The sequence below is a fragment of the Miscanthus floridulus genome, chromosome 17 (genome assembly GCF_019320115.1).
Source record: "Miscanthus floridulus cultivar M001 chromosome 17, ASM1932011v1, whole genome shotgun sequence".
Lineage (NCBI taxonomy): Eukaryota > Viridiplantae > Streptophyta > Magnoliopsida > Poales > Poaceae > Miscanthus > Miscanthus floridulus.
The window spans coordinates 68,713,940-68,786,028 of NC_089596.1; the positions used below are offsets into that span (position 1 = coordinate 68,713,940).

Sequence of the window (72,089 nt, forward strand, 5' to 3'; positions counted from 1 at the left end):
TTTTTATTTGTTTGATTTGATGCACGATACAAACGGATACCGGGAGAATAGATCGGAGCCTTCAGCGAGCTCCCGTTGAATCCAGAGGTCTGTTCGTTTGGCTGTGGCTTGTCGTAAATGATCGTAAATTTCTAGCCAGAACAGTATTTTTCTCTCACACAAACCAACCAGCAGTACTTCTTCACGAACCAGCAACGATACAGCCAACCGTAGCTGATTGCGCTCGCATCTAGTAACATGAGATGCCCAACCAAACAAAGAACACAATCGTTGATTCTCCTCCCGCTGTCTCTCAGTATATGTTCTATTTGTTTAACATTGTCGGAGGTGAACCAAAGATCACTTTAGTTGTTTTACATCAACTTTACTTTTAGTGTCATAGAGACAGCGCGGAAACTTTGTTAACCCATCAATTCACGAACCTTAAAAAGTATGAATCACGTCTATTGGTTATTTTATTCTTTTCCCAACTTGTTTTTTCTGAGACTCTCTAAACCTCAACTCAAACCCTCTTAACAAACTTATCTCAAGTTGCTTGATGACGCACGGGTCCTCCTTGCCGAAGAACTGTCTCATTACCTTCCTACCTTCCTGAAGGACCAATGTAGTTCTCTACTAGGGCAGAAACTCCAAATTCGCTATCCAATCGTATCGGCTCTCTAATTAACCCAAGTCAACTAGGGTCAACCCTAGTCAACTCCTTAATTGATCTGGCAAATATTCTAAGGTGTTCGTTAGTTCTTCAATGACTTAGGTCAACCCCTTGATTGAAGGTGAAGGCCACTAGGTCAAACCCCTCTCTCTAAATCAAAATTTCCAAAATCATTGACCCCTCAGACTGTCTGGTGACCCTACAGACCGTCTGCCCCATTACTTATTCAGCAGATTCAGATTGGATGAGCTGTCTTTCTCTCTCCCCTCTTTGGACCCACCTGTCAGCACAAACTGGAGAGCCGCCAACAAAAACCAGCTCACTCCCACCCACTCTCTCGATCACTCATTCATTCCCCCACTCTCCCTTTCTCTGCTCAAGTGAAGAACAAGATGAACTGGAGAGAGAAAGAAAGAAAGAAGGAAAAGAAAGAAAAAGAAGAAGATCAAGGAGTTCTCATGCATCACCATCTCAAGAAGAAGGTGGAGATCTTCATCTCCATCTCCATTCTTGGATGAGCTCAAGAAATTCCCTCTTCATTTTCTTGAAATCATCTCTTAAACCCTAACCCTTGATTTCTCCATGCATGTATGCAGGATGAAGATTTTTAGTTACTCCATCATCTCAAATGTAAGCTTAAGGGCTTTTTGGATCTGCGCCATTATAATTTTTGAAGTTTGGAGATATGCCATTACAATTCATCTATTTTGAGAACTACCATTGCAATTCCATCTCTCCATCGTCCATACCATTTTCTACGCCTTCAGTGTACATGGGCCCATTGGCAGACTAGTATATGTACAGAAACGTGTATGGACGTTAAGTCCCCGGCTTCTCCGTTAGAAGGAGCTATCGTCGCTCTGCGTCGTCGCCGTCGACGAGCTCCACTTCACGTGGTGCCCACCGCGGACGAGAGCCGCTCCGCTCGCGCGCAGGCTATCGTCGGCGAGCGCCGCTGTTCGGCCTCTGGCCCCCATGGGTAGCCACCAGCACGGGAGAGGAGTGTGTCATCTCCATAGATGGCAGCGCGTGCTGCCGACGGGCTCCTGGCTGGCATCGCGCTGGTGCGCATGGAGGCCACGCTGCAGCGGCACGCCGGCAGCCCCGCGGCGCGGCTCGCCGACTTCTTCGACGTGGCTGCGGGGTCCGGCACGGGGGGCGTTCTGGTCGCCCTGCTATTTCACGCGCGAGCCGCGCGGGCGGCGCATGTGCAGCGCTGACGGCGCTGGCGTTCCTCCTCCGCAACACGGCGCCCCGTGCTGGTCCCCTGCTACGACCTAGCGACGCGGGCACCCTTCTTCTTCTCGCGCATCCGCAGACGACTTCCGACATGTGTGCATCATGTCAGTCCGAGAAACAGAGCAAGACACTATCTTTCAAAAAAGGAAAAAACAGAGCAAGAAACAACTTCAGGTTCAGTTCAGTTCATCATGTTATCTGCAACATTGCGATATTCAGGCACACTTTTGTGTTGGATCAGAGCTTTTCTTTCAAGCAGGCCACTAAGCGCTAGCGTAGAACAAAATATAGGATCCGTGAAGAACAGCTAGCAGCAGAGTTCATGTCCCTACCTCTTTCTTCAGGGAGCTCTGTGTCTCGCTCCTGGGCTGATGAATTTCCTTCTTAGTTTCGCATTCTGCTGAAGGTTGGAGTTTCTTCCTCGCTGGAATGCTCGGACAAAACAAACATGGAAAAACCACAAAGAAATTCTTAGATTTTCAGAAGGCGATGACTACATGAAGAATTTCAAAATCATTGCCGCCACGCAACCAACAACAGAATAATTTCCCTGATCGTGATCATTGTGAAAAGGTAACAAGAACAAAGAAATGTGCAGAGGCGAACTCGTGTTCGTGCACCCAACCAACCTCTTGGAGCTCCTCTACCTCGCTAAAGGACTGGATGGCATTGATGCTCGGACTAAGGGCGTGTGGCCTCATCTCTTCTTCAGCGCCGGAGTGGAGGTGGCATCCGTGGTGGATCCATTGAGGTGGTGTCGGGCCGTCGTCGATGGCGTCGCGCTGGGCAAACCCACGGCGGCCGCCATCGCGCACTGCTCAACAACCGGCGCGAGTTCCCCACCGTGGCCACCATCGTCGACTTCCTCGTCATGTCCATCAGCACGAGGACGTCACCAGGGAGCTCCGCGTCCTCGACAGAGGAGACGGGGACGGGGACTCCGCGTCCACAGGCACGAACAGGGAGCTCCACAGGCCTGTACATGCCCTTCACGGACCACGGCAGCGGCGAACTTCTCCAGCGGCTCTTGGTGCGTTGGAGCAGGTGCCGCAGTCTGCTCTTTCATGCTCCTCGTCTCCTCCGTGGGCAGCACGGGACGGGGTTGGAGACCCACGAACATCTACGCCCTCTCCTTCATTCTCCGCATTAGTGTGCTGGGACTACAGGTGCTCGCGCGTGCCCGCGGTGGCGGCGGCGTTGGCTTCTCGCCCACGCGCCCGCGCGGCAGCTGTTCGCACACACACCCGGATCGCGCGCGGGCTATGCTACCTCCACCATGATTGCACGCCCGGCGACAACCTGTAGCCTGCAGGGCCAACGACCAAGAGCGCCCCGTCACTCTCGCGTGCAGGCCGTCGTGGGCGAGCATGGCTGTTCCCCCTTGCGCGTAGGCCACGCCGCCGCTCTGCTCACGCACAGGTCGCCGTGGGCGCGTACTCTCCCATCGTGGGCATGCTCAGTCTGACGGAGGAGATGGGGACTTGATGTCCGTATGCCTTCCTATAGGCATACGTGTCTGACAGTAGGCCTTGTACGCGGCAGCCGTATAAAATGGCATGGATGTGGGAGAGATGAAATTATAATGGCAGATCTCCGAATAGGTGAATTATAATGGCGTTTCTCAAAACTCAAAGAATTGTAATGGCATAGATCAAAATAACCCTAAGCTTAATGCCATCTCTTGCTTAATCCTCTCGTGCATCTCTCCAATTTCTCTCTAATGGAATTTTTATGATTTTTACAAGAAAATCATGATAAGGTCAAATACATCTCTTTCACTTGGAAGCTAGAAGAACAAGGCTCAAGCATGGCCTTGGTGGCCCAAGGGTAGAGATGAAAATGGATCGGATATATACAAACGGATATCACTGATATTACATTTGTTTTCATATTTCTATCCAAATTCGGATTCGAATACGGATAGTGTCAACCATGCCGGATAGGATACGATTGGATATCGACATTATAAATATGCGATTTGAGTATTCGGATATGGATACGGTGTCAGATGTTGAACACCCATGAAAGCATCTAGGCCCCTAGTTGGGTTTCGGTGATTAATGACAATACATGATTATTGTGACTAACATATGTTTTGCAGAGGCAATTCAGTTAGGTCATGGTAATAGAGATCGATTGGGCTATCATGGTGGTCATGCCCCTATGATGAAAACTGTTTCGGTTTTCAAAGGATGGACAACAAGGTTAAAGATGGACTAGTTCTAAGTATCGTTTGGTGTTGAGGAGACACTTAGAGTAGTTTAGGACTTTGTTTTTCCTTTGGCCGTACTATTAAGGGGGGTATGGATGGGTAGCTTGACCTAGGTGAGTCTAGTAAGTTAGGTGTGGTGCACACTTGCTAAATCTAGCACTAGGTAGCTTCTAAAAAGCTCTTAAATCCATTGGAGCAAACTTTATTCACGTATGATTGAGAGTTGGAAGTGAATGGAGGGTCAAATGCTGACCGGACGTTGGTTCCGGAGTGATCGGACGCTGGCGCAGAGTTCGGTCAGTTTATTTGATCAAGGTGAAATCATCTGGACATGACCGGACGCTGAAAGGTGAGGGACCGGACGCTAGGTGCCAGCGTTCGGTCGACTCCAGTAAGGTTCTAGAGAGCTAAAGTCATGACCAGACGCGTCAGTGCTGATTGGACGCTGTCCAACGTCCGGTCATATCTTAAACACTGGAGTTCAGGGAGAACTGACTGAAGCATCCGGTCAATATGACCGGAGCGTCCAGTCACCCTACAGAGGCACATAACAGTTCATTTTTCAACCAAGGTTACAAATACTTCCTCTATTCGTGAGAGGGGGTACCTTTGCTCATTTCAACAACTGAGAAATACCTTTGAGAGTGCCAAAAAGAGCAAGGTCCTAGTGAGGTGCTTGAGATTTGAGAATCTCAAAGAGAGCCCTCATTAGTGAAAGCAAGAGTAGCAAAGTGTGCATCTACCCTTCTCATTAGGCTTGTCGTGGTCAAGTGAGAGTTCATGCTTGTTACTCTTGGTGATCGCCATCACCTAGATGGCTTGGTGGTGATTGGGAGCTTGGTGATCATCCGACGGAGCTTGTGGATGACCCAACTCAAGTTGTGAGCTGTTGTAGGTGATTCACCATGATGGAGTGTCAAAGAATTAACCCGTAGAGAGCACTTGATCTTTGCGCGGATCAAGGGGGAGCTACATTCTTGCGCGGGTGCTCCAACGAGGACTAGTGGGGAGTGGCGACTCTCCGATACCTCGGCAAAACATCACCGCGTTTCTCTTTCTCTCTTTACTTTGAACAATTCAATTCTTGTTATTTACATTCATAGAATTGCCATGCTAGAGTAGGATTGGAATATAGGTTGCTAAACTTTTATGCGGTAGATCAATAGAAATACTTTCTAGGCATAAGGGGTTAATTGGGCTAACCGTAGGGCTTAATTATTGCAAAGAAATTTAGAATTAGCCCAATTCACCCCCCCTCTTTGGCATCTTGATCCTTTCAATTGGTATCGGGGTCTTGTGCTCACGTATTTAGGCTTAACCACCTAGTGAAAGATGTTTCACGGGGATGGACCTCCTCTTATCTTTGAGGGGGATGTTTTTCCTTATTAGAAAATCCGCATGGAGGCATATTTAGATGCTCTAGATGTTAGAATACTTAGAGCCACCTCACAAGGCTTCCTAAAACCTTGGGATGCTACACACCTACAAGGCGATGAGGTGAATTACGAGAAATGGAATGCAAAGACTCAAAACACCATCTTTAGAGGCCTTTGCAAAGATGTGTTTAACCAGGTGAGGAACCACAAGGACGCCCATGCACTATGGTCAGACGTTTGTGCACTCCATGAGGGAACAAAGAGTAAGCGTGAGGAACGTTATCATCTTGTCATGAAAAAGCTTAACTCTTTTGAGATGCTTCCTAAAAAATGTGCTAATGAGATGTACTCACATTTGAATGTTCTTGTAGAGGAAGTAAATGGGCTTGGACTCACTCAAATGCAACCATCTGATGTTGTAAGAAAAATCTTGAGTGTCCTCCTCATTGTTAAATATGGGCATATTGTGACCGTGCTTCATCAAGGTGATCTTTCCACCACTACACCAACACAAATCTTGGGAAAGATCAATGCTCATGAGATGTACATGCACATCACACCTCAAGATGGCTCATCCTCTACTAAAAAGAAAGAAAAAGACTTAGCATTCAAAGCTAGCCAAGAGAAGGGCAAAGTAAGGCTTGAGTATGAGAGCACAAGTGATGATGAAATTGATGATGCAAGTCTTGCTCTCATGGTGAGAAGAACCACCAAGATGCTAAAGAAGCTCAACAAGAGTGGCATCAAGTTTGATGGCAAGAAAAAGTTCTTCACTAGCTCTAGAAGAAAGCCAATCTCCGAGATGGATTGCTACAATTATAGAGAACTTGGTCATCTAGCACACCAATGCACCAAGCCCAAGAAAGACAAGTTCAAGAACAAGTACAAGGGCAAGAAAAATGACTCAAGCAATGAAGAAGAAGATGAAAAGAAGAAAAACAAGCCATACAAAAAGAAAGATGGCAAGAAGGACTTCCACAAGAAGAAGGAAAGTGGAAATGCATACATCATCGGTGATTGGCTTACGGACATTGATTCATCTAGTTGCTCATCCGATGATGATAGTGACAACGAGAAAGTGGTCATCATTGTTATTGACTCTTCATCATCTTCACCACCACCACCGCCATCATCCTCTACACACCTATACCTTATGGCCAAGGGTGATCACAAGGTATCAAATGATGATAGTAGTGGTGATGAACATGCTAGCAATGATGATAGCGATAGTGATGATGATGAATATGAATCACTTTCTTATGATGATCTTGTTAAATTGCTAAATCAATACACTAAGATCATTAGAAAGAGTAGAGCGAAGCATGAAAAACTAGAAGCTAAGAATGATTCTCTTTTAGTTAAATGTGATATAGCCGAAAAGACTAGTGTTGAGCTTAGAGAAGCAAATGATGCTATATCATCCAAACTCAAGGAGTTCAAAGCTTCTAAGAAAGAGCTTAAAGATAAACATGATAAACTTAAGAGGATACACAATGAGCTCGTCACTAGCCACAACATGGTAAAAGAAGAATATACTACTCTTAAGATTAATCATGATAATCTTGTCATTGCTCAAGAATATTTATCCAATGAGCCACATGATGCTACTAACAATGTTGTTAAGATTGATACAGCTACATCATGTGATGATTTGATCATTGAGAGCATTGAGCAAAGTTCTAGTAGCAAGGGTAAGAAAGTGGTTGAGATCGAAGATTATGATAAGTTTGTCAAGCTCAAGAATGACAATGAAAAGCTCAAGAAAGATCTTGAAGAGATCAAAAGCCCCAACACTATTGTGCTAGAAACTCTTGATCATGATAGTGATTTAATTCTTAAGAATGAGAAGCTCAAAGAAGAGAACAAGAAGCTCAAGGAAGAGAAAAATAATGATGCGCTCAAGGAAGAGAACAAGAGGCTCAAATTGGAGAAAGAGCATCTCAAGATTGGATTGAGCAAGTTCAGAAGAGGCAAGCATCTTCAAAGTGAGCTACTAATGAACATCGTCATGAAGATGGATAGAAGTGGCATTAGATATTTGGCAAACCAAGAGAAGAAGGCTCAAGCTCAACAACAATACAAGTCAAAGCCAAAGCCAAAGAGATGTTTTGAGTGTGGACAAGAAGGCCACTTTGTCCATGAGTGCCAAACTCCACCACCACAACCCTTGCCCAAGCATGCTAGACCTTTTGCCTTCAATGCTCATTACATGCTTAGAAAGGATTCTAGTGGAAAGATGAAAGTCATGTTCTTACGACCTCCAAACAAGAATAGGCCTAAGAAAATTTGGGTTGCAAAGTCACTTATTGAGAAGGTGAGAGAAGGTGAAGGGCCCTCAATAAGTTTGGGTTCCTAAAGCTTGATCTCTTGTGTGTAGGTGAACTATAAGACCGGTGGAAGTTATTGGGTTATTGATAATGGTTGCACACAACATATGATCGGTGATCCTCGTATGTTCACCTCACTAGATGAAGAAGTAGATGGACAAGAAAGAATCACTTTTGGAGATAATTCAAAGGGCAAGGTTAAAGGATTGGGCAAAGTGGCAATATCAAATGATCATTCTATCTCAAATGTGCTATATATTGCTTCATTGAGCTTCAACTTGCTATCCGTTGGACAATTATGTGATCTTGGGTTCCAATGCTTGTTTATCGAGAAGGAAGTTGTTGTATCTAAGAAGGATGATGATCAAGTGATATTCAAAGGATTTAGATACAACAACCTATATCTAGTGGACTTCACCTCCGAAGATGCTAACTTGAAGACATGCCTATTCACCAAAACAACACTTGGGTGGCTATGGCATAGAAGACTTGCTCATGTTGGGATAAGCTCACTCAAGAAGCTAATGAAGAATGATTTGGTGAGAGGGTTGAAGGATGTGAAGTTTGAGAATGACAAGCTTTGTAGTGAATGTCAAGGCGGTAAGCAAGTTACAAATACTTATCCAACCAAAGCTTTTATGTCAACCACAAGAGTGCTAGAACTCCTTCACATAGACTTATTTGGACCAATAACATACAAGAGTTTGGGAGAAAATCTTTATTGTCTTATGATTGTTGATGACTATTCAAGATACACATGGGTATTCTTCCTTCATGAAAAATCCGAAGTTGCATCTTGCTTCAGGAAGTTTGCCTAGAGAGCACAAAATGAATTTAAAGTGAAGCTCAAGAAGATTAGAAGTGACAATGGTAAAGAATTTGACAACACAAATATAGAAGCCTATTGTGATGAAGTTGGGATCAAGCATGAGATCTCCGCAACATATACTTCATAACAAAATGGTGTAGTTGAGAGAAAGAACCAGACATTGATCACTCTTGCAAGAACAATGCTTGATGAGTACAACACTCCCGAAGCTCTATGGGCGTAAGCTATCAACACCGCTTGCTATGCATCCAACCACCTATTCCTTCAAAAGTTTCTTGGCAAGACACCTTATGAGTTGCTCAATGGGAAGAAGTCGGACATCTCCTTTATAGTGTTTGGTTGCAAATGCTACATCTATAAGAAGTGACAACACCTAGGGAAGTTTCAAAGACGTTGTGATATTAGTTTTCTTGGTGGTTACTCATCAAAGTCCAAAGCATATAGAGTATTTAATCATGCCACCGACTTGGTTGAAGAAATGTATGATGTGGAATTTGATGAATCTAACGGCTCCCAAGGAGCACATGAGAATCTTAATAATGTAGGTGATGAACCATTGAGGGAGGCCATGAAGAATATTTCAGCTGAAGACATCAAGCCTAATGATGATAAAGATGATGTACAAGTGATCAATCCACCTTCTTCATCAAGTGTGCCACAGGATGGTGAAAAAGATGGGAGAGTAGAAAATGAAGACACTCATGTCTCCCATGAGCAAATGGTGGTACAAGCACAAGATGTTGATGCTCCACAACCTCCCCCTCAAGTGGCTGATAGAAGAAATTCACCTCTACTTCAAGCTCATCCACAAGATCTCATCATAGGGCGTCCATCAAAGGGAGTAATGACTCGTTCTCAAAAGCTTGCTTCATTTATTGAATATCACTCTTTTGTCTCTTGCTTTTAGCCTACTAAGGTAGAAGAAGCTCTTCAAGATCCGGATTGGATAAATGCCATGCATGAAAAGTTAAATAACTTCACCTGCAATGAAGTTTGGACTCTTGAAGAGCGACCAAAAGGTGCAAGAGTCATTGGAACAAAGTGGGTGTTCCACAACAAGCAAGATGATCAAGGCGTTGTTGTGAGGAATAAGGCAAAACTAATTGCCAAGGGGTTCTCTCAAGTTGAAGATTTGGATTTTAGAGAGACCTTTGCACTGGTTGCAAGACTAGAAGTTATTCGTATCCTCCTTGCATATGCATCATATCATGAAATGAAACTATATCAAATAGATGTGAAAAGTACATTTTTAAATGGCTTTATAAATGAACTAGTCTATGTTGATCAACCTCTCAAGTTTGAAGACCCTAGATATCCTAATCATGTTTATAGGTTGTCCAAGGCACTATATGGGCTTAAGAGCTTAGTATGAGCGCCTTTGGGACTTCCTCATTGAGAAGGGTTTCACCATTGGGAAGGTCGACACCACACTATTTACCAAGAAGCTTGATGGACATATCTTCATTTGTCAAGTGTATGTTGATGATATCATATTTAAATCATCAAATGAAGATTCTTGTAAAGAGTTTGGTGAATTGATGTCGAAGGAGTTTGAGATGTCAATGATTGGAGAGCTTAGATTCTTTCTTGGTTTTCAAGTCAAGCAAATAAGAGAAGGGATTTTCATCTCTCAAGAGAAATATACAAATGATCTTCTCAAGAGATTCAAGATGGATAAATGTAAGCCAATCAAGACACTAATGTCAACTAATAGACATCTTGACCTAGATGAGGAAGGTAACATGGTTGATTAAACTCTCTACCACTCTATGATTGGTAGCTTGTTATATTTAACCGCATCTAGGCCTGACATCATGTTTAGTGTGTGTATGTGTGCTAGATTTCAAGCTAATCCTAAGGAAACTCATTTAATTGTCGTTAAAAGAATCCTTATGTATCTTAAGCACACACCTAGCATTGGCCTTTGGTATCCTAAAGGAGCTATATTTGAATTAGTTGGCTATTCTGATTTGGACTATGTTGATTGCAAAGTTGATAGAAAAAGCACATTCGGAGGGTGCCATTTGCTTGGTAGATCACTTATGTCTTGGTCCTACAAGAAATAAAATAATGTGGCTTTGTCCACCGCCGAAGCGGAATACATTGCCGCAGGTGCTTGTTGTGCACAAATTCTTTATATGAAATAAACTTTGCTAGACTATGGTGTAGTTCAAGAAAAGTACCTCTTTTGTGCGACAATGAAAGTGTGGTAAAATTTACAAATAATCCGGTTCAACACTCTCGTACCAAGCACATAGATATCTACCATTATTTTCTTAGAGATCATGTTGCAAAGAATAATATATCATTAGAAGGTGTAAGGACCAAGGATCAATTGGCGGATATCTTCACTAAACCGCTAGATGAGGCGACTTTTTGTCGATTACGAAACGAGCTCAATATGCTTGATTTTAGTAACTTCACTAAAAAATGAGCTTGTGTTGTCCATTGCATTGCATTGCATTGTAATATACAACATGTTTACTTTATGGTAATGCACTTAGGGCTTGTCTAACATGGTTAAGATAACCGCTGTAAAACGTGTGAAGAAGCTTAACCTTGGATCAAACTTGACAAGCAACTAGATTTACTTTCAAGTATTGCAATGCATATGCATGAATGTTGCTTTATCGTTTATCTTCAATTGCCCTCTTATTGCCTATTTTCTTAAAAAGAATTATAGCCTAAGGCAAAATATTTTGAAAATTTTGAGGGTTTGAGAGATGTCATTCTCATCAGTCCCAATTGGTGTTTATTTGGATCTTATTAAAGTTGGGACTTGATTGAGAACAGGCAGCACAAAGGACTTTGAAGATTTGCTAGAAAAAGAGTGACCGGACACTGCACCGGACTCTGAAGTCTAGCGTATGGTCAGTTCATAGGAGGTGAACCTGCTGCGATAGAGTGACCAAACTTTGCTGTTCAGCTAGATGACGTTCCTACGTTCAGTCGAGTGAAGACGATGGAGACAGGATGGACCGGACTCTGGCTATGTCCGGTCAGTTGTGATTGGGCGCGTCCGGTCGTGATTCCAGGGGTTTTGGACCTCTCTGGAATTGACCGGACACTGGGTGGCAACGTCCGGTCGCTGCCACCGGATCATTCAGTCAATAGGAAACGTGCGGTTTCAGGACTTCTTCCCCATTTCCTTATCTATCACAGTGGGCCACCTCATATAATCGTAGCACCGCCTTGACCTAGCCCCGCATCGTGCCGACTTCGCCATCCCGACCCACCGCTTAAAGGTCCTAATGGCTAGAGGAGGGGGTAAATAGCCTTTTAAAAAATTCTACAACAACACTTAACAAACCGGTTAGACAATTATGAGGCGAAGCAAGTGTTGCGCTAGCCTACTAAAAATGCAAGCCACCTACCACAATTCTAGTTTATATAGTTTCTATCCACACAATAGCTATGACACTACACTAAGTTAGTGTGCTCTCAAAAGCTAACTAAAGAGCCACACTAACTAAACTAACAAGCTCTCACAACTAGCTACATTAAAGAGCTTAATAACTAGTTTGCGGTAATGTAACGAGAGTGAGCAATTTGTTTATACCGCCATGTCGAAGGAGCCAATCAATCACAAGAATGAATACCAATGAAGACCAATCACCTCGGAATCAAATGATGAACACAATGATTTTTACCGAAGTTCACTTGCTTACCGGCAAGCTACTCCTCGTTGTGGCAATTCACTCACTTGGAGGTTCACGCGCTAATTGGCATCACATGCCAAACCCTTAATAGGGTGCCGCACAACCAACACAAGATGAGAATCACACAAGCCAAGAGCAATCCACTAGAATACCTTTTGGCTCTCCACCAGGAAAAGGTCAAGAACCCCTCATAATCACCACGATTGGAGCCAGAGACTATGACCAACCTCCGCTCAACAATCCTCACTGCTCCAAGCGATCTAGGTGGCAGCAACCACCAAGAGTAACAAGTGAATCCCACAGTGAAACACAAACATCAAGTACCTCTAGATGCAAACACTCAAGCAATGCACTTGGATTTACTCCCAATCTCACAAAGATGATGAATCAATGATGGAGATGAATGGGAGGGTTTTAGCTAAGCTCACAAGGTTGCTATGTCAGTGCAAATGGCCAAGAGGGTGAGCTTGAGCCGACCATGGGGCTTAAATAGAGAGCCCCCATGAATAGAGCCATTGTACCCCTTCACTAGGCACAACATGGGGTGACCGGATGCTCCTGCCATATCGACCGGATGCTGGACCTCAGCGTCCGGTCACATGGTGCGTGCCATGTGTCCCCTCTCTTCAAATACTGAGCGCTCGATCTTAACAGTCAAGTGATGACCGGACGCGCTGCTGCGAAGTGACTGGACGCTGGACCTCAGCGTCTGGTCGTTTCTAGTAAGCATCTAGAAACATTTTTTCATAGCCGGACGCGTCTGGTCATGCTCGATCGGACTCACCCAGCGTCCGATCACTCGACGTCTCCTCTATGCACTGCCATGTCAGTAGGACCGGACGCAACCCTCTAGCGTCTGATCACTAAGTGACCTAGTGTCCGGTCAGAGACTGACGCTAGCGTCTTCACTGCTTCTTCTGACCGGACGCACCGGTCCTACCGAGACCAGCGTTCGGTCACTTATAGTGACCTCCATCTTTTCTGTCTAGGGCACCGGTGGCACCATCGGACTGTGCACACTCTATGGGCGGAACTCCACCGGTGAAGTTCCTAACCCTTGGTCAAATGTGCCAACCACCAAGTGTATCACCTTGTGCACATGTGTTAGCATATTTTCACAAACATTTTCAAGGGTGTTAGCACTCCACTAGATCCTAAATGCATATGCAATGAGTTAGAGCATCTAGTGGCACTATGATAACCGCATTCTGATACGAGTTTCACCCCTCTTAATAGTACGGCTATCGAACCTAAATATGATCACACTCTCTAGGTGTCTTGATCACCAAAACAAAATAGCTCCTACCATTTATACCTTTGCCTTGAGCCTTTTGTTTTTCTCTTTCTTCTTTTCAAGTCCAAACACTTGATCATCACCATGGCATCACCATCATCATGTCATGATCTTCATTTGTTTCACCACTTGGAATATGCTACCTATCTCATGATCACTTAATAAACTAGGTTACCACTTAGGGTTTTATCAATTCACCAAAACCAAACTAGAGCTTTTAGCCACGTCGTGCCCTGCACGCGCCGTGCCCATGCCACTCCCCACGCCGCCGTGCTGCACAGCCCCACGCCACCACCACGCCCCTCGCCCCTGTCCATGCCCGCGTCGTGCTCCAGCGCTGCCGCCCACGCCGTGCCCTAGCACTATCGTGCCCCTGCCCTACCTCAACGTCGCATCCAGAGCCCTGCCAGAACCCTAGTCGTTGATCCACGCCTGATCCAGCGCAACATTGTCTCACTAAACCCTAGCCTCGCATTGTCGATCCGATGGTTCCCCGATTCGTTCCTCTTCTCGTCGATTCGTCGATTCATAAGGTAGCAAGCCCTTGTTTCTGATTTCGTATCTATTGCTTGCTTCTTAGGGTATCGTATCTCTAAATATGTTGTAATTATTTATAAATCCGATCTATTCTAATGTGCAGCGAGTCAGTGTTTTTGAGGTCTCAGTGGTAGTTGTCAGTCAACTTGGGGCCAAGCTCACGAGTACAGATCAAGGCCAAGCCTCGGAAGTGATAGTTGGTAGTTGATTCTTGTTAGGGCAGTTGTTCTTTTTAGCTTCATCAGATGGCTCATGTCAAGAATGTTGGAGGAGGTCCCGGTGATGAGGATTCAAGGCCCCCGCCTCGCTAGCCTACAGATGCAAAAGGCAAGGCGACGAAGAAGCTAGCGATAAAGAAACGCAAGTACCCTGATGCAGATATAGCGAGAGCAGCCATAGTTGCAGAAGTCGTAGAGCGCGCAGAGAGAGAAGCTCCTCAGAGTGGTGTTGTTATTGCAGATTAGCTTTCTCCATCTACGAGAGCTGCACTTGAGCAGGTTGAGCACCGTCATGGTGGTCCAGCTAGGACTATCATGGTTGGAGAACGGCGTGTGGCTATTGATGAGAGTCAGCCTCAGGGGGTCACATGCAGCTGCCATATGCTCACTAGATTACATTCTTGATCCATAGGGCAGTTACAGTGAGGCCACCTGAGATGCTGGCAGAGTATAGTGGTGCTACTATAGAGTTCCCTACATACAACATGACTCTGATGATCCGCCATAGTGTAGTGAGGACACCCAGCTAGCCACGCCGTCGTTCTAGAGGTGCCAGAGACTACAACCTAGTAGGATGAGACCATCAGGGGCATAGCAGCTATAGAGGAGGAGCAGTTAGATGCTCAACAAGAGGGGATGGTCGATAGTGACCCTAGTGATAGCTCAGATGATGACTACCGTGATATCCCTCAGATGCCTCCATGACGACATGACCATGAGGCCGGTAGGTCCAGTTCAGCTCCACCTGCACCATAGACAGATCCTACTCTACTTGCTATACTTGAGCGGATGAGGCAGGATCAGGCTCGCCAGGCTTACGAGACCGCTGCTATATTTGCATAGTTTCAGACTCGACAGGATGAGTTCCAACGATAGTAGCAGGCGATCCAGCAGCAGCAGTAGGCTATACAACAGCAGCAGCAGACCATGCATCAGCAATAGCTTCTCATGTAGCAGTAGCTACTTGGGTTTATGCAGCATGTTGTGATAGCTATTGGGGCTCCACCGCCACAGCCTTTGCCCTAGTTTGGTCAGCCTGCCACCACTTCTATGACTCTAGTTGTACAACCTAGTGGGCTTCAGAGTCAGGGACAGCCAGCGCCATAGTTTCCTTCACCTACAGAGTAGGTGTCTAGTGGTTTGCTTCGCTAGTGCTAGCCTCACAGTTCACTCCTCTACATACGGGCTTTACCCCACCTCAGAGTTCATCAGTGCTCACCCTAGTTTCTAAGAGCCTTTGTGCTTCATTCAGTGAGTTGATAGGGCAGCCTATGCCGCTAGAGCTACATGTTCTAGGTCCTTCCATAGTTGCACCTATTGTCGAGACTACAGAGATGCTCCCTTCGTCAGTTGCATCATCAGAACAGGCAGCGCTAGTTATAGATCCAACCCAGACCGCTTCAGCTAAGCTTCCAGCTACAGAGGGTCAGACTGCTCAGAGCTCAGAATCAGATGATGATGGCACATAGTTCCAGCTCGCTCCTCGCACCTCAGCGCCCGACTCGTCCGCTACAGCCCTATCGACCGACCCTTAGGTTTTGGTGTTTAACGCCAAAGAGGAGAGGGATCGAGTATGTTAGACTTAGGGGGAGCTTAGTTTATCTATTATATTTGATTTTTATGTGTGATACACTATTATGCATTCATGTGTTTACTTTTATGCATCAAACTATATTTATGTGATAGTGATATCTACGTGATCGTGATATGTGACATGTGTGCTCTCTACTTTGAATTATTTATATGTCATATCACTTGTGTTATGCTCATTTGCTTTGCTTCTGTGTTTTACTCCGATGCAAATGAGCTTTATCACTTGTACTCTTGCTTATTTCATATCTTTTGAGTACATCATGTTGGCTTGGGTCATATAAGCTTGCCTAACACTTTTGTTCTTATTGTCAAAAGCTTATATGAACCAAGCATGTTAAAACCTCATCTCTTTCACATACTCGAAGTGGTATTGTCATCAATCACCAAAAAAGGGGGATATTAAAAGCATCTAGACCCCTAGCTAGGTTTCGGTGATTAATGACAATACATGAATACGGTGACTAACGTGTGTTTTGCAGAGGCAATTAAGTTAGGTCACGGTAATGGAGATCGATTGGACTATCATGGTGGTCATGCTCCTACGATGGAAATCATTTCGGTTTTCAAAGGATGGACGACAAGGTTAAGGATGTACTAGTTCTAAGTGTCGTTTGGTGTTGAGGAGACACTTAGAGTAGTTAGAACTTTGTTTTTCCTTTGGCCATACTATTAAGGAGGGTATGGACGGGTAGCTTGACCTAGGTGAGTCTAGTGAGTTAGGTGTTGTGCATACTTGCTAAATCTAGCACTAGGTAACTCCTAAAAAGCCCTTAGATCCATTGGAGCAAACTTCATTCACGTATGATTGAGAGTTGAAAGTGAATGGAGGGTCAAATGCTGACCGAACGCTGTTTCCAGAGTGACTGGACGCTGGCGCAGAGTCCGGTTAGTTCATTTGATCAAAGTGAAATCGTCTGGACACGACCGAACGCTGAAAGGTGAGTGATCGGACACTGGGTGCCAGCATCCGGTCGACTCCAGTAAGGTTCCAGAGAGGAAAAATCATGACTGGACGTGTCCGGTCACATCTTAAACATTGGAGTTTAGGGAGAACCGACCGGAGCATCCGGTCAACATGACCGGAGCGTCCGGTCACCCTGCAGAGGCACATAATGGTTTGTTTTTCAACCAAGGTTATAAATACTTCCTCCATTCATGTGAGGGGGGTACTTTTGCTCATTCCAACAGCTGAGAAACACCTTTGAGAGTGCTAAGAAGAGCAAGGTCCTAGTGAGGTGCTTGAGATTTGAGAATCGCAAAGAGAGCCCTCATTAGTGAAAGCAAGAGTAGCAAAGTGTGCATCTACCCTTCTCATTAGGCTTGTCGTGGTCAAGTGAGAGTTCATGCTTGTTACTCTTGGTGATTGCCATCACCTAGACGGCTTGGTGTTGATTGGGAGCTTGGTGATTATCCGGCGGAGCTTGTGGATGACCCAACTCAAGTTGTGAGCGGTTGTGGGTGATTCACCGCGACGGAGTGTCGAAGAATTAACCCATAGAGAGCATTTGATCCTTGCGTGGATCAAGGAGGAGCTACACCCATGCGCGGGTGCTCCAACGAGGACTAGTGGGGAGTGACGACTCTCCAATACCTTGGCAAAACATCGATGCGTTCCTCCTTCTCTCTTTACTTTGAGCATTTACTTTGAGCAATTCAATTCTTGTCATTTACATTCATAGAATTGCCATGCTAGAGTAGGATTGGAACATAGGTTGCTAAACTTTTATGCGGTAGATCAATAGAAATAGTTTCTAGGCACAAGGGGTTAATTGGGCTAACCGTAGGACTTAATTATTGCAAAGAAATTTAGAATTTGCCCAATTCACCCCACTCTTGGGCATTGAAGGGAATTGTGACGCCTAAGAGGGGGGGGGATGAATTAGGCAACTTAAAATTCTAACTCTAAACTATGGCCTCTTTTTCTAACCTTAGCAAAACCTATGCAAAAGACAAACTATCTAAATGTGCAACTACGGTTTTGCTAATGTATTGCTATCTCTACCGCAAAAGGAGTAATGCAATCAATGTAAATGCAGAAGATAAAGAGCAAGATAGAGATATGCAAACTCTCATCGATAACTCCGGTATTTTTACCGAGGTATCGAGAAGCGCGCAAGCTTCCCCCTAGTCCTCGTTGGAGCCCCTCGCAAGGAATCCCTCCAAGGGCCAAGCTCCCGGTCGGGTAACTCCGTGGATAGCCTCGGGCCTTCTCCACGTGCAAGTGGGTCTCCGACGTGCCTTCCGGCAAGCCTCTCTAGGATGCTCTCCGCCGTCTTCACTATGAAGATTCCGGCCGAAACGGCACAGGCCTTGTTCCCTCTAGTACATGGTGGCGGCCACACAACAAACGCGGTTGGTGTGATCTCGCAAAGACTACAAGCCCCTCCGATGTACAATAATGGTGCGCACAAGCACCGAGTGATAAGAGGTATGCAAACCTCACTAAACACTAGGCCTAAACCTAGAGCAAGCGCATAAGCGGTGGTCTAATTAACCTAAGCACTTCGCAAAGCACCTACGCTAATCACCTAATAAAACACTAAGCACTATGCATGCGGAGATCACTAAAATGGTGTATCAACACCCTTGGTATGTTTCCTTAGCTTCACACAACTCATTTGGGCGGTTGGGGGTTGTATTTATGAGCCCCATTGAGAAAGTAGCTGTTGGGGACGAAATCCCGCTTTTCTGCTACTGATCGGACGCTGATCATGTCCTGACCGGACGCGTCCGGTCGTCCCGACCATTGGAGCCACAAATAACTGATCGGACGCTGCCAGCGTCCGGTCACATGCCACCGGACGCGTCTGGTCGCATTTTCACCGCTCTGGAACCTCTCTATACTCGATCGGACTCTGCTGTCCTGCGTCCGGTCGATCTGCCGCTAGCGTCCGGTCCAGCGTTCGGTCACGCCTGTTGCCGAGCCTCTTGATTGGAGCGTCCGGTCACTTTCCTCCAGCATCCGATCACTTCTGTGAGCTCATTTCTTTGTGATCTTGCATATGGCTTGGTTCCTATCTTCATGCTTGGACTTTGCTTGATATCTTGGGTCTTCTCTTGTGCTTCTAAGGTCTTGCCTATGGTGTTGATTATCGGATCATCACGTTGCCTTTATCCAAGTCACGTCTTGTATCCTATTGAACTACAAAACAATCACTTGTAAATTTATTAGTCCAATTTGGTTGTGTTGGTCATCAAACACCAAAATCCAAAGTAAATGGGCCTAGGGTCCATTTTCCTTACAAACATCTTGATCCTTTCAACCCAGACTCAGATATGGATAGATCTGAACCTCTCTAAATGGATTCGGTCTCGAATACGATCGAAAAATATATGTACCATTTTCACCCATACCCAAGGGTCACCCAAATCTCAAAGATAAAGTGACATGTCCAAGTTCATGAATTTTCCCTCTTTTTCATGGATGGGCTAATCTCTAATCACTAGTTTCATTTTGCACTTAGGAGCCAAATTCTAGCTTTCACAAGCCCAACACATCACCTAAACATCTCTAGAGCCCCTCTGCACATGCATGGTAAGCATCACCCACTAGCTAGGTCACCTCAACCAAGAACACCAAGAATATGTGAAGAACATAGTTTCTGTCACCGTTCCCGCGGACCAACCGACAGAACACGGACCGTGCGCAAGAACGCCCACAGAGCACATCCAACATTAGCCACTCAGAGCTGGTCCATTGTAGGTTTCCTAAGACGAGACAAATACTAGTAATTTCTACGTACCAAAGCTATAAATTAAACTTTAAAAATTTGCTAACCAAACTCTACCTACTTGAACCGTTGTCTTGTTTCTAAGCTCCGAAGGGTATAGACAATTTGGTTCAAAAAGATCAGAAAACTAGAAAATATATAGGCATATGCCTCACAAAGTCAAGGCTGGTTGTAAAAGCACGAGTTTTTTTTGAGTTTTGGTTGGCTAGGCTCGTCAACATGGCGTGTTTTATGATTTATATAAGCTGATCTTGAAATTAGGTTAAAACGAACTACCAATCTATTACCACTTATAAAAAATCTCTACGGTTTCGTCCAACCGCCATTTTCATGTGCGCGCCTGCCAAAAAAAACCCGATGCTGCCTCAAACGAGATTTGGATATCTAATAACGAGAAATCAAGAGATCGGGCCATATACGTATGTATCCCTGATCTGTTTTCATCATCAAACTCCGAGTGGAGTCTCGACGACCTCCCACATCTACCGTCGTTCGTGGCGCTTCCCAAGTACATCTTTCTCACATCGTCGTCCTCCGACTCTGGTGCCATGACCGTCACCAGGAGCACGGCGACGATGTCTCGGCTAGCGCCCGTGGCGATCCCACACGTGGGCATGCCGCATGAGATACCCTACAAGGAGAGATCATCGCCATCACCAATGATTTCTCCAAGTCATAGGTGGTCGTGGAGTTGGACTTTAGGACAGGGTACGAGGGCTTCCAGGACACCGGCCACGGCCGCGTCCATGTCCTCGTCAAGCGCGTCAGCATGAAGACGTGCCCGGCGCTGCGCCTCCGCTTCACTAGGGAGCTCTACAACCTAGCAAAGCTCCGGCACAGGAACCTCATGCAGCTGCGCGGGCGGTGCACGGACTACGATGAGATGCTCGTTGTCTACGACTATGGCTCGAGGAGCCTCCTGAGCCACTACCTACTCTAGCACCGCCACGGCGGCGCGGTGCTCGCGTGGCGACAACGATATAACATTGTCAGGTCGCTCACGTCGACCAGCCTGTACCTCCATGAGGAGTGGGACAAGCACGTCATCCAACGCAACATCACCACGTCGGCGGTGTTCCTGCACCCCGACCTGAACCCGCGGCTCGGGAGTTTCGCGCTCGTCGAGTTCCTATCGAGGAACGAGCACCACGACGATGGGCACCATGCGGTGGTGACCGCTAGCTCGGCGCGTGACATCTTCGAACCCAGTCAGACCCATCGATGTGGCCGAGCATGAGGAAGATTGTTGGTGCAGAAAGTGACCAACTGGTAAATATTTGTAGTTTTGTAGTACGTTGTGATTGGAGGTGGCCTAGCGCTCAATGACACAGGATTTATACTGGTTCGGGTAACATGCCCTACGTCCAGTTGGGGTCAGTCGGTGACTTTATTCTTAAGCCTAGACGCTCGAAGTCTGTAGTGGGGGTACAAACAAGAAGGAGGGATACAAGAGGTTTGATTGGCTCCGACCGGAAGGGTCGCGGTTGAAACTGGGTGGTCCTGCGGTTGGAAGTGTTGATGTCGATCTAGTGAGTCTAAGCTTGAAGAAGTTGATCTCTCCTCATTAGAGGGAGCGCATCCCCTTTTATAGATGAAGGGGATGGCTTTTACAGGTGAGAGGGAGAGAGTACAGATATTTCTAAGCCTTGCTGCCTACGGTGATGAAAACTAGATAATGGTTGAAGCCCCCCAATACTGTCGATGTCGCTATAGGATGTCAGATGTGCACGGGAGGTCGAGCTATCTTCTTCAGGAAGGATGACGCCGGTACCTGCAAAATACTTCTGGATGCCTAGTGGCATGTGAGGAGCCGCGCTATGTTCACCCGGTATGGCAAATCCTAGAGCCCATACCGCGATCGATGTCCAGAGACACGCGGGGGGCTTACCATATGGGAGTTTCTAGTGGCCCCTACAATACTTTGTGTCAGGGTGGCTGTAGAGCACTTTTCGTGTAGGATATGGTCCCTGGTACAGTGGTTTTGACTTGTGAGCCATGCCTTGCCTTTCTCCGCACATCTTCTGGTTCCTTCCGAACGGGGTGTCCCCGGTTGGATGGCCCTAGTCGGCTCTTAGTGCGCCGGTCGGAGAAGAGCGATGAGCAGGGTTCCCACGAGCCCCGGTCGCAGGGTCAGAGTTAGAAGCAACGTTTTGAGCTAGGCCTTCTGATTGAAGAGACTGTTTGAGACGGCTGGTGCCTGAGGCAAGTGCTCCGGTAAGAGAGGTGGGTCGAAGAAGTTGACAAACGGACACTTGCTTCTTAAGGGTAGTCCCTCTGGTCGGGCAAAGGCCGCACGGTGCTCATCTACGGTTTTCTCCCCTGGCTCTATTCGGTTGCTCATATCGAATGAGGCAAGCCGCCGCTTTGTGGCGCAACACGGAGCGTTCTGATGCATTTCGCTGCATGTGTGATGCTTAGTTCCCGAGTCCCCGGGCGGTTCATGCCCTAACCGTCCGGAGGGGTTCAGGCATATGGTATGAAATGCGCGTATGGATGTATGAAATGATTATAAAGAAATAGAGGGTGTTTTTATAGTGTTTACCTTTGGTAGTTTTGAGTGATAGGGCTCAGAGAGCTTCAGTCGGAAATGTCCGACCGGGACCCGAGCTCGTCTTTCATGACAGAGTCGGCGTGGCCCACATGTGGCGTCCCTTCGCTTCCTACCTATGTCCCGGTGCTTATCCTGAGTGAATTGATCGACTCAGGAGGCCGGTTGATCTCTCTTGGTGGAGATCTTGCTGTTGGATCTCTCCAGGTCTGGCTTTGACGACTAGAGTGATGAGGTTCGGAGAGCTCCAGTCGGAGACGTCCGACAGGGACCAGTGCTTGTCAATCATGGGTTAGCCCTCATGTGAATAATTTTGTATTTAATGAACACATGCTTACCTTGATGACCTGAGAGATGGGGTTCGAAGAGCTTTAGTCGGAAATGTCCGACCAGGACCCGTGCTCGTCATTCGAGACGGAGTCAGCATGGCCCGCATGGGGCGCCCCTTCGCTTCCTATCTGTATCTTAGGTGCTTATCCTGAGTGAATCGATCGACTCAAGAGGCCGGTTGATTTCTCCCGGCAGAGATTTTGCTATTGGATTTCTCCAGATCTGGCCTGGGGAGACGGGGAGCCATCCACGTGTGGTGACGCTTTGGTTTTTGTGCCCGATGTGCGGTAGTGGCTGGTCGTGCGGCAGTGGTGGGCCATGTCCCGATCGTGTCCCATCTGATTAGGAGCCGTTTCATCGCGCTGGGCACGTCTCGTCGATCAGAGGGCGTCCCATCTGCATTAAATGGAAAAAGAGAGTTTCTCGCCCCGCCGCTTCGCCTTCCCGATTGGCATGTCCTTTTCCTAACCGCTGCTCCCCTTCCTTTAAGTAGGAGAAGAGAGAGGGTGTTCGCCTCGTTCTTTTGCCTGTTCGTCGTCTGCCACCGTCGCCTTTCTTTTTCCTCCTCGTTGAGAGTGTTCCTAAGAGCCGTGGAGGTTTCTAGGAAAGGAAGGGGGAGAAAGCGAGGGAGAAGAGGAGAACTCACTGATCCTTTTCGCAAGCCGGAGCAAGATGTTGGACTGAAGGTCGTCCACCATGAGGAAGTCGGTGCTGGAGGCCTTCGTCCAGAAGGGGTTTCTATCGTCGCAGGAGGTGGCGCACTGGAGGGTCCCCAGGAAGGAGGAGTTCCTGCAACCTCGTCTCGACGAGGTGGTTTCATTCCTTACCTTCCATGAGCATGGTTTGGGATACCCCGCGCACTGGTTCCTACGCAGGCTTCTCAATGAGTGGGGCTTGGAGCTGCAACACTTCAATCCAACGGGGGTGCTGCACCTCACTGGTTACGTTACTGTCTGCGAGGCTTTTCTTGGGATGGAGCCGCACATAGATTTCTTCTAGCGGCTCTTCTCCCTGAGAGCCTTGACGGTGGGGGACTCAGCTGAGATCGCGCCGGTGGGAGGATTCGCCCTCAAGAGGAAGCTGGGCGTGGGAGACTCATATCCCGGGTACCTCCCCTACGACTCCAATCGGGGGTGGCATGGGGAGTGGTTCTACCTCAGGAATCCGGCGGCGGCGCCATTCCCGGTGTTCACCGGCATGAGGCCGGAGAAAAAAGAAAGTTGGTCGTGGGGCTGCGCCAAAAAGGAGAAGCACAAGGTGGGAGTCATTGAGGCAGAGCTCCGAAAGCTTGTGAAGAGTGGTCTCAATGGGGTGCGGGTGTTTCACACCCTGTACCACCGCCAGGTCATGCCGTTGGCGGAGAGGGCGCGGCCGATGTGGATGTACGACGGCCTTTCGGACCCAGACCATATGTCATCGGAGGATCTACCGGATGACGAGGTCTGGAGTCGCATTGGCCAGGTGTTGTAGTTGAGGCCCAAGGAGAGGGTCGAAGGGAGGCCCATACCTTTTAACTCTTCGATCGTGTCCCGCCTGGTTTGTTCCCTTCTCTAATCTGCGCATTTTTCTCTACTTTTCCTATTTCTTGATTGGGGGTCGTATGTTCCGTAGGGGCTCGGGAAAGTACAAGTCCCGACCGCACCTTCCCAAGGGGCCAGAGGGCCAGGCCTAGCAAGCCGCTCAAAAGGAGGCGGCAGACGCCCGTAAGAAGAAAAGGACTGAGGAGGTTCGATGAAAGGAAGAGAAGAAGAAGGAGGTCACCCGGCGTATAAGGGCTGAGGAACGTAGGAGCGATGTCGAGTCGGAACTCGCGTCAAAGGATCCTCCTACAGATTTGGATGACATGGTCTTCTTAGACGAGGAGGAGAGTCGGGAGGTCGTCGTGACCTCAGTGGATCATTGCGGCCCTACGGCGATGTCCGCAGGTGGTGAGTAGGAGGCCGCGCGGTGTGCGGCGGTTCCTGCATCTAGGAAGCGCGCAGCGAGTGCGGACGTCGTTGGTGAGCGAGCGGTGAAGCGGCCGTGGTCACCGCGCCCCTTGGCAGCGTCGCCGGTCCCATCGTTGTTTGTGGTGGGCGTGGCTGAGCGAGCCAGGCGGTCCAAGGAGCGGACGAGCACTCATGCAGCGACGGAACCGATGCCAACGACGGACTTGCAGCCGAAGGAGGCCTTGCCTGGCGCGGCTGCAGTCGTCTGGGTAGTCTAAGGGGCAGACTAGTGCCTGGTCGATACGCGACTTGCAGTCAGAGGATGCCCCTTCCGCTGCTCCGGTCGGGGAGTCCCGGGTCGGAGGTCATAGCGATCCGTAAGCCAGGCAGGAGCCGGTCGGGATGGCTCCGACCCCGTTCGATGTGAGGGGGCGCGGGTCGCAGCCTAGGAGCGGTCCTCAGCCCGTAGGCCCGTGGTCATCGGAGTCTGCCTTCCGGGTCGTGTCGCTTGCCACCCGGTATGTTTCCTTTAGTTGCTTCTTTGATTCTTGCTGGTCGAGTCTTTTTGGAGTGTGGCTTACCCATGATTTTTGTTAGCGGCCGGAGGATGCTGGGGTTGAGCATCGCCCTGATCCCCGTGCAGGAGGTTTGGAGGCCCACACTGCAGTGTGTGGTGACGAGCGAAGGTGGTAGCGGGGTGGCGGCAGCAAGGCCTTCCCTCCTAGGGGTGTTGCCCCCTAGGGGGCTGCTGATAAGGCGGCAGCGGCAGTTTCAGTGTTGGCGGCGATCCCGGTGTCGACGGCAAAGGTGACGCTCGTGGCCCCTTCTTCGGCGGTCGCGATGGAGGAGACGAGGGAGAGAGAATTCCCTATCTCGCCGGGTGGAGGGCTACACAACCTATCCTTGCCGTCGAAGCCGAAGGCGCCGGAGGGAAGCATGACCGGGATGGAGTTGGGACGCCCGGCGACGCCCCATGCGAACGTGGTGGTGGAAATCCCGTATGACGATGAGGCAGATACTGTGGTAGAACCGGTGGTGTCACCGTAGGAGCTGGTGGTGGCCCGGTCGGAGGCTAGGCCCTCCAGCGGTTTATCGGAGGGTGACCTGGAGTGGCCCTTCTCCGAGGACCCGTCGAAGGCGAGGTTCGTCCTCTGGGATTCCCGGAAGCGCCAGCTTTAGGACATTGTCGGGGGGCAAGGGCATGCCGTGGTGTCCAAACTCACCAAGCTATCCGCGAAGCTTGATAGTGCCCGGAAGCAGGCTCAGTTTGCCCGGCAGCTGGTTGAGGTCGACCTACAGCTCGCTGCGGAGGTGAGTTTCTAGTACTTATCCTTGCCCTTTGAATCTTTTCGTCAGTTGTTTTTAGCATGCTTGTTCTTCACAGGAAATAAGGAAGGTGTCGTCCCGCAAGTCATACTTCCTCCAGACGGAACACGACTGGACGCCCGAGCTAGAGCACCGGGCGGAGTTCGCTTGCCGTGAGTCCTAAGTCCGAACGGCCGAGGCAGCCGCGGCGCGGGCGAAGGGGCAGCATGCGACGAAGCGGGCGACTGCTGCCAAGCAAGGGCTTGAGGCGGCGAAGGCCCGCCATGAAGAGATCAAGGTGGGGCTGCGGACGTCCCTGGCCACCGCCCTGGAGAGGGCACAGAAGGCCTTGGAGGTGGAGCAGAGGGCCCAGTCGGAGGCAGGTCAGGAAGTGCTCGTGCTCCGGAGCCAGGTGATGGGGATGGAAGACGCGAGTGCCCAGCTGTGCGAGCAGGTGGCCCGACAGGCAAAGGATTTCTCCACCCTTGAGGCCTCTCGCGTCGGTGTGTACCCTTTTGTTTTCTCGTGGTGTTGATTTTTCCCTCAGCCTGTTTTTGAGTTTGTCGCCCTTCCCCCAGAGCTGGGCGAAAAGGTAAAGGCGCTAGAGCGAGACCTGGAGATGTCCAAGGCAAGCTTCAGCCAGAACGCCGAGGAGCTGGCCAAGTCCCGCAAAGAGCGACGTGCTCTCGAAGGGGATCTCGACCAGATCCACAACGTTGCCCGGCTCGTTGTCTCAGAAATCTTTGGGTCGGCGCCAAGTACCAGCGCGCCCGCGGAGGACCCGGACGTGGTCAAGGACCTCGTCAGGAGCGGGCTGTTTTATAGAGCGTCGGGGGTGTTGACCTCGGTGGCGACGCACCACCTGAACCTAGACTTTGATGCTATCTGCGGTGGGTATGCTGAAGGTCTGAGCATGGAGGACATCTAATCCATCGGGGTGAGCTTGCTGCCGCACGCGTGGTCGGTGTCGGAGCAATTCTCCGCCGAGTGGGTGATGGACGTTCGCCATCAAGACATGGCCCGAAGCATGCATGGAGAGAATGCTTCCGAGCCTACGGATAGCCCAGAGCCTGGATCGGGGGGAAATGTCGCCTCGGCCTCGGTCGAGCCCAACGTCGTGCCGCTAGGGGGTGAGCAGCCTACGCCTTCGTCGGTCACGCCGCCAGCAGATGCCACCGGGTCGGTTTAATACCTTTTTAAATATAAGTAGTTAGTAAATGTAAGAAGTTTAAGTTCGTGCGGGGGGAACCCCTGTGTAAGACATTCATGTGTGTTTTAATGATTGCAATCGGTTTTTGTTTTTGTGATGGAGTTGCTCCGTTCGGGGAAGCTTGTTCCCTTTCGTTCCTTAGTTTTCCCTTAGCATAATTTTGTTTTAAATTTCTTTCTTTCTCGTACCTGCTCGTTTGTTCCGTAGGCTGCAACTTTGCGAGCCCAGGGCGTGGCCAGCGAGGCTCGGCCAGTCGTAACCATAGGAGAAGGTGGGGTGCAATCAGTCGGAATGTTTCAAAGCAAAGCTACGTAAGGTAAAACAAAGGAATGAACTACCCTTTCGTTTGGGTAGGAAGGAGTTTCTCCATACGAAAGTAAAAGAGTACTTAAGGTAAAAACAAAAATAGAGGGGTAGTAGAGCCCCCGAGCGCCTCGAGCCGAAAAGTGTTCGGGTCGGGGTGCTCTTATAGGAGCGTTTGCTAAGTAAAGGTGAGACTGAAACTTAGAAAAAGAGGAAGAAACATAGCTGTTCCAAGGTCGTCGGAGAGAGCGTCGTCGTTGTTGTCCTTCAGTCGGTAGGCTTCCGGTCGGATCACTTCAGTCGTCTGGATCCTTGCCCGTTTCGCCCCCTTCTTCGGTTGCTGCTTCCCCGTCTTCTTCCTCCTTTGGCTTGCCAGCCTACCTCTGTAGGCGCTTGAGGAGCTGGCAGTCCTTGTAGAGATGGTTGACGGGATAGTTGTGGTTGGTGCACGGGCTCTCCATGATCTTGTGAAAGTGGTCTGGAGGGTCTTGCTGAGGCGGAGTGTCCGCATAATCTGCCGTGGCGGCCAACGCGGAGTTGGTCGGTCGGCGGCGATCATTTCTGTTCTTCTTTCCCCTCTGCGTGGAGGGGCTCTCGTCTTGATCCTAGCGCTTAGCCTTACCTTTATCGCGGCCCCCATTGAAGCGCGGCAGAAAAGGCGCTTGCTGGAGGTGTTGGACAAAGGTCCGTGGTTCCAGGCTGTCAGGGCTGGGACTCCGGCCAACACTGCGCGCGTCTTGGTTCGGCCCGAGCCATGCGTAGATAGGCAATCGACACGGGGTGGTCGTCAAGTCAAGACGAGGTGCAGTTGCGGCTTCTTGTGCCGCAATCGGTGGTTGTGGCGATGATAGGGTGTAGTGCCCCATCTGCTGTGTCCCTGTTCCCTGGACGGGGAGCGAGGTCGTAAGTTGGCGTCATGATACGGAGCACTCCGCTTGTTGAGCAGCGGCGGTCTCCAACAGTGCCCAAAGGTTCTAGTGGATTGCTCGTCCACGAGGGTCGTTCGGCTCGGGCAGGTCACGCAGGAGCATTGCCGCGGCGGCAACATTCTAACTGGCCTGAGCGAACTATGGGGGGTTGGTCCCCCGAACCGAAGCGTTGCACTGGGGCTGACGGGCGTGACCCTGATCGCCGCTCGCCGGTCTATGCGCATGGGGCGCAGTGTGGTGCGCCGAGCGCATTGGTGCAGTTGGTGGCTGATGCGGCCACTATCGTCGTAGATCCTCCCCATGCTCACGTGTGAGCTCGGGGGTCCCCGTGTGGGGGCCCGGCGGGGCGTGGGTCCGAAAGGACTCCGTTACCCCTAGCGGCTGTTTCGGGGCATCCGCCGTAGCGTACTCCTAGGACCGACGGTGACTAGGCGCCACGTTGCCGATGCTGGAGCCATCACTCCCGATGTCGTCATCCATGATGTCGAGAAAACAGGTGGGAGCATAGCTCGCCATCCCCATGAACTCAGACGTGAGTGGATGCGGTGCCAGCACCTTTTGGAGTCCCCGGGCGTATGCGTCCGCGGAAGACGCGAGGCCATAGAGGAACCGGCCGTATGGCGGCTGCGACGGGGGCAACGGTAGCCCACCGAGTATTTGGCAAAAAATAGAGCACAGTAAGTAAATAACAGCATGTATATTACTCACAATGGGGTTTGGGCAGAGAGTTTGCTCGGAATGAAGTGCAGATGCCGCGCCGTCGAAGTCGCGCGTCCCGGAGTCGATGGAGGACGTCCCTCCGATGGGTGCCGGGTCACGAGTCTCCTCACGGAGGTGGAGTACGCCGAGCCGGTCGGCGGTGAAGTCTAGGCTTCCGAAGCGAAAGGCCTGCAAAAGCTCGAAGACGTGTGGAACCCGCATCCCGGTGGGCGGGAGTGCGGGGAACTCCAGCGAGCCAAAACAAATCGTATCGCTCGAGCCCGCCACGGCAGGGGTGGCGGAAAAATGGGTCATCCAATGACCAAAAAGTGTTGAACGTACAGCGTCCTCCTCACGGACGACGCCAACTATCGATGTAGAAAGTGACCAACTAGTAAATATTTGTAGTTTGCTGTACGTTGTGATCAGAGGTGGCCTAGCGCTCAATGACACATGATTTATACTGGTTCAGGCAACGTGCCCTACGTCCAGTTGGGGTCGGTCGGTGACTTTATTCCTGAGCCTAGACGCTTGAAGTCTGTAGTGAGGGTACAAACGAGAAGAAGGAAGGAGGGATACAAGAGGTTCGGTTGGCTCCGACCGAAAGGGTCACGGTCGGAACTAGGTGGTCCTGCGGTTGGAATTGTTGATGTCGATCTAGTGAGTCTGAGCTTGAAGAAGTTGATCTCTCCTCGTTGGAGGGAGCGCATCCCCTTTTATAGATGAAGGGGATGGCTTTTACGGGTGAGAGGGAGAGAGTACAGATATTTCTAAGCCTTGCTACCTACGGTGATGAAAACTGAATAATGGTTGAAGCCCCACAATACTGTCGATGTCGCTGTAGGATGTCAGATGTGCATGGGAGATCGAGCTATCTTCTTCAGGAAGGATGACACCGGTACCTGCAAAATACTTCTGGATGCCTAGTGGCATATGAGGAGCCGCGCTATGTTCACCTGGTATGGCAAATCCTGGAGCCCATACCTCGATCGATGTCTAGAGACACGCGGGGGGCTTACCATATAGGAGTTTCTAGCGGCCCCTACAATACTTTGTGTCAGGGAGGCTGCAGAGCACTATTTCGTGCAGGGTATAGTCCTTAGTACCGTGGTTTTGACTTGTGAGCCATGCCTTGCCTTTCTCCGCATGTCTTCTGATTCCTTCCGAGCGGGGTGTCCCCGGTCGGATGGCCCTAGTCGGCTCTCAGTGCGCCGGTCGGAGAAGAGCGGTGAGCAGGTTCCCACGAGCCCCGGTCGCGGGGTCGGAGTCGGAAGCAGCGTTTTGGGCCAAGCCTTCCGATTGGAGAGACTGTTTGAGACGGCTAGTGCCTAAAGCGAGTGCTCCGGTCGAAGAGGTGGGTCGAAGAAGTTGACGAACGGACACTTGCTTCTTAAGGGTAGTCCCTCCGGTCGGCGACCAGACTACCCTTACAGCCCGCTGTGTTTTAGATTTTTGGGCCGGCCCATGAATTATATGTTGCTCTCCTAGGCCGAGCCCGGGCGTAGAAGCCGGTCCTCGAGGGATCCCGAATTTATGAACCCGACAAAGATAGTGAGCATTCTGGATGGCAACGACGAAGTGCTGGACAAGTTCGAGCAGAGGAAGGAGAGCACGAAGGACTAGCAGATGAGGAACTCGCGTGCCTCGTCAAAAAATCCGAGTCGACTCTAATACAATACGAGTACCGATTTCCAGGCTCCCTATCTATGGGCCTGTTTGGTTCCTCCCTCTCCTTCTAAAATTCATGTCACATGGAATGTTTGAACACATGCATGGAGTATTAAATATAGACTAATTATGAAACTAATTGCATAACTTGCGACTAATTTGCGAGACGAATCTTTTAAGCCTAATTAGTCCATGATTTGACAATACGGTGCTACAGTAAACATGTGCTAATGATAGATTAATTAGGCTTAAAAAATTCGTCTCAAAATTAGCCTCCATCTATGTAATTGGTTTTGTAATTAATTTATATTTAATGCTCCTTATTAGCCTCTAAACATTTGATGTGACATAAATTTTAGAAGCGACTAAAGAACCAAACACCCCCTATATCTGTTACTAGTTGGCCCCCGCGCTTCGCTGCGGTGCATGGATATACATGGACGGAAAAAATGTATTCAAAAGTTATAGTATATTAGGAAGTGGAAATTTGTAGTGAGCAATAGGTACATGCAAGTAATTTAAGAGAGGAAGATGTCAGAGGTCAAATAAAATTAAGAGAAAACATGACTTATTTTTCGACTCGGAGACTATTGCATGATATCCTTTCCCTATTGGAATTATCATATGCATTGATGAGTTTATCGGAATAACATATTATGTCAATACAATTTGCTGCAGTAAAATAAACCATCAATAGAATGTGAAACAAAAATGTAAGAACGGACCTATACACACTGAGAACCTGAGGTGACCATATGGAATGGAAGTACGAACATGATAGTTTGTAGAGGCCAAAACAATCAGGTCTATAGCAATAGCAGAGGTCAGAAGCACACTGTTCATTGTAGAAGGCAAATACAAAATACACACTGCAACAACTGCAACTAATTGGATATAGCTTTACTACATAGATACATCTGGCCTATTCTGGACCATATTTTCTTGTAGGAAGCAAAGGCATGGAGCTAACTGGAGCAGGTTTTCGCGAAGGGCCATCAATAAAAGAACCATGGTTTCGTATCTACAAACATATAGGAAAAGGAATGTAAGAAAAGGACACAGTTCGGCTCTTTGATTTGAGGCACATAGTAAAAGCCCGTTACCATAGTTTCATGAACAGAGTGTTCAGTTAATGCTACCATGCACTTTTTGATGCAATCCTACTTCTGACTAAGTGAGCGGAGTGAAAACTGAAAAAAAAAGACTTTTGAATGACATTGGCTTTAGAATTCTTGACCTTTGTTGCGCATGCAAGTGGTGATAGCTAGATTTGTTAAATATCTATGCAAGTGGCGATAGCTAGATGTGTTTGACTGGTTGTACACTGAAAAGGGGAATGCCAAAGTTGCCACTGATTTCTCTATTTATAGTGTGGAGATGCTATTTTGCCACATATATGTCTAAATTTCAGAGGATGCCAATGCATTTACAGAAATATATGTCCAAAAATGGTACGCACATCATCATACCTGCTTGCTACCAATGGATGTCATGGAACATTGAGAAGGGTTATGAACACTCCATAGTGACCTTTGCAAATAGCCGATGGAACTTAATAGGTCATTTGTTCGGTGGCGCAATGCAGTTAACCTGCAAGAACATTGTTATCTGAATGTAGCAATAGAATCGGGATGTAGCCATAGAGTTATCTGAAGGTATATGGAGGGCATAACTAAACTCATGGAATTATTCTAGGAAGTACATATCCCCTACGTCAGAATTAAACTGGGTACTTTTGGAGGGTAACAACTGAGTTTAGGTATCTGAACAAAAAATCCAGAACACATATAATATTGTAAATACCTTAACTGATATTAGCAGAATGGGAAAATCCATGTACCTCTAGCTTATTTGGCAAATGAGGCAAACCTACAAAATAGAAGACAAATGTAAAATTTGAAGACAATCGAAAAAAATTAACTGAACTGGAACTTACCAAAATGTGTTGCTCTATATATTTTAATAGAACTGAAGGGCTAAGCTAATTGCTATTATTGAGCAATCAAAGAAACTGTGTGATCCCTAGTTACTTGTTTCAACGTGGCAATCTTCATGATGCACGGATCTTGTTATTGAACAGTAAGAATAACATTTCAGAACTGCAGAAACATATATTATTTTACATCCTAAATTCAAACTTTGTTGTTGAAGAAGGGCTATGTCAAGCTCAGTATGTCAAAGCCCATAGTAATGACTCAGGCAACCAAGATGGTCTGTTTTGTATGTACAGAATTGAGCTCAGTTTGAAGATAATAAACGTGTATATAAAATAGAGCTCGTAATAAGGTTGATTTTACTTTTAAAAAGTAATATACGATAGCCTTAAGATAGAAGAGCATATCTATCATATTAGCTTTTGTAATAGAACTACGGATGTAGCACTGAAGCACTGACAAAATGAGCAGTTTTGAATCATAGGAAAGCCTTGTTAGAACAGCTAGAGCGCAGCTCCATTTGGACACTGTAAATTACCTTTACTTTTAGGTAACCAAAAATTATGTGTTTGAGAACTATGACGACGTGGTTTCAGGTTTTATAACATTTCCATATTTGACAACCGAGAAGAAGTGATTTGAACATACGCAAGGCATGCCAAAAAAAATAGTTACCTGTGATCGTCTTGGATGAGGTGGTCCTGGTAATCTTGTAGAACTAAATAAATTATGAGGCCCTACTGAAAATATCATAGAAACAGGTACCCCTACTGAAAATATCATAGAAACAGGTAAGGTCTTTCATCTGTAGTGATACTATATTATGTGACAATAACAACCATCGAAATTAGAACATGTAAATCAATGAAATTAATAAGCATATAAATATAAAGTGTAAGGAACAAATTTTAATGGTAACTATGGTAATAGCTGAGCAAAATTTTTGGGCTGAAATCCGATGGCTCCATAAATAAGGACATGCATATAGTATAGGCAAGCTGAAATTGAACATAAGCATAACCCAATGGAGGCTGAAAATGTTGGGAACAACAGCATATATTTATCATGAGTGTATCTTTCAAGGGACCAAACCTTGGAGGGGTTGATCTGCATCTAGTTGTGTCAGCTGTAGAACAACTGGACCTAACAACTGGAACTGATAACCGATATATTTTAGTCATTGCTCTTTTCATCCCAACCTGCAAAAGTTTATCAAGAAATTTGGGTGCTGCTACGTAGCTGGGCGTCCGTACATCTACGTGTGTATAGATTTTGATTCTGATGCTTATAGATTATTATTATTACTATTACTTAAAACTATATTTAAAACAAACCTCGGCAAAAAAGCAACAAAGTAGAAAACGTGAAAACACAATAAAAATACAAGATGTGCTGATTGTGAACGTCTGGCGGTGCAGCCGAGTTCAAGCCAGCACCAGGCTAGGCTCGTCCATGCCAGCTCCACCGTGGCTCATTGCTAGAACTTGGCCTGTTCGCTTGAACTTATCAGCTAGAATCTACAATATTTTTTTCTCACAACAAAACAGCTTCAGCCGGCTTTAATACCAGTCGAATAGGCGGGGGTAGTTTCATTGCTGCGAACACCACCACACAAGGCCCCTCATCCATCGGTGCTCCAGTCCGTTGACAAGTGCGTTTACGTGTAGTACATATATTCAGTGTACAATATTCCTCTAATTTGTTTGCAACACTTCAATTAAAGTAGGGCTTCAGCATTATGCACTTTTGATGCTAATTTGATCAATTTCGTCCAATTGGCTCAGGAGTCGTGTTCTTCCTTTTACTTAAATTCTAATGACTATTTTCATGCATTTTTAGATATTCTCTCCTACATGGAACCTATTGAAAATAAAGACAGGGTTGTTCAACACCATTCAGAGACTTAACAAACCCAATCAATGGAGGTAAATAATAATGATCTTATGTATATGAATGTTTTGGAATATAATGGAAATGGTGCTAATTAGGTATCTTCCTGTCCATTTACAAATTAGGTGGCCAAAGTGAATCTATTTTACTTACACAAGTCACTGATCCTAAGGAACGCAACAGGCAAAGAGAGAGCACGACGTTCAGCTATGACTAAGAGCAACGGAACGAAATTAATATAAATAGAAGGAAGCGACGTGCAACAATGACCGAAGACCAACGAAATGAAGTTAATATAGGAAGCGCCGTGAAGCGTATCATCGAACAAAGATTGAATCTATGCTCCCTGAAGTATCCAAAGGTAACATTACGTAGACTACTAAATTGTGATATCAGCAATGCCCTTCCTTATAATAATATTCAATAATTTGTCTATACAACTACATATTTTAATAATTAGATGATATTATTTTTTCCGTACAACTCAAGAGCATTTATCTAGTTGTATTAAAAAAAAAAGAGAAGTCTATTGGCTAGTGATAAACTCGAGGGCTCATAAAAAAGGAGAAAACAATTTTAAGGGCATATTTGGACCCCCACATCTAAAGTTTAGAGCTCTAAAAACTTTAGAGCACTTTAGCTCATTTTTGAGATCTAAAGCTCTAATATGAGATGGATTAAAGTTTAGAGCTAACTTAGACAGTATGTTTGGAGCTTTAGCTCTAAAATTTAGAGCTCGTTTAGAGGGGAGGACCAAACATGCCCTAGATCTGGCCGGTGGGCACTCAGCCACTCACCAACATGGCAGCCGCAAGAACAACGCCATCTGGTAGCTCAACACCGAATTGGATGCTTCTTGCGCCTGCCACCGCTGCCGTAATCGCCACCCTCGCGGCGACCGCCATGGCCGCCCTCGGGGCGCCAGCCGCCACGTACAGCGCTCCCGTCCGTCGCCCGTCGGCTGGCCCTCCGCCGGGAAGGCCCTTCCCCCCTCCCCATCCCCTCCGCTGTGAAATTTCTCCGCGCTCCTCGGGAAGCCGGGAACGACCGAACGGGGGAGTTGCCCCGGGCTGCGGTCGCAGTTTTTTCTTTTTTTTCCAGGTTTGGTGTGAGGCCCTGTTTTTTTCCCCAGCACACACGTGACAACTGACACGTTTGGGTTTGGCACGTCAGATGAGTCTCGGTCCGACTCCAGCTTACTTGGCCGGCTGCACTGCTCACCCTGCTCCTGCTCGCGTGTCGCGTGTCGCGTGTCGCGTCTCGCTCTCGCTCTCGCTCTCGCGTTCTCTTCCATTCCATGCCTTTCCGGCGAGCTAGTCTGGTACCCACCGGCGAGCAAGCGGCTGTAACCTCCCCCACCCCCATCAAACTCCACCTGCTCCCCGATCCGCTAGATCTCGGCTCCGCGCAGGTACCCAACCCCCCTCGTCTTCTAGCCTCTCCATTCAGATCTCATTTGGAGGCGCGCTGGCCGCTGGCGCTGCCCCGTAGTGGTGGGCGCGTCCTGGGGAAGCGGACGGGTAGAGCTGCTGCGGTTTGGACCACCGGTAGGAGTGGGCTCGTTGCTTCGGCGTCCGTCGCTTAATCTCGGGCGCGCGCGGGTCTGGCAGGAATGGAGCGCTGGATGGTGTGTAAGTTGGCAATTTGGGGTTTAATTAGCGTGTGACAGTCAAATAAGGGGCGGGATTTGTTTGGCATTGTGTTTTTCCTCTCATTTTGGCACGAGTTGCGTGGTTGGCTGTGGTGTTGCTTTGCTCCCTAATTTGGCTGGATCAGGCGTGTCCTGGGAGCTATGGTTAGTTCATCGTCTGTTGCCAAGTCGTAAATGTTGAGTCTCTGACTGTTTAGTGAGGATTCTTATTTGCTAATCATGAATTTGTCTGCGTGAAATTCCATATGGATTACCTCAATTTTTTTCACACACGAACATCTACCACTAGATGAGAATAGCAGTTCACTGACAAGCATACTTCATCAAGAGTGCAAGTTACTTTTCCAACTGCTTATCGAACATCTCCTATTACCATGCTGCATGTGATTTTTTGTTAGATGTAATAGTATATAATTTTTTTTTCTATTCCAGCTATGCTGATTGTGAGGAATTTGGTAGCACCTCTATCACGGTTTTAAAACTAGAGTGCTGCCGCCCCAGCATATATAATATGGATGAGTAAGAATTGCTGCAGAATAAACCTTCTTTCCTAAAGATGTTACATTTACTTGCATAGTGTCTGTTTCATGTTTCCAATTAACCAGAGAAAATGTTGTTGAGCTGCTGCAACGTTATCGCCGTGACCGTCAAGTATTACTCAACTACATTCTTTCTGGCAACTTGATCAAGAAAGTTGTAATGCCACCTGGTGCAATCTCTTTGGATGATGTAGATATAGATCAAGTCAGTGTTGATTATGTCCTCAACTGTGCTAAGAAAGGTGAAGTATAGCTTTATCGGAGTTCCTTTTTTTGTTTGTTCTTGCATCGATTCTGAAACGCTTAGAAAATGTAGGTGAACCTCTTGACCTTGGAGATGCCATCCGCCTTTTTCATGATAGCCTTGACTATCCATATTTGGTGAGTTGGTTTTTATTTTGTTTTCTTACAAATCTTTTTGTCTTGCTGAAAAGTTCTTTTGTTGGTTTTCGTTTGAGTTAGTTCTTTTGTACCACATCTCATCTGAACATCTAGATACTTTTGTCTCCCCTATTTTGATGAAAAAAATTCTCACAGCATACATTTTATCCATTATCATATCCACGTACCTAAATACTATTATTTCTTTGGCCAGAATAACACTGGAGCTGTAGAGGAGTTCTATTTACTTACAAAACCAGAATATTCAGGATCTGCTCCAACAAGAGAACCACCCCCTATCCCAGCCACTGCACCATCACCAGTTGTGATACCACCACCGGATGTGGAACCAGCACCAGTTATTGTGTCATCATCAGTCGCAGCTACCAACTTGACAAAATCACAATCATTTGATTCTCCGACTGAGAAGGAATTAACTGTAGATGACATTGAAGACTTTGAGAATGATGAAGATGAATTTGATGGTCGAAGGGCTTCTAGAAGACATCAAACTGATGCCAGTGATCTATTGTTGCGGTTACCACTATTTGAAACAGGTACGAGTTATGAATTGATGAACAACTATCCTGAAATTACACATGCAATAACAGATACAGATAAAATGCTATGCCTTTTGATGATCATCCATCTTCTCTGTTTCCGTTTGGGTATTTTTTTGGTGTTTCGTCGTATCAGACTAGTCTGTGCTATTTTTTTCTCTCGAATTGTGCAGTGCAGGAGAGCTGCATATCATTTCAATCAATAATAAAAAGATGAAGAAAAATTAGTAACGAGAGGGCTATAGCACCCTCCACAATGATTAACAGTACAACTAACGCACCATGGGAAAATATAAAATTATCCGACAAACAAAACCTGGCCTAAACTAAGCCACTGACAGGGAGCTGAGCTCCCTGGCTCCAGCTGCACACTAGACCTCCCTCCTCTTTAGTTTTGTTTTTTTAATTGCCTGAAAGATTTCACTCTAATGAAGTAATGATTGGGATAACTAGGCCATTAGTCATCAGTTACTTCTTGAATCTTGTCCAACTTTGAGCTTGAAAGTTATTGGCAGCTACGCTACTTTTTCAGGTATCACAGATGATGATCTTCGTGAGACAGCATATGAGATCCTTGTTGCTGCTGCTGGTGCTTCAGGGTAGGCCTGTGCATCTCTTTACATCCACACAGTTTTTTCATTAAAAGATAACAAGTCTTCCTAGGGCACAATATAACCTAGCCTATTTTGGTACATTTAGGGGTCTTATAGTTCCTCAGAAGGAAAAGAAAAAAGAGAAGAGGCACAGATTAATGAGGAAACTCGGTCGTAGTAAGAGTGAAAGTGTGGATACCAACACTCAACGACAACCTGGTTTAGTTGGTTTGCTTGAAACCTTGCGAGCTCAACTTGAGGTTTGATGTCCTAACTTTTTTGTCCTGATGACTAGATTAGCATGCCACTTTTCTTAACTTATTAATCCACTCAATTTTAATTATATTTCTACATTTGTATGCTTCTACCTTCTAAATTTCTTTTGAGTATTACACAAGACTTCATGAAGAACTTTGTAGTCTGAAATGCCATTATTGCCATTAGTGTTTTAAATGCAAACTTTTATGTGATTAGGTGGCATTTCTGTGATACTAACTCATTTTGATGAAGAAAATTTCTTAAGGGATTTTTGTACCTTAAATCAAATGAATATAAGCACCTGTTTCCTGTGTAGATTACCAGAATTTTTTAGGAAAATTGCTGAATATAATGGAACTGCTATTTGTCTAATCGAATCTAGTGACTGACTTGCTATTCAAAATTATTAAGTGAATAGCTAATTTTTGGTAGTTGGCAACTTGGCACCTGCCACTTGGAAGTCTACAGTTCCCTAGGTTGTATCTTGGTGATTCCAGGTCTCATAAAGCATTTAAATATGCTCATTTTACATTTGCTGACTGCATCCCCCTTTTTTTTGGATAGATAACAGAGTCCATGGATATTCGAACTAGGCAAGGATTACTCAATGCTATGGTTGGCAAAGTTGGAAAACGGATGGACAATCTTTTGATTCCATTGGAACTATTATGCTGCATATCCAGAGCTGAATTTTCTGACATGAAAGCATACCTTCGTTGGCAGAAGAGACAGGTTAGCATTGCTTTGGTTAGTTATTTTCTAAATGACCTTGAACCATATCCTCATTTCATAACATTATATCCTTCATCTGTGTTTTTGGGGTTCAGTTAAACATGCTGGAGGAAGGCCTCATAAACCATCCAGTTGTTGGATTTGGGGAGTTAGGTCGAAAAGTCAATGAGCTAAGGAGCCTTTTTAGAAAGATTGAAGAATCCGAGGTTTTATTCATACACAACAAAAGTATTATGCTTGACCTCTTATAACCCTTGCTCGAAATCTCCACTAATTGAGGATTATCCTTGTGTATTTTTCGCTAGTCCTTACCACCATCTGCTGTGGAGGTTCAACGTACAGAATGCTTAAGATCACTGAGAGAAGTTGCCACTTCTCTATCTGAAAGGCCTGCCCGGGGTGATCTTACTGGTGAGGTTTGTCACTGGGCTGATGGATACCATCTGAATGTAGCATTGTATGAGAAGATGCTTGGCAGTGTTTTTGACATCTTGGATGAGGGAAAACTTACAGAGGTCACTATCTCAAATTCATGATTGCATTTTTCCACTGACTAATTTCACCATTAGCCATGATGTTTCTCTCACGTTTTTTCTTTAATCCACCAGGAGGCGGAGGAAATCCTTGAACTATTGAAGTCAACTTGGCGGATACTAGGAATCACAGAGACTGTTCATGATACATGCTATGCATGGGTATTATTTCGGCAGGTGAATCCATGGTGAAGTAAAATTAAGGCTAAATTTGTGGAAATTCTGTTTTTTTTCCTGTGTTGCCCCCAGATATCTTTACAACAGCAACCAGTGTGTTTCTTCACTGCTGATTATTGTCCGTGAACTGCTTACTGAATTGAGCCTATTTTAGCATCTTGGGCTTTTGCTTAAAAGTTCCGCATCTGTCAAAAGCAGGGAGGAGGTTGGTCAGGATAGGGGTTCAAGTTTTGTGTTTATATATATATGTTCATTAAATCTGATAACTATCCCTTTGCACAAAATCCCAATGGCCTTGGCCAGTTAAACCTATCATGAAGTAGGAAATCTACGAGTGTAGAATCAAATCTAAAACTCTTAACCACACTTATTTTTGTCTCTTGAGGCAAATAGAGTCTCTTTTATATGCTGGTATGCAATAGTTCACTGGAGGCGATGTTCTACAAAGTCCTATTCTGCACGGTGCTACTGGTTTAGCTCAAATAAGTTGCCACCATAAGAGTGATAATCTCCTGCATGTTCAAGAAAAAAAAGAGTATGGTAATTGACGTAGGTTCTGCAACTCAGTTTGTTCTTACCGGCGAGCAAGGACTTCTGAAAGTTGTGATTGACCATTTGAGGAAGATACCTTTGAAAGAACAGCGTGGTCCACAGGAAAGATTACACTTGAAAAGCCTGCGTAGTTCTGTTGATGCTGAGGGTAGCTATCAAGACTTCACATTTTTCCAGTCTTTCCTGTCTCCAATTCAGAAATGGGTGGACAAGAAACTAAACGACTATCACCCACATTTCTCCGAGGTTTGTTTTCCAACCTCCTGGTTTGGTCTTGTGCTACACTGTATGCATGGGCAGTTATTCTATGGAAAATATACCCTTTGCTATTTGGAAGCTAATCCCTTTGTTTCGACAAATGTTTGTTTTTGTTAATTTGTTTACTTTATGTAGCAATATTTACAATACCCTTTTCACTGAAGATTATTTTTTTAACGTGTCCCACTCATGTAATCTTTTGTTCACTTGTTATTTGGGAAATGTGCATAAGGTTGGCACCATCGTTATTTAGCTAAGTTAAATGTAATTGCATTACCTTTATAGTCCGATCAATAAATTTAGTTCTGAAATCTCTTATGAACATTGTCATCTTCATCTCTATCTCATTTTGGCCTCTTATATGTTTCATTTTCACTTCCTATGCATAAGATTTACCACATGTTTTTCTCTTGATCCACCACTTTATTCATGGGTGCATGTTGCTATTATTCAGATTTCAGTACCTGGCATATGCTACTCTACGCATTTCATACATTATATTATATATGCCACACTGAACCTTTTTACTCTCATTTGCTTGCAACAAGAGATCATTATTTTCTGCACATTCAGACTTTCTTTATATTTACAGGGCCCCAGCTTGATGGCTGATGTTGTGACAGTGGCAATGCTTACAAGGCGGATCCTTTGTGAAGAAAATGACAAGGTGCTTTTACTTTACTTTTGTTTCTGACCACTGTTGTTGCCATCTCACTTTAACGGTAGCGATTTCTTGTTCTATTTGAATACAATCACTGCAGAGAATAAAGAGCAGAACTTTTCACTGTTTGCACATTTCGAAAATTCTGATTTTGGGCACCCATTTGCTTTTGTGCATCAGGCACTGGAGTCTCCTGACAGAGATCAGATTGACCGTTACATCACTTCTTCAGTCAAAAGTGCTTTCTTGAAGGTGACATTTGTGCAGCAGCCATTATTCCATTGGTAGTGTAGTTCTAGTTTATGTATGGACTAAATTTCCCATCTTTGGTTTACCGCCATTTTACCATGAGATGGTTATCGATGACACATTTATGTTCTCATATGTGAAACCTTGAATCTTTATCAGTTGTCACTGGTCATTGCACCTGTACATTGCTTTTTCATATTTCATTTCTATCTGTTTGACAACCTTGACTCTTAGGGAAACATCATATATTGCATTCTTCCCAGTGTGGACAAGATTCTTCTCAGCTGGATGTTTTAGATGGTTGTTCTTTTTTTTGTATGGTAGAGGACATCCAAGCCTGATATGAGATGTATGGTCTGGATGGTTGTTTTTGTACCTTTGCCTAAACATTCCTGTGGATACTTCTGGCCATGTGGTTATAATTTATAAAGGATTTGTAGCGGAGATTCAATGTTTTTAAGGCGGTAAGGCGAGGCGTGGCGAGTGACTACCGCCTTACACTTAAGCGACTAAATCGTGAGGCGAGGCGACGCCTTATGAATTTAAGAAAAAACTTAAAACAGCAACTTAGAGCAGTAGATGATGAAGAAAAAAGAAAAGGAAAAAAGGAAAAAGAAAAGAGGAGTAAGAAGTGGGCTGGCCCAGCCCACCAGGCGGCCCATGTGCCCGTCCCCCTCCTGGCGTGGCTTATCCTAATCCCCTCCAGGGCTCTCTCTCGTTCTCCACCACTCATTCCGCCTCCATTCATCCCTCCGCGGCGCCGCTTCCCTCTGCTGCTCTGCCATCTCCGTTCGTCTCTCCGCTGCTTTGCTCCCCTCCCTCGCTGCTCCCCTTCTAGATCTACAGCTGCCACCGTCCCCTTCCAGATCGAGCAGACGGCGGCGAGGAGATGGCGGAATCGAGCGGACGGCGGCGAGGAGACGGCGGAATCGAGCAGACAGCGGCGAGGAGAAGGCAGAATCAAGCGGAATCGACGCGGAGACGGCGGAATCGAGGGGAGTACTTATGTAATTGACAGATTACTTACTGACTCAAATGTGCCCCAACATTGGTTAACACAAGTTCCTTCTGAGGCGAGTCGTCCGCCAAGTCGTCCCGCCTGTAGCGCCTTGCCGATTAGGCGACGCCAAAGCGACGCCTTAAAAACAGGGGTGGAGAAGAAGCATATTGGTACCAATCTACAAGAACAAGGGAGATATCCAAAGTTGTACTAATTATCGGGGAATTAAGTTGATGAGCCACACTATGAAGTTATGAGAGAGAGTTATCGAGCAGCGCCTGCGAGGAACGATGCAGATATCAACAAACCAATTTGGTTTCATGCCTGGAAGGTCAACTACAGAAGCAATCTTCTTAATAAGACAGGTTATGGAGCGGTTTAGAGAGCAGAAGAAGGACCTCCACTTGGTTTTCATTTACTTGGAGAAGGCTTATGACAAGATACCAAGAAATGTTATGTGGTGGTCTTTGGACAAATATAAAGTCCCATCAAAGTACGTGACCCTCATCAAGGACATATACAACAATGTTGTGACTAGTGTTCGAACAAACGATGGTAACACAGATTACTTCCCGATTAAAATTGGACTTCATCAAGGGTCAGCCTTAAGCCCGTATCTCTTTGCTTTGGTAATGGATGAGGTTACTAGGAACATACAAGGGAATATCCCTTGGTGTATGTTGTTCGTTGATGATGTAGTTTTATTGGACGAAAGCCAGGCAGGAGTAAATAGGAAACTAGAGTTATGACGGCAGACCCTTGAGTCTAAAGGTTTTAGATTGAGCAGAACTAAAATCGAATACATGAGATGTGACTTTGGCGGAGTTGTACAGGAGGAGGGAGATGTGAGTTTGGAAGGTCAAGTAGTGCCTAAGAAGGATACCTTTTGGTCGGAGGACTGACCTGGGTTTTCACGAGGCGTAGGCGGGTCCGTATCTGGGATCGATGCTACAGAGGGATGGAGATATTGATGCGAACATTAGCCATAGAATCAAAGCAGGGTGGATCAAGTGGCGACAAGCTTCTGGCATTCTTTGTGACAAGAGGGTACCACAAAAGCTAAAAGGCAAGTTCTATAGACCGGCGATTAGACCGGCTATGTTGTATGGAGCAGAATGTTGGCCTACAAAGATTCGACATGTTCAACAACTGAGTGTTGTAGAAATGCGTATGTTGCGATGGATTTGCGGTCACACAAGAATGGACCGAGTTCGGAACGATAATATACGTGATCGCCTAGAGGTAGCACCAATTGAAGAAAAGCTTGTCCAACATCGGTTGAGGTGGTTTGACCATGTCCAAAGGAGACCTCCAGAGGCACTAGTGCATTGTGGAGTCCTAAGCCAAGCTAATAATATGAGGAGAGGTAGAGGAAGACCGAAATTGACATGGGGGGAGGCAATAAAAAGAGATTTGAAAGCTTGGGATATACCTAGAGATCTATGTTTCAATAGGAGTACTTGGAAAGCAGCTATTGAAGTGCCTGAACCATGACTTGGGGCTCTTGGTGGGTTTCAACTCTAGCCTATCCTAACTTGCTTGGGACTGAAATGCTATGTTGTTGTTGTTGTTGTTGTTGTTGTACTCCCTTGTGTCTAAACCAGAATTGGACATCATCGTTAAAATTCAGATATCACAATAAAGAATTGGCACATACTTGTGTTCCTTTTGATGACACGTTACCATCATATCATTTCTTGTAAGAAAAATATGCTACCATTTCATTGGCTGATGACTTTTCCTTTCAGATGGCACATTCTGTAGAGTTCGAAGCGGATGCTACACATGAACATGTTTTAGCGTCTCTAGCTGAGGAGACAAAGAAACTTCTGAAGAAAGATACAACCATTTTTACACCTGTTTTGACAAAATGGCATCCACAGGCAGCAGTTGTTTCTGCTTCTCTCATCCATAAACTTTATGGAAATAAATTGGTAGGTCATATCCAGCATATCTTTTAAATGAATTTGACTTTGTAACTTCGTGATTCTGCATGCTTACATAGAATCGTTTTGCCAGAGACCATTCCTTGAGCATGCTGAGCATCTTACGGAGGACGTGGTTTCTGTATTTCCGGCAGCTGATGCTTTGGAGCAATACATAATGTCTGTGATTGCCTCCGTTACTGGAGATGATGGTTTGGATAGCATATGCAGAAATAAGCTAGCTCCATATCAGGTCAGCTTAACATTCATGAAGTAGTATTAAAACTTAGATAAGTGCAAAGCAATCCATGTGTTTACCTTACATTTTTTGCATTTTATCAACCAATGTGTGCTGCACAGTGAAAGATAGATAATGTATTATGTATTTAAGTGCATTGTTGGTGTAGTGTTGTTTATCTTAATTCTCTGCTTTCCTTTTCTTAGATTGAAAGTAAATCTGGTACATTAGTTTTACGCTGGGTGAATGGGCAACTTGAGAGAATTGAAACTTGGGTTAAAAGGGCTGCTGACCAAGAGGTACACACATTTGTGACTTTTTTGTTTATATATTAATTTCTTTGTCCTAATTGTTATTACTAGTATGACCATCCACCATGGGATTTGAAATGAAATATCCAAGTTCTTTATATCCTTAGAAGTATCTTTCAGCGTATTTGTTAGTTTGATGGTTCGACCTTTAGTTCAAGAAAATAAAAACATATGTTCTTAGTGACAAATTTTATATAATGTTTACTTGAGCTTTATGTTTTTAAATAGTGAGTATATATTTGTGATATCTGAAGCTGCTATGATTTATGGAATTTTCCAGAATTGACGGATGGGTTTCTGGAATCTTTTGAAACCGTTACTTGGTCTAGTTCTATTTTCGAATATATATAATTGCAGTTTTCTACCTGTGAGTTTGTGTAAGGATCTAATAACAATTTTGACCACTGCTTGCATTTCCTTCTCAGTTCTTTGCTGGCTTATTTTTGCTTTGTAACATCTAACATTAGTTAATACTTGTAAACTACAATTATCGTTTTCTCCAATCTTCTCTATTCTAATTTTTATGCTCCACAGGTTTGGGACCCTATATCCCCTCAACAACGCCATGGGAATTCTATTGTAGAAGTCTATAGAATCATAGAAGAGGTGCTTCTTTTGTTCCTCATTATTTTGAAATTTCATTCATGCTAAAAGTTGTTTGGATTAAAAATGAAGTTTTTCTTTCATGCTGTAATCTCATAATTATTTTATTTTCACTTTGTAATTTGTTTTGATGTTATGTTTGCAATGACGTGTTGTTAAAATGTTGATTTGGATGAAAGAATATAATTGCTTAATCAAAAGCAGAAATAGTGCCCAGGAGGACGCACATCCTTGAGATCATGACCGTCCTTGTGTAGCTCCTCACCAGAATGAAGTAACAGAGGATAACGGAGGCACTTCAGCCGTCTGTCTTCCTCACTCATATAGAACCAACTCCTCCATTGACCTCCACCCAGCACGCCATGGATCCCTGCTCCCCACCTCCTCCCCGCTCGTCCTGGAACTTCTGCCCTCCACCACAGCTGACACTAACTGCTCCGATCATGACGCCTCCACCTCTTTCCTTGCCCAAACACTGTCCACCTCCACTGTGGCTGGCGGCACCCTGCTGCCTCGCCATCCCGCCCACCAGCCACCAACACCGTAGGCCGGTAACCTCCCAGGACATCTGATGTAGACTAGGCCCGATCTTCCGAAAGGTATGATAGCATCGATTGGTGGAGACTCGACGTTCACGATCTAGGCTTCGAACCAAGATTGATTCGGACCCCCGCAACCGTTACACCACTGCTCCGTTGGTTATCAATCACGCGAACGTGATCGACCTCGCCGAGAAGGCTTTCCTGCAAGCGAATCGAGAACACAAGCAAGAACGGGATGAACGCAATCTGAAATTGCAAATAAATATGAGGCTTATGAAATCAAGAAGGAGTTCAAGTCTTTATTCGAAAGGACTAATCGCCACAGGCGAACAAGATCAAGAACTGGGGCCCTGGTTCATAGCAAGCGGCCTTGGCGGCGACAGTTGCAGCAAAACGATGTCTGTTTCACGAGGAAATCAAGAACTAAACAAAACCCAAACCCTAAGGAGAGCGAGGCTGCTATTTATAGAGTCTTGGGCGTCACCCCCCTGGACACGCCCCCTAATGGGCCCAAACACGATACACGGTCCAACGGACCAAAAGAGGGTGTCGTAGCACCCTGACAGATTCTGGACGCTGACTTGTTTCGACGATTCCCGTTTTCTGAAGGTCTTTTGATGTGAAACCACTTGGATTGGCTTCCTTATCAAATTAGCTTTCCAACTATATGTGGATCGTCGAAAACGGAGTCCGGATGCGTCCTGGGTGACCAGTTTAAGGCAGATTGGTTCTGGAGACCGAGCCAGACTCGAACTTGAGTTGCTTTGAGCCTCCACCTCGCGGACTCGAACCGAATTAGCCTCGGACCTCCTTCTTGACTTGGACACCCTTGCTGGCCTCTTACCCCTCCATACTATGTGCCAAAATGGTCATATGCATGGGTGTCATGTCCTCATCATCCTCCCCTTCTTGACGAAAAGCCGTCCTCGGCGTCGATTGTGTTTGAAACTGATCCTGCACAACATAAAGGAGAACAGGGTTGCGAAAACAAAGGGAACTGAAATAATTGTGAGAAGGAACGTGACCATGTTTCCAAGTTTGTAGCATGTCATCTCGCATAAAAATTTCAGCAAGCATGTAGACTCTATGATCCGAATGCACACAATGTATGTCAACACTATCCTGCAAAAAATTAGAACTATCCAAAGACATTGTAGGAATAGATGATCTAGCAGACATAGATAGCAACCAACAATGCTCCCCTTCTTGGAAGTGAACTTGTTTATTTGAGGAACATGAGAAAATGTTTGTATGATTATGGCTGACCTCTAAACGATCATAATTTTGTACAACAAAAAGAGAATTCATATTACTGCGAATGTATACTCGATGTATCATATATTGTCCCTTGTTATATTTGCCAATAACATGATATGTATGTTTAGAAAACCAAGGCAAATCAACATATTTAAATAGGCTCTTCTCCAAACAATCTAGGTTACACAAACATCAAATTCAATGTAACCCAAAGTATGTAAAGAAGATAACAGTTTGAACTCATCAGTTTTAGTAGCAATATGAATAACATGTTTATTTTCAGCGCAAGTGGTTGGTTCCAAAACATAAAAAACTGAAGCATCATCAACCAATTCATCTTTATCACAAGAAACATCAAGCAAATTATCATGGGACAAAGATAAATCAAGAGAGGGTTCCACTAACAATTGCTCTATGATAGCATGGTGTGTGGAAGAATTTAGTACATGAAAACAATCCTCACCTTCTGTGAGTGTAGCACCATGGGCATTACCTGTGTTTTCAGCAGGAGTAATAGGTGCATTGTGAAGTGATGGTTCTGAATTTGCATATGAGGTTGTGAGCTCCTCATTTTCTTCCATGTCATCCTCTCGCTTATGTACATTATCCTGCAGAAGGTTAGTCATAGCAAGAGGAATAACAACAGACTCTTCCTCTAAATGGTACACCTCATCATATGAAGTCAAAACAGGAGGTGGATTAACAAAGGTTTCTCGCATAAGAAGTTTCATATCATTCCAAGTTTGAGGTTTATCAGAAGGATCTAAAGACTCCCACCAAGATAAAGCAGAATGTCGTAAAACACTAGCTGCATTTTTTACTTTCCTCCTTGGACACATAAAGCGAGTAGCAAAAATGTTATCGATGGCAATTTCTCACTCCATGTACTCATCAGCACCTATACTACCACTTGATGTAGACTAGGTCCGATCTTCCGAAAGGTATGATAGCGTTGATTGGTGGAGACTCGACGTTCACGATCTAGGCTTCGAACCAAGATTGATTCAGACCCCCGCAACTGTTACACCACTGCTCCGTTGGTTATCAACCACGCGAACGCGATTGACCTCGCCGAGAAGGCTTTCCTGCAAGCGAATCGAGAACACAAGCAAGAACGGGATGAACGCAATCTGAAATTGCAAATAAATATGAGGCTTATGAATCAAGAAGGAGTTTAAGTCTTTATTCGAAAGGACTAATCGCCACAGGCGAACAAGATCAAGAACTGGGGCCCTGGTTCACAGCAAGCGGCCTTGGCGGCGACAATTGCAGCAAAACGATGTCTGTTTCACGAGAAAATCAAGAACTAAACAAAACCCAAACCCTAAGGAGAGCGACAGCTGCTATTTATAGAGTCTTGGGCGTCACCCCCTGGACGCGCCCCCTAATAGGCCCAAACACGATACACGGTCCAACGGACCAAAAGAGGGTGTCGCAGCACCCTGGCAGATTCTGGACGCTGACTTGTTTCGACAATTCCTGTTGATTCCGAAGGTCTTTTGATGTGAAACCACTTGGATTGGCTTCCTTATCAAATTAGCTTTCCAAGCATATGTCGATCGTCGAAAACAGAGTACGGATGCGTCCTGGGTGACCAGTTTAAGACAGATTGGTCCTGGAGGCCGAGCCAGACTCGAACTTGAGTTGCTTTGGGCCTCCACCTCGGGGACTCGAACCGAATTAGCCTCGGACCTCCTTCTTGACTTGGACACCCTTGCTGGCCTCCTACCCCTCCATACTATGTGCCAAACATGGTCATATGCATGTGTGTCATGTCCTCATCAACATCCCTCTACCGCCAGAGGTCCCAAAAATCCCCAACCCCGAACCCCAATCGTAACCTTGCAGGGGCCACAGACGTGGTCACAGCGGCATTGAGAGGGATGCGAAGCGGAGGGCCAAGGAAGAAGGTTAGGCAAGGAGGAAGGAGGAAGAACTGAAGAAGTCTGCCGTTAGAAGCCTGTCATTAGAACTAATCTTGATGATCCAATCTGATGGACTCGATGTCCAGGACGTGCGTCCTCCTGCACACCAAATAGTTTTTGTTTTTTAATTATAACTTAACTATGCAATCATTAATAATAAACTCTCTGTATGTATTCCCATGCATGACGTTAGTAGTGTAGGTGATGAGAGTTTTTGTGCTTTAACTCCTTGGAGCACCTACGTATAGTCTAGTAATTTGTTTTTTCCCTTTTTTTTTCTTTGAGGGCATGGTAAAGTTTTCTTGCATCCTTGCCTGCTGTTATATGTTTTCATTATTACCCAACAAAATAATACTCCATTCCAAACTGTAAGTTGTTTGGTATTTCTAGATACCTCTACATAGCTTTTTCTATGCACCTAGATATATGTTATGCTTAGATACATAGGAAAAGCTATGTATCTTGAAAACATAAAATGACTTACAATTTGGAATGGAGGGAGTAGTAATGTTGTCTTTCATGATTGGCTTTGTGCCAGTGTGGCTCTGTAGTTGGTCCATCAATGCAACCACAGTGTCTGGTCTCCTATTTATAGAGCCGGTTATTTGACAAGATCTAACAAATCTGATTTACATGTCCCTAGCAAATTATATACATTAAGGGTTAAGCAACTAAAAATTCTATGGAGGGCTGCTGCTGCTACCGTAGCCATGACTTTACTGTGCTATGGCAACCCAAAGCTCAGCTTGTCATCCTAAAAATAAAGAAATAAGTAAACAAATATTGAACTCAAATATGAGTGGTTAAAAATGTGACAAAAGTATCAAAAGTCATTTGTAAATTGTATCTCTAAAGGCGAGCCATAAAATTTGGGTTCTATGTAATGTACATGAAGATACATTTGTGTGTAAGAGATATATGAAATCATCTTTGATCACCATTCCATATGTTTCCTTATTTACTTCTTTTTACTACTTACTGTCTACTGATTTTCTGAGTGGTCCTTTCACACATGTGCAATGATGCAAATTTGTCATTTCATTAAGAAAGGGGAACACATGTCATGTAAATTAACATTTAAATTGTACTGAGGACGTCAAGATAGTGCCCCCAAGCGAATTGTTGCCGAGTGCTCCAACCAAATTTATAGGTGTTACTAGTGGCTTTACTGCATTTTTTAGGCACAATATGACTACCAGTAATTAGCATGGGAAAATGATGAGTTTGTTATAGTTGCTGTACCTACACTCCATGAATATTTCTCCATGCTCTTTCCTTCCTAGCTTTAATTCTTGTGATATACCATACTACATATAACTCAACTGCTGTATCAATTTTTTTGGTGATTTAACTGAGCTGTTTATAATCTGCTTCCTAAAGAGCAAAATGCTGATTCTTCACAAACTATTGCAGACTGCAGATCAATTTTTTGCATTTAAGGTTCCTATGCGAGATGGAGAATTAAATAGTCTATGCCGTGGTCTTGACAAGGCATTCCAAGTTTATACACAGCTTGTTACTGCACCCCTAGGTTTGCACGATCATGTTCTTTTCTTTACAACTTCTTGATATCTAAGGCAGATATTTTCTTGTGCATGCCTGCTCAATAATGTATACTATACAAGTATAGACACCTACTTTTCAGTATAAAAATAGAGAAATATCCATCTCATTTTGCTAACTCTTTTTCTAATTAAAATATCTTCATTTGTCTAGCTATCGTATCAAGTGACAATGGCTTTTGTCTGCTTGCAGTTGATAAAGAAGATTTAGCTCCGCCTGTTCCTGTTCTTACTCGATATAAAAAGGAGCTTGGAATCAAGGCTTTTGTAAAAAAGGAGGTCCAAGAAGTTAGAACAGTTGATGAGAGGAAAGCTAGTGAAATTACAAAGCTTACAATGCCAAAGCTGTGTGTACGACTCAACAGTCTATATGTGAGCCTCTTATTGCCATAGCTCATGATTATTTATAATTAGTTCCTGAGAATTTTTGAGTGGTCGGCACTGGGACTGCAGACACAGTCGTGTAAATTTCTGTTGCAGGCTTTAAAGATTTTTTTTCTGCGTATCTTTATATTAAACTATTAAAGAGAGAGAAAGGGGAAGAAACCTCGCACAGGGCAACCAAGTTACCACCTCTAGGAACTAAGAAGTGGTTGCAAGAGAAAATATATAAGTTAAACACCTGCACTAAAACAGTAGCATGACCCAACCAGAAAAAAAAAGCCCAACCAATACCCTCCCCAGACCAGGAAATAACATCTGGAGCTTTCGGGCACCAGCGAAACACCAATGTTGCAACTCTTCTTTAAAGAACAACTGGGCAGCTGGCAAAGGAGGAGCAACTCCTTCAAACACGTCTGTTCCTGAGATTCGAAAGGGTCCAAGAACCCAAGATCACAGCACTGTCGAACCCTTTTCTTTGAGCTTTATGAACCTTCACATTGGGTTTCCTCCAATCAGCAAAACAGTTATCACTGCGTCTAGGCACAGTGTGATCCAAACCAACAGGGGCCAGTAAGCTGTATCACAATTGCCGAGCAAAGACACAATTAGTGAGGATATGTTGCACCGTCTCCTCTTGATCACACAACACGCATTTCTCTGGATGAGGGAGACCCCTTTTAGCTAGTCTGTCAGCAGTCCAGTACTTGTTTCTAAGTGCAAGCCAAAGAATACCTTGCACTTGGATGGCAACCAAGATTTGCAGAGTCACTTCCAAGGTTCAAAGGTTATAGCACCAAAGAAGAATGCCTTGTAAGTGGATTTAGAAGAGAAAACACCACTTCCCTCATGCCGCCAAGAGAGTTGATCCTCATCTTCAGGGCCACCTCTTCTAAAGAGTGCAAAATTTGAACATACTGCATCAAGCCTTCCAAGGAGAGTCCACCTTGAATTTCCCTTACCCAGGTTCTGTTTACAAGAGTTTGAGCTACAATCCTACCGTTCATACATCTTCTCGGCACGCAAGTAACCAAATCGGGCCTAAGTCTGATAAAGAGCATCCATGTAGCCATTGATCAGACCAAAACAGGTTTCAATGATAGTACACGTTCTTATATTAGTCTGTAATATCCTAGTTTAATGTCAGTAATTTAGATTATACTGTCTACAGTTCAGTGTTCTGAAACCTTATATTCCATCATGGTGTTATGCTTTTGCCAGGATTTACATCAATGAATCACACAGCATCCTTTTGTCTTTCAAATGCTTTCCCTGTTTATTATTGTATGAAGGCCCTGTTTCGAGGGGCTCCTCCCAGCTCTGGTTCCTTCCCTGCTGCACTACTGTAGCGGAGCCAGGAGAAGCCCCAAACATGCAGCTCCTCCCTTTCCAGTTTTTTTTTGCTGGAGCAGGAGACATTTTTTCTCCCTGCCACAGTGCGCTACAGTACAAACAGTGTTGCACAGTGCTTTGGGAGCCAAAGCCGGAGCCCCTCGGAGCAGCACCAAACAGGGCCCAAGTCTCGTCTTTGTTAGAGCTTTCTAATCAGAAGCACTTTTTTATGCAGTATGGTATCAGCCAGTTGAGTAAGTTGGAGGACAGCATTAATGAGAGGTGGGCTTGGAAGAAAAGTGAAAACACTAACATCAGTAAGTTCTCTTTCTACTAGTTTCATACAATTTTTCTTGTGATAGGTAGCTTCCCAAAATTACTTGATGTTCCTAGTCCAGTCCTTGTAGATTAAAGCCAATCATATATATGATTGTAATTTATTTGCCAGGACGAACAACAAGTGAAAAGTCAAAGAGTGCCGTCCATAATCAGAAAAATCAATTTGATGGCAGTAGAAAAGAAATCAATACTGCTATTGATCGTCTGTGTGAATTTACTGGTAAGGAAATATATAGAGGCAATGTTTCGGTAGAAGCTTATTGCTATTAATATTTGAACCTTTTCTTTTCTTCCGTAGGGACAAAGGTTATATTCTGGGACCTGCAGCAGCCGTTTATTGAGAATTTATACAGAAACGGTGTTGCTCAAGCTCGATTGGACACCATAACAGAAGTGCTTGATTTGGTACTTTACATAATATGGACTACCTTTTCAAGGAATTCATTTTCTCCATGTTTTTTTTTCTTTCAAACTGGGCACATCATGTTTGTGTTTGACCTGAACAATTTATGGGTACTGACATGTGACTGCATCCCCAAGCATGGTAAAGATCATATTTAACTGTGAACATGCAATGATGTGTCCATAGTTGTCTGTTTGTCATTCTGTTGTTGAAGAGAAACAATAACACGATTTTGTTAATCTAAGAGTTCTATCTGGCATTCAGACCAAAGTGCAAGCATAAGCTGTTACATTAAAAACCTGGAGGCACATTAGTTTCTCTTGAACTATGGTGCTCCTTATTTATGCTACAGCTCATTTTCAGGTCCTTAATCAACTTTGTGATGTCATTGTGGAACAACTGAGGGATCGTGTGGTTACAGGGCTTCTGCAAGCATCCCTGGTAATCACTTTAGCTACTACTTTTATGATGGGATTTCATAACATTCTGGACTATGTTCTTAAAGCTCTCTTGATTGGTAGGATGGCTTACATCGTGTGATACTGGATGGAGGTTCTACACGTGTCTTCTCTCCAAATGATGCAGCTTTTTTGGAGGAAGATCTTGAAACCCTGAAGGTTATATCATTTACAGAATTATATTGCCTGCTTTGCTGTATTTTATTTATTTTCTTAAGGGGCATCAGAATAGCGGTTCCATTTTATGCTAGATGGCTGTTTATCTGATTTTTTTTTTGTATTTTTAACCCTTTTTAAATTATATTTTAAAAATAACCCACCCACTTTTTGTTTTTATTTATAACTCTTTTGGCATGCCAATTCACGTTGCGTGCCAAATCATTTTCCGCGTCACATGCATTGGCACAGCAAGGTGTGTCACGCTGGAGTCGTGGGAGGGGTCTATCGGCGCATATTCCACATGGAAAGCTTGCCATGCCAACGGGCAAAATAGAACTGCCATGCCACCTGGACTAGCATGGCTAGGCTAAACCTTAGAAAAATCATATCTTTTTCATAAGACGTTGGCTGGAGATGGTTCTTTTTTTTTTTTACAAAAATTCTAACACTAGATGAGGTCTACAACTGGGTTGAGTTTTCCATTTGTTACAAACTTTCAACAACATATTAAGCACATACCAGGGATTGTCACATTAGAAAAATCATATATTTATCATACGAGGTCGGATGGGTATAAAATTTGCAGAAAATTGTAGCTCTCGACAAGATCTATGTTTCATGTTTTTTCATTTAAAGTCGTTAAGATGTTTAAATAATTGATACAAACTTCCAGCAGCATACAAACTTCCAGCAGCATATTAATCACATACTGGGGTGTCACCTTAGAAAAATAATATATTTTTTTTCATACAGAATTGGATGGAGATGAAATTTATATGAAAGTTGTAGCTCTCGAAAAGATCTATGAATATTAATTGAAGTGAACTTGAGTGTGTGATTGTTTCATGTTTACATCAGTGTATGTATTCGAAGTTCAATTCACCGCTTTGAGCTACATGATGATCACATATGCTTGCAACCGGAGTATATATATGGTTGGATGAAGTTTTCTAAATTGGACCGAACTTATAGAAAATACAACACCTATGGCATCCAATTAGTTTCATTCAAATTTCGATCAAATATATGTTTTGATATTGTATTTATTTGAATTAATACATGCCAATATATTTTTTTTTTCTAAAAACTTAGTCAAAATTTGAGTTGTTTGACTTGTACAAACTTAAAATGGCATATAATTAGGAATGGAGTATCATGCCTTGACAGGATTGGACACTGTTTTTGCTGTCTTTACTGACCAAACAATTGACTGTGATCTAAATATTCATGTACTTGCTGTAGGAATTTTTTATTTCTGGTGGAGATGGACTGCCTCGGGGAACTGTTGAAAACTTGGTCTCGCGTGTACGTCCTGTAATAAATCTGATCAAGCAAGAGGTAAAGTTTGGATTATGTTCTCATTAATCAGGTGCTCATGTGTTGCCATAGCTTTTAGAAAATGACAATTCCTAATATCTATGCTAATCTACATAGAACTTAAGGTTTTGGTTTGGGGGCAAGACAGGGACAAGGTGGGATATCTCACCTCATCCTACTGTTGGTTCAGAGACACCGGAGGACGGGACAGTTTGACTAGGGAATATTCCCTCATATCCGGAACTACCTCGTCCCTAAAAAAATGGCGGACCGACTCGTCCCTTGCTCATGCTGTCTCCCCCTGTTTCTTGCTAGTCCTAACTCCTCGCATTGGAAATGGGCAGCACCGAGCTCACCTCCGCTTGTGCCGCCTGCATGCCTTGCAGTGGCCCTCCACACCGTGGCCCCATGCCACCGCCTCCCTCCTCACCTCGCAGTCAGCAAGGGGGCGGCCTCAGCAGGCATAGACGCACTGCCAGACAGGGGCCACGGGTGAGCCGACTTCACAGCCCTGTGGCTCCCCCTGCTCTTCCTTCCACCTGGTGCTCTTCCTCCTGCTGACGCCTGCTTGCCTCTCCCAATATTGCCGGTGGGCGCTAGCCGCCTTGTCTGTCCAGGTGGCCTTGCCGAGCTTATTCTGGGCCACATGCCCAGGGAGAAGATAAGGCATAGGGAGACTGGCACATGGACCCCACAAACAACAGTTGCTAATGGTGTGAAATAGACATCCATCCCATTCCTCTCAATCCCTCAAACCAAACACAAAACAGGGATGACCCGGTCCGCACAACCAAACAACAAAGAGATGGAATCATCCCAACCCAGAAAACTGAGTCACAAATGTAATATCATGAAGCAAGATTCTTTATATGTGATCTGATCTTGTCACATATACGTGCATATAAAGTTCAGTCCACAAGAATATTCTCCAAGGTGGAGAGTGAAACCTACCACTAGCCACAACCTTCACCAACCAGATATAGCGGACATAACTTAGGCTGGGTGCTAGTAGCTAGTGGTTCATTGTAACTTCGTACTAGCGGCCTAAAATCCCTTAGGGTCCACTGGCCCAGTATTCTCACTCAAGTGAGCTCTTTTAGCCTAGCTGAGGCCTTGCCCCTCGCTGAGAGGAATTATATTTTGGGGGATTTGACCAGGCTAGGGGCATTTCATTTCTCCTTGCCCTTGTGCCTAGTAGCAGTCAGTAGGAGTCTGTCTCTCTATGGTGTGAGTAGGTGTGTTTGTAAGAGTTTTTCCCCCCTTTTTCTTCTTAATATATAATGATACATAGCTATCCTTCATGTTCAAGGAAATCTGTACATACCTTAATGTTATCTATATAGCATCACATGTTATTATTCATCATATATCTGCAGACCCGTGTGCTTATTGATGACCTACGAGAAGTTACTCAAGGGGGCAAAAGCAAATTTGGAGCGGACTCCAAAACTCTCCTTAGGGTCCTGTGTCACAGAAATGATTCAGAGGCATCACATTATGTAAAGAAGCAATTCAAGATACCCAGTTCAGCTCCGAGCGCCTGATTGATTGCAAACCAAAACAAATATCGAACAGGACAGTGCAGCCTTGCTCGTAAACCAGGAAACAGTGTTCTACTGCCCACTTGCATTGCAAGTTTGTGTAACAGTTGTGCATTAGTAACGCTAGTATTTAGGGTGGACGCGGTAGTAAACATGTACACAAGTTCTAATACATTGGTGCTGTATTGGTGGTAGTTTTGGCCCATTGGAGCTTCCCTATTTAGGACCCGTTTGGCTGGCTGCGGGCAGCTCCGGCTCCTGCGCCGAGATCACTGTTCATCTATACGTATTTCACTGTTCATCGAAGCCCTTTTTCTCTCTCCTCTCCTCCCCACTCGCTGGCTCCGGCTCCGGCAGCCTCCTGTCGGCCACCCAGCGGCTGACACCCTGCTACGGAGCCGGAGCCGGCAGGAGCCCGGCCAAACGGTTCCTTAGATTCTTTTTTGTGGACTGAAGGCATTCCTGATCACAATGTTAGGTTGAAATGCATGTTTCACTAGTAATTGTAGCATGTTTTTGTAGAACACTAGAATATGATGAATCGTTTGCATTGCACCATTTGATGCAAAATTGATGCTGCTGAACTTTGCTTAAAAGTAACATGACCTTTATAGAACCGGCGGTGGAGCATTTTATAGAGGCAATATCTAAAGAAAAACAATTGAGCTAAGTAACGACAAACTAAGGATGAGTGAATAGTATTGTGTACTATATTTAGGCGCCACAGCTATGATATGAATTCCCAATCCGAGGTACAAGTTCTATTTCTCGACATGTCTATGTGCGGCCATAATAATAAATAAGTTCAATCGGATTTTGCTGAGGTGCTTCACGATGTTTTTGTCCGAGTTGCCATCTTCACTCTAGCAGTTTTTGCTCCATTCTTCATGTATTCTTTGCTAATTTCTCATTCCATGAGCTGCCTTACGCCATTCTACCTCTTTTCTCACTACACATTCTGTGTCAAGGTGCAACTTCGAGCAAACGTCCTCAATTGTATTTTGCTATCATCAGGACACCAATGCTTAGTGCTTCAATGGTCGAGTTCCACCAACGATGTGTCGCAAGCACCTAAAATCGGCTGCTGCAAGTCACGATGAGTCCCTCTGACAACCAATATGCAAGTCCTTGCCGTTGTTGTACGAGTACGACCCCTTAGCCACCTCGCTCAGCTGAGGAGCTAAAGGAATTAGGATGGGCAAGACTCCGAAGGAGACGTACACGACGAGGCGTACAAGGCCCCTCGTCGACCCAGGCCTTGGTTTCCTCCGTCATTGGCCGGGCATAGAGGTGGATGTTATGGACTAGCTAGTGGGTGGGCTCAGTCGTATTGGGCTGATGGGTGAGTATGGGCCGAGTAGTGGCAAGCCCAGTTGTTGCCGGACCAGCATGAATATAAGCTGGAGCCGGGCGCTGGGGTCGGCATCGAACAACGATTCTGTAACTTTCTCAACTAATCCGAGTATCCCACGGAAGCAGGCCGTGTTCCCTCCCCGATCTCAACTCCGTTCTTGCTGTTCTTCCCCAAATCCTGCTATTTCCCCGTCTCAATTCCTTTCTAGTTATCTAGCCACATAACAATTGGTATCGAGAGCTTGGTTGCTTGGTGGGAGGGATTTTTTCCACATCTCTGGCGCCGAAGAAGAGAAATCCACCGAAGTACCAGTGGGATATGGCCGCCACCGTCGAATCCTTGAAGGCGACCATGGAGTTCATGATGACCCAGTTCAAGGGCTTCCAGGAGATGATGGCGACATCCCTCGACAAGTTGAGCGTGCTCGAGGCATGGCGCGTCACCGCGGAGGAGTCCATGGGCACGCTGCTTCAGCGCTCCACGGAGACAACGACGAGGATGGACGAGACGACAGCGAGAATCAAGAGCTTGGAGTTCCGACCTCCTCCACCGCCCCCGCCTCCACCTTCGGTCCAGTGGTAGCTTCCTCATCCGCCGCCATCGCCGCACCCACCTACGGCGGGGATTGACCTCAACGTCGCGCCAGGGGCTTCGTCCAGTATGACGCCACCTCGCGTAGACTCGCCCATGGGGCCCACCGTGGGCGGAGAGGTGCTCGGACACCCTCCGCCTCGCATCGTCCACGGTCCGCGTTGGTATTTATTAACTTATCACTTATTTTAATAGCCACCTATTAATTACCTACATCTCATATCATTACTTTACTAGGTTGTCATCCCTAGTGATAGTGCCAGAGATGCTTGTTGGTGTTGCCTAGCATCACTACTAGAATGATACTAAGTAGTTCTTTATCATCTTATGTGACTTGAAAGAATATATATATATATGTGTGTGTGTGTATGTATGTATATGAATGAAAAAGGATCTACAAGCGCACAGATAATATATCATTGTAGCACTTCACCTGAGAGTATTTCAGGTATCGTTATTTATATTTTTACCACAGGGAAGGTCTAGCATCGACATGTATTGATAACTTATACTATTGATGGAGAAGTAAACCATAACCAATGTTCTACTCATAACAGGGGTAAGTCATATGATAAGAGATATATGAGAAGTATTGATCAATGATAATGATAAATCACTCAGAGTATTCCTTTCTATGGCATTAGCATGGTCAGGTAGAATATTAGAGGAATAATTCCTAAGTCATTCTTAATTATAAGTCAAAGCATATATTGATTAGTGTAATTACACCTAGTAATCATGGCTAAGATCATCTTCATATCTCCACATAAGGGATATTACTAGAGAAGAGTAAGAATAGAGCTTATCTTCCTTCGTAATCAGATCCTACGTGCTACCTATGTCGGGGAGTGGACTATAAAGGACTCAACGGGAGTGTCACGTCCGTGATGTACCACATGACCCAGAATATAGGGTGTATTCGCAGGTAGATTATACCAAACCACGCTCTTGACACGATCAGGAATCCAAGCGAAGCCCGCTTGCCTCCCTCTAGACCTAGCCTAACTAGCTATGCCCTAAAATATGGTGGAGCTTTGAGGATGATTAGAGTTTATGTCTTCTCAAATGACGTGATGCCTCAGGGGGGTGGCAGGGGCTGGTATATATAGGCCGAAGCGTCCAATGTGAGCCCTTGGATCAAACCTACTTAAAGGACGCCGTAGATGCAACCTAGAAGGTGGTGGAGAACCAACATTGCAACGAGGCTGACAGGTGGGACCCTGGGGGGGGTGGCCTCTAGGTGGGGCCGGTGTCTCGGCTCCCGCTTTAGTGTGGAGTCCTCTTGAGTCTTCTAGAGCCTTCTAGTGTACGTTTCACGATGGATAAGCACAATTAATTCTGACATCTAGGTCCACCTTGACGGTTTTCTGGATAAACCCTGTAGAAATCATAGATTCACCAAAACTCATGGAATTTATTAGTTTAGACCCTAGACCTTGGTTGGTGATCATATTTATACCCTTATGCATGTTATATTGACGGTTTATGAAGGTTGATAGCTACCGTCAATAGTACGCCCACGGGCTTTGCTCTTCTAGTTCATACTCCTGATACTTCATCTTCCCATCATCGGCCATTTCCTAAAATGGAGTTCCCTAAGTTTGACGGCTCTAATCCGCACTTATGGCGGGATCAATGCGAGGTCTACTTTGAGGTGTACGCGGTCGAAGTGATGATGAAGACCCATTTCACATCGCTAAACTTCAAGGGATCTACGACTACCTGGTTGCAGACTTTCGAATGCCGTGGGTGGATTGGGGATTGGTCCAAGCTCTGTGAACTAGTGATGGCGAAATATGACAAAGATCAGTATGAGATTCTCCTTCGGTAGTTGGATTCATTGAAGCAAACATCATTTGTGCTCGAGTATCAGACTGCCTTTGAGAAACTAGCTCATGGTATTGTGCTCTACAACCCTACAATGGATGATACATTCTTTATGACTCGTTTTGTCAGTGGTTTTCATGATGACATTCGAGTGCCTCTATTACTTCACCGCCCAAAAGATGTGGACACCGCTAGTGCTTTAGTGTTGATTCAGGAGCATGAGTTAGAAGTTGCAGGCAACAAGGCCTTTGGGTGGGAATTCACCAGAGGACATGGCACCAAACTAAAGAATGCTGATGTTGCAAAGTTACCTAACAAAGGGCAACAGAGAGAGAGAGAGAGAGAGAGAGAGAGTGAGGACAAGTTAGCCACATTGAAGGCATTCAGGTGCCGTAATGGCCTATGCTTCAAATGTGGGGAGAGATGGAATCCGAACTACAAATGTCCTGCTCATATCTCTCTGCATGTGTTGGAAGAATTATTAGAAGCTATGGATATTGTGCAACTGCCTGAGGATGGTGAAACTGATGTAGAGATACCTGAAGAGGAACAACAAGTCTTAGCTGTGCAGACAACTCCATCAGGGTGTAAGACACCACGCCAAACTTTAAAGCTTCTAGCTCAGATTGGGAAACATTCAGTGCTCATTTTAGTGGATTCAGGGAGTATTGGGACATTTGTCAGTGACCAATTGGTTCAGCAGCTGAAATTGAAAACAACTGAATGTGTGGTTGCTGCATTCAGAGCTACAGATGGAAGTCAAATGATCTATAACAAGAAGGTGCCACATCTAACGTGGTTCATTCAAGGAAATGTATTCACCTCTGAAGCTAAAGTGCTACCTCTAAGGTGTTATGATTTGATATTGGGTGAAGACTAGTTGGAAGATCACAATCCCATCTAGGTGGATTACAGATCAAAGAAAATGAGTGTGACAGTTGGGGAGCTGACAGTACCATTGCAGGGTGTGCTAGATGACAATGCCACTTGTTTGTCTATCTCTGCAGCTAAGCTCTCGGGTCTGATGAAGAGGGGAGCTGTATCACATTGCATACAGATGTCCATCCCTACCATAGACCTTGATTTTCCATCTATTGGTTCTATGAATTCTGTGGAAGAGGTGATGCCAATTCCAGAACTTGTACAAACCTTGTTGCACAAATATGAGCACATGTTTGATGAACCCAAGTCTTTACCTCCTAGAAGAAGTGCTGACCTTACAATACCATTGGTTCCAGGAGCTCAACTAGTCAAGGTTTGGCCATATAGATATTCCCTAATTCATAGACAGAACTAGAAAACCAACTGAACAGATGTTGGAGCAAGGAGTGATTAGACCTAGTCAAAGTTCATTTGCCTCCCCAGTTTTGCTAGTAAGGAAGAAGGATGGAACTTGGCATTTTTGTGTTGACTATAAGCACCTTAATGCTATTACAGTCAAGAACAAACATCCCATGCCAGTTGTAGATGAACTCTTAGATTAATTAGCTAGGACAAAGTGGTTCACCAAACTAGATTTCAGATCTTGTTACCATCAAATTTGTATGGCAGCAGGAGAAGAGTACAAGACTGCTTTCAAAACACATCATGGCCTTTTTGAGTTCTTGGTAATGCCTTCTGGGCTGACCAATGCCCAGCAATGTTTTAAAGTTTCATGAATGCCATCTTTGCTGCTCTATTGAGAAAAGGAGTATTAGTTTTTATGGATGATATCCTAATATACTCTGCTACTTTGGAAGACCATGTGGCTTTACTGCAGCAAGTGTTTCAAATCCTAGAGCAGCACCATTTTCTGATCAAGAAGTCTAAGTGTTCTTTTGCAAGAAATACTGTTGATTATCTAGGACATGTCATATCAGCTGAGGGTGTGGCCACTAACCCCTCCAAGATACAGGCTATCCAGCAATGGCAATCTCCATCTAATGTCAAGCAGCTAAGGGGATTCTTGGGGTTGATAGGTTACTATAGGAAATTCAACAGGCATTATGGTATGATAACAAAACCCCTTATTGATCTCCTTAGAAAGAATGCCCAGTTTCAGTGGTCACCGCTTGTTGAGGAAGCATTTCAGTTGCTTAAAAGGTGTCTAGTGCAAGCTCTAGTTTTAGTTGTGCCTAATTTCTCCAAACAGTTTGTGGTTGAAACTGATGCAATTGATCAAGGGATTAGGGCAGTGCTCATGCAGAATAACCATCCCATCGTTTATCTTAGCAAACCTTTGGGGCCAAAGAATTTGGGCTTGTCTATTTATGAAAAAGAGTGCCTAGCAATCTTGTTAGCCATTGACAAATGGAGGTCCTATCTGCAGCATCAGCATTTTATAATCAGGACTAATCATAGAAGCCTGCAGTATTTGATAGATCAGAGAGTTTCAACAAAGTTGTAGCTCAAAGCACTCCTAAAACTAATGGATCTTCAGTACAACATTCAATACAAGAAAGGCACTTCTAATGCTGCAGCTAATGCATTATCTAGATATGAGTGGGGTCCTGAATTGAATGCAATATCTGAATGTTTACCATCTTGGATATAGAAATTACAGGAAGGATATGTGGATGATCCTACTACCCAACAGTTGCTTACTGAACTTGCTGTCAGTCCTGACAATCAGAAAGGGTACTCATTGCAAGATGGCATCATTAGATATCAAGGAAGAGTTTGGGTGGGTAATAATGTTCTTGCTCAGCAACACATTTTGATAGCTTTGCATGACAGTGGTGTAGGAGGGCATTCTGGTATTGCAGCCACTTATGCAAGTGTCAAACTGTTAGTTGATCTCCACCAACGGCCTATTAGGCTCTTGGATCCGCGCCCTGATCGGGGGCGCCCAACCCTAATATGGTTGGTGGGTCACCGTCGCACAGCGCCATAAATAGGAGGTGGGGGCCAGGGTGCTCAAGTCATGAGGTTCGTCTGAGACGCCTAGCACCCCACCTACAGTCCTAAAGCCTAGCCGATCACAGAGGGGGCGCTGCCAGTGACGGGAAGCACTGCCACCGCCTCTGCATCTACACCAAAGGGCTGCTATGATGTCGGACTGCCCTGTGGCGTCTACACTAACCTCGGACGACACCGCTACTGCACTACCACCGGGTTATCGCCAAGCATTGCGATGGCGAGCCCATCTTCCTCCAAGGTAGCCGATGGTTTGCACCCTTCACCCCTCTCTTTCTCTCGTTCTATCTACTATTACTGCACTAGTAGATGTTTTAGGACTCACGGTTTAACCAAGTGTAAGTAGACATGCTAGTTCTATGCCTAGAGATCCTGCTTTAGGTTCAACAATGGTATCAGAGCCTCAATGAGTATAGATCTAGCCTATAGGATGAGAAAACCGAGTAGCAGCTAGAAGGAGGTGAGAGATTTGGTTTTTAGATCTAAAAGAGGGTCACCGAACCCTAACCCTAATAGGGTGAAGGAAAGGAGTAAGAAGAAGAAGGACTCGGCTTCAAGAAGAACCCAAATCCGAGCTCAAACCCATGAAGAACTCGCTGGGAAAGATGAATAGTGACTCCAGTGAGTCAAATGATAAACCTAACTTGACTTAACCCTAACCCTAATCCCCAATCGGATGAAATCCGAGAAGAACAGAGAAGAAAATCCAAAAGGAGATGAAGAAAAGGAGAAAGGGGAAGAAGGGAAGGGGCCTACCTCGCCGTGCACCATGCTGTCACCTCGCCAACGTGTGGGAAGACGGTCAAGCCATGCAGGCTCCGACCAAGGGCGTCGCCGCTAGTCCGCTCGATGGCGACGTGCTCACCCGCGTGGGGAGCGCGCTCACCGACGAAGGGGCCGGCAACGGCGCCATGTTCTCTCCCTTTTTGCTCAGTCGCCGCTTGCTACTACTGCGCTGAGGAAGAAGGAGCGCGGCAAAGAGAGAGGAAGGGAGGCAGACAAATGCGTTAGGGTTCGGGGGAGGCTACCGTGCCGAGGGGTTTTATTCGATCGACGCGCGCGCGACCGTCCGATGCAGATCAACGGACGAGAGCGAATGGGCCAACATTCGGCCCAGGCGGGCGCGCGCAGCGGACGAGTTTGCCGGCCCAGGCCCAGGTTGCGGCCTGGGAAGCTGCAGCGCCCGCGCGAACAGTACAGGCCGGGCCGATTTTCGCTGTTTGAACTGGTTTGGGCCAAATGAACAGTGTTCATACAACTTTAAGTTTTATTTTTTTAGAAGCAATTTTGATAATATTTGTCTAGTTTAATATCTCTATTAAAATTTGAACCAAGGGGATAATTTTTCAGAGAATAGTTAAGAAATGTTTAATGCTTCTGAAAAATAGATAATGAATTTTTCATGTTTCCGCTGCAATGTTAAAGTTAATAATCTTCTAATTAAATTCAAACCAACAGGAGAATTTAATTTGAAGAGTAGTCAAATTTTAATCAGTAAATTATAATATTGTTATTTTTTACCAACATTGATAATAGCAATATTATAATATTTAATCATAAGTTTTTTATGCATTAATTCTATTTCTTCCTAACGGTGATGTAGAATTAGTGTATATGAATATTGTATGTTTTAATTTTGACCAACGTTAAATTAAATCATGTAATTATAATGATATATTTTTTCTCACTATCTCTGACGATGTTTTTCAGGACTCAACCCAATGGCATTCATCTCGCACATACCACCCCTAGAAGGGGGCAATTACAGAGTATGGCGAGAGAAGTATGAGCTCACACTTGCGCTGTCCGAGAATGACTTAGCGCTCACCTCCCCATGTCCTACTGAGCCAGTGGACCCAGTGAGGGAAGAAAACGAGTCTGATGCTGATTTCACTGCTCAGCAGTGAGATCATGCAGAAGTGCGCATGATGATCTCGAGCGCAAGAAGTGGGACATCTCGAACCGCAAGTGCTTGATGGTGGCTAAGTCCACTATTTTAGATGCTATAAGGGGGTCTATCCCAGACTGTGATACTGCCACTGAGTACCTTAAGAAGGTGGAGAGTCAGTTCACTGGCTCTTCCAAGGCTTATGCTAGCACATTGATCAAGAAATTGTTCAATGAGAAATATACTGGTGGTGGTATTAGAGAGCACATTTTAAAGATGAGCAACACGGCTTCGAAGCTGAAGCCAATGGATTTGGGGCTTAAGGATGAGTTCCTGATTCATTTGGTTTTTGCTTCCTTGCCAAAGGAATATGAAACCTTTGTTGTTAACTACAACATGCATCCTAACAAGTGGGACATAGAAAAGCTCATCGCAATGTGTGTTCAAGAAGAGGAAATGCTAAAGTCCTTACAGGGTGACTCTGCTAACCTTGTGAAGGACAAGAAAAAGAACTTCAATAAGAATGCCAAACCTTAAGGGAAAGTCCCTCAGACTGAGCACCATCAGAAGAACTCCAATGCTCAAGTTGAGAAGGATCAGTGCAAATGGTGCAAGAAGCATGGACACTACTAGAGAGATTGTCTAGACTTCCTAAAGAGCCTGCTGAAGAGAGGTGAGGATTTCATTACATTCATAGATGAATCCTTGTATTTAAGTTATGCAAAATCTAATTGGTGGATTGATTCAGGAGCAACTGTTCATGTTGCAAATTCATTACAGGGATTCCGTATGAGGAAGACCCTGCAAAGAGGAGAAAGAAGAATTAAAGTAGCAAATGGAGTTGAAGCTCAAGTTAAAGCCATTAGAGATCTTTCTCTAGAATTAGTTGATGGTTTTCTACTTAAGCTTTCAGATGTTCTATTTGTACCCTCTTTGCGAAGAAACTTAATAAGTGTGTCACGTTTAGATGACGATGGATATGATTGCCATTTTGGTAATGGCAAATGTCAGATTGTTTATAATAATAAATGTGTTGGTCTTGCCTTTCGACAAGACAAGCTTTATTTATTATCACTTTCTGAGAATGTGAATGATGTAAGTACTGAGAATGAGAATGCTTCCTCGTCTATGAATGCAACGAATAAGCGGAAGAGAGTACATGATGTATCTTTGAAATTATGGCACTATCGTTTAGGCCATATTTCGAGGGGGAGAATAGAGCGATTGATTAAGAAATCAATTCTTCCGCCCTTAGAATTTTTAGATTTAGAACAATGCATAGATTGCATAAAAAGAAAGTATGTTAAGAAAATAAAGAAAGATGCCAAACAAAGCGCAGAAATTTTAGAAATAATCCACATAGACATCTGTAGTCCTTTTCCTGTGAAGAGTGTGGATGGCTATGATTCATTTATAACATTCACAGATGACTATTCTCATTTTGGCTACATTTATCCAAATAAAGAAAGATCAGAAGCATTAGATAAATTTAAAATATTCAAGGCTGAAGTAGAGAATCAGCATAACTTAAAGATTAAGGTAGTAAGGTTCGACCGTGGGAGAGAGTACTATGGTTGACACGCCCCATATGGCCAAGTTCCTAGACCCTTTGCAAGGTTCTTATAGGAAAATGGCATAGTAGCCCAGTATTCTACACCGGGCGAGCCTCAGCAGAATGGAGTAGCTGAAAGACGTAACCATACCTTAATGGATATGGTGAGAAGCATGATAAGTTATTCTACCTTACTGATAAGTTTATGGATGGAGGCATTAAAAACCGTCATTCATATTCTTAATCGAGTACCAAGTAAGTCGGTGTCTGAAACACCGTATGAGTTGTGGACAGGAAAGGAACCCTCACTAAACTATTTATGTGTGTGAGGTTGTCCTGCTGAGGCAAAAGTATTTAACCCAAACATAGGGAAGCTGGACTCCAAGATAGTCAGTTGCCATTTCATTGGATATCCAGAAAAGTCAAAAGGTTATCACTTCTATTGTCCTGATAGACAAACGAAGTTTGTAGAAACAAGGCATGCTGTCTTCCTGGAGGACGATATGATCAGGGGGAGCATGGTAGCGCGAGAAATTAGTTTTGAAGAGAAGCGGGTATACGTGCCCACTCCTATGGTTCAGGAACCATTCTTCACGCTACCTGCTGTTGTTGTACCAATAGTGCAAGACATTGTAGTAACAACACCTGTTGTTGGTTCTCCTATGGCAACAATGAATGAACATGAGGAACCTGTCCTTTAGGATCCCCAAGAACCCATTATCACGCATGAGGGAGAGCAACAACAGCCTCATGTGGAACAAGAGTCATCTAGCGAGGCCCCTAGAAGGTCTCAAAGAATCAGGAGATCAGCCATTCCTGATGATTATGAAGTTTATGAATGTGAGGAATTTCAAATGGAGGGTGATCCCACCTCATTTAAAGAAGCCATGAGAAGCGCTCACTCATCCAAGTGGCTTGAAGCCATGGAAGATGAAATGAAATCAATGAAAACCAATGGAGTTTGGAAATTAGAAACAATTCCTAAAGGAGCCAAGACAGTAGGCTGTAAATGGGTCTACAAAACTAAACATGACTCCAAAGAGAATATAGAAAGGTTTAAAGCGTGACTTGTGGCAAAAGGTTTCATGCAAAGAGAAGGCATAGATTACAATGAGACATTTTCTCCAGTCTCATGTAAAGATTCTTTTAGAATCATAATGGCGCTTGTAGCACATTACAACTTAGAATTGCATCAGATGGATGTAAAGACGGCATTCCTAAACGGGGATTTGGAGGAAAACGTTTACATGAGGTTTTGTTGTGGAAGGAAAAGAACGCATGAGTTACCGCCTGAAGAAATCCATTTATGGATTAAAGCATGCTTCAAGACAGTGGTATTTGAAGTTTGATAGTACAATAAGAAAGTTTGGGTTTTAGAAAATATAGAGGATAATTGCGTTTATGCAAAGTTCAAGAATGGGAAATACATTTTTCTAGTCTTGTATGTGGATGATATCTTGCTCGCTAGCAGTGATATTAGTCTACTACTAGAAACAAAGAAGTTCTTGTCCTCAAAGTTTGATACAAAGGATCTTGGTGGAGCTTCGTTCGTCCTAGGAATAGAGATTCACCGAGATAGAGAAAAGGGAGTTTTAGGATTATCACAAATGGCATACTTAGAAAAAGTTCTAAAGAAATACAGTATGCAAAATTGTAAGTCATCACCTGCTCCCATAGTCAAGGGTGACAGATATGGGGAATTTCAATGTCCCAGGAACCAATATGAGATCGATCAAATGAAAGGGTATCCATATAGTTCAGCTATCGGAAGTTTATAGTATGCTCAAGTGTGTACTCGCCCTGACTTAGCATTTGTTACCAGGTTGCTTAGCAGATATCAAAGTAATCTAGGAATAGAACACTAAAAATTAGTAAAGAAAGTTTTGCGTTACCTGCAAGGTACGAAGGGTCTCATGCTAACGTACAAAAGATCTGATTCCCTGCACATAGGGGGGTACACAGATTCTGATTTTGCGGGAGATGAAAGAAAGTCCACATCAGGGTACATATTCACTCTCGCAGGATGAGCTATATCGTGGAAAAGCTCAAAGCAAACCGTTACTACATCGTCCACAATGTATGCCGAGTTTGTAGCATGTTATGAGGCCACAGGGCAGGTGAATTGGTTAAAGAAATTCTTGCCTAGGTTGAAAGTGGTAGACGACATACATAAACCACTTAAGTTATACTGCGATAATAATCCAGCAGTATGTTATGCTCACAACAATAAGTCAAGTGGTGCTGCCAAACACATTGACATAAAGTATTATGTTGTGAAAGATAAAGTTTGGGATCATATAATTAGTCTTGAGCATATAAGAACAGAAAAGATGCTTGCGGATCCGCTTACAAAAGGCTTACCACCCAGTGTGTTCAGAGAACACATAGTCGGCATGGGTTTAAGAGAAAGCCTATGATTCCTGGACAATAAGGGCCTAGTTAAGAATCTATTTCAAAATAAAGAGGTGCATTGTAGCTGTTTAATCTAATGGCAAGAGACCGTGACGATGAGGCATGCTCTATGCACTGATCTGTGATGGAATGGGAACAAGAGAAAGTAAGAAAGTTAAGTTTAAGTTATAAGTGAGATCAAGGGGGAGAATGTTAGTTGATCTCCACCAATAGGCCCAATGGCCTATTGGGCCCTTGGATCCGCGCTCTGATCGAGGGCACCCAACCCTAATATGGTTGGTGGGCCCCCGTCGCACAGCGCCATAAATAGGAGGTGGGGGCTGGGACGCTCGAGTCACAAGGTTCGCCTGAGCCGCCTAGCACCCCACCTACAGTCCTAAACCATAGCCGATCACAGAGGGGGCGCTGCCAGCAACGGGAAGCGTCGCCACCGCCTCTGCATCTACATCGAAGGGCTACTATGACGCCGGGCTGCCCTACGGCGTCTACACCAACCTCGGACGACACCGCTACTACATTGCCACCGGGTTATTGCCAAGCATTGCGATGGCGAGCCCATCTTCCTCCAAGGCAGCCGATGGTTTGCACCCTTCACCCCTCTCTTTCTCTTGTTCTATCTACTGTTACCGCACTAGTAGATATTCTAGGACTAACGGTTTAACCAAGTGTAAGTAGACATGCTAGTTCTATGCCTAGAGATCCTGCTTTAGGTTCAACACAAACACCTTTTTGCCTGGCCTAGCTTAAAGCAATCAGTTATGGCTTTTGTTCAGCAATGTCAAACTTGTCAACAGGCCGAAACTGAAAGGATCAAATCCCCATGGCTGTTGGAGCCATTGCTAGTTCCATCTCAAGCTTGGGAAATTATATGTCTTGACTTCATTGAAGGGCTTCCAACTTATGATAGGCACAATGCCTTGCTTGTGGTGGTGGACAAATTCACTAAGTATGGCATTTCATTCCACTCACCCACCCCTTTACTGCACTTCAGATTGATCAGCTCTTTGTGAGACATGTTTACAAACTGCATGGATTGCCTAAGGCTATTCTCTCAAACAGAGATAAGATTTTCACAAGTGCAGTTTGGTAAGAACTCTTTCGGTTATTTGACACCAAGCTGATGATGAGCTTAGCCTATCATCCTCAAACTGACGGCCAAACTGAAAGATTGAATCAAAGCCTTGAAGCCTTTCATAGATGTACTGTACATTCTTTCCCAAAGCAGTGGAGCAAGTGGATCTCAGTGGTAGAATTTTGGTATAACACTACAACACACTCAGCACTTGGCAAATCACCATTTGAAGTGTTGTATGGATATTCACCAAGGCAACTCGATAGTGCAAATCTACAACTCTGTCCAGTGCTAGACTTAGAATAGTGGCTCAAAGAAAGGGAGTTGTTGTCATAGTTGATAAGGCAATAGCTGCTCAGGTCTCAGCAAAGGATGAAAGCCTAGGTAGATAAGAATAGGACTGAACAAGAATTTCAGGAAGGAGATTTAGTCTTTTTAAAACTGCAACCCTATGTCCAATCTTCTATTGCCTCAAGAACTCACTAGAGACTATCCTTTTAGTTTTATGGTCCCTTAAAGATACTTCAGAGGATTGGTAAGCTGGCCTACAAGTTGGACCTCCCAGCTAAAGCAAAAATACATCCTGTGGTGCATGTATCCTAGCTAAAGAAGCATGTCCCAGAAGTTGTGGTTGTCATGACATCGGTATGCACTGATCCATTATAGTCTATAGCTCTAGAATGCATCCTGCAGGAGCGTACTATTCACAGAGGCTCCTCTATGGTTCATTAGAAGCTTGTTCAGTGGACCGGCCTGCCGAAGACAATGGTGACATGGGAAGACACCTTATCATCTGTCGAAGCAATATCCAAAGTTTCTAGCTTGAGGACAAGCTGTGTATAAGAAGGGGGAGTGTTATGGACTAGCTAGTGGGTGGGCTTAGCCATATTGGGATGATGGGTGAGTATGGGCCGAGTAGTGGCAAAGCCTAGTTGTTGTTGGACAACATGAATATAAGCTAGAGCCGAGCGTTGGGGGTCGGCATCGAACAACAATTCTATAACTGTCTTTCTCAACTAATCTGAGTATCCCATGGAAGCCGGCCGTGTTCCCTCCCCAATCTCAACTCTGTTCTTGCTGTTCTTGGAGTTTTGACCTCCTCCACCACCCCCGCCTCCACCTCTAGTCCAGTGGCAGCTTCCTCATCCGCCGCCACCATCGCACCCACCTGCGGCGGGGATTGACCTCAACGTCGTGCCAGGGGCTTCGTCTAGTATGATGCCACCTTGCGTAGACTCGCCCATGGGGCCCAGCGCGGTGGGATTCTTTGAATCGGCTACCTCAAATTTGGTTTCTACCACCTTCCACACCTTTCTATTGATTGACTTGATATAGGTGGTCATCTTTGCCTTCAAATATGGATAATTTGAGCCATCAAATTGAGGTGGCTTCTTGGTGTTGTTGATTTGAGCCATTTTCACACTGTAGGTTGTTAAGCCTCCAATCACGGTGACCACGGCTTTGAATAGCCTATAAAAATTTCTACAACAATACTTAAGCCAAGTGGTTAGACAATTAAACAACAAAGCGAGTGTTGCACATTCCTACTAAAAATGCAAGCCTCCTATCCACAATTCTAGTTAACAATGATCTCTAATTGACAAAAGAGGCTATGTCACTACTCTCTAAGTTAGTGAGCTCTCAAAGGCT

At 45.1% G+C, this 72,089-nt stretch overlaps 1 protein-coding gene and 1 long non-coding RNA gene across 8 annotated transcripts; one reads left to right on the top strand and one right to left on the bottom strand.

Annotated features, from left to right (window-relative positions):
- Positions 1-31,216: 31,216 nt before the first annotated feature.
- LOC136517602 (uncharacterized) lies at positions 31,217-35,484 on the bottom strand. 3 transcript variants are annotated; one of them, XR_010774311.1, is made up of 5 exons: positions 35,209-35,484; positions 33,197-33,720; positions 32,391-32,456; positions 32,057-32,177; positions 31,217-31,608 (listed from the first exon to the last, which is right to left on the bottom strand). It is a non-coding gene; the product is annotated as an uncharacterized lncRNA (long non-coding RNA). The 3 variants fall into 3 exon arrangements; XR_010774310.1 differs by having other exon boundaries at positions 33,197-33,291; positions 33,614-35,484; XR_010774309.1 differs by having other exon boundaries at positions 33,197-35,484.
- Positions 35,485-35,667: 183 nt separating this feature from the next.
- On the top strand, positions 35,668-57,053 carry LOC136517601 (protein unc-13 homolog). Of its 5 annotated transcripts, none has more exons than XM_066511213.1 (27): positions 35,670-35,822; positions 36,495-36,581; positions 36,668-36,843; positions 36,918-36,982; positions 37,197-37,539; positions 38,075-38,141; positions 38,242-38,395; positions 38,958-39,125; positions 39,221-39,331; positions 39,431-39,640; positions 39,734-39,835; positions 40,403-40,633; positions 41,238-41,312; positions 41,487-41,558; positions 44,304-44,489; positions 44,575-44,733; positions 44,925-45,017; positions 45,564-45,635; positions 50,770-50,887; positions 51,112-51,290; positions 52,867-52,948; positions 53,080-53,190; positions 53,269-53,375; positions 53,737-53,814; positions 53,895-53,990; positions 55,233-55,328; positions 56,684-57,053. In XM_066511213.1, the coding sequence occupies exons 2-27, from the start codon at positions 36,574-36,576 to the stop codon at positions 56,849-56,851; spliced, it is 3,327 nt and encodes a 1,108-aa protein (XP_066367310.1). In that variant the 5' UTR covers positions 35,670-35,822; positions 36,495-36,573; the 3' UTR covers positions 56,852-57,053. The 5 variants fall into 5 exon arrangements, with proteins under 5 accessions (XP_066367314.1, XP_066367310.1, XP_066367313.1 ...); XM_066511215.1 differs by lacking the exon at positions 35,670-35,822 and adding an exon at positions 35,837-36,042; XM_066511214.1 differs by lacking the exon at positions 35,670-35,822 and adding an exon at positions 35,837-36,038.
- Positions 57,054-72,089: the final 15,036 nt, after the last annotated feature.

What these genes read in the sequence shown, in the direction of transcription:
- LOC136517601 (XM_066511213.1), top strand. An exon ending in ATCACCCACATTTCTCCGAG is followed by an intron (nt 40,634 to 41,237) that starts GTTTGTTTTCCA and finishes TTATATTTACAG; the next exon opens with GGCCCCAGCTTGATGGCTGA. An exon ending in GCTTGTTACTGCACCCCTAG is followed by an intron (nt 50,888 to 51,111) that starts GTTTGCACGATC and finishes GTCTGCTTGCAG; the next exon opens with TTGATAAAGAAGATTTAGCT.